We start from the raw sequence: 71,650 nt of genomic DNA, 5'->3' as shown, positions 1-71,650 counted from the left end.
ACTGAGCCTGGCACTAACTTTGTCTATGCCAAATTTGATGGCATTCTGGGTTTGGCCTACCCTGCCATTTCCTCTGGCGGAGAAACCACTGTAATGCAGGGGCTGTTGCAGCAGAACCTCCTTGATGCTCCCATGTTCAGCTTCTACCTGAGCGGGTAAGGATGGAGGTGTTTATTTTTCTACGGGCATTTATTTATTTATTACATTTTTATACTACCCATCAGCCGAAGCTCTCTGGGCAGTGCACAATTAAAAACCATAAAAATGGTCTTGCCTCACTTTATTCCACGATTCCTTATTTAAATTTTGTATACTTTTTAATGCTTACTGTTTTAACTTTTGTGAACCGCCCAGACAGCTTCGGCTGTGGGGTGGTATATAAATGTAATACATACATACATACATACATACATACATACATACATACATACATAAAATTCCTCTTGTAAGTTTCTCAGGGCTCCTTTCACTCAAAGTAAATGTCAATAACAACAAGAAGCTGGTATCCTGTTTTGTTACCATTGTCTTAACTTTGAAGAGCACCATCCTAATTTCATCAGTGATGGGAAAACTGGACAATGGGGGATTATTGGCTCTTGGTTTCTAACACAATTTAATTATTTCCTTTACAACACGTGAGAATCCAATGAGGATTCTCTACCAAATGAAAATAGTGGATTCTCTTTAGACCAGCCTTCCCCAACCTGACGCCTTGCATGTATGTTTTGCTATAACTCCCATCATCCACAGTGAGCAATGGTCAGGCTGGTTGGGGGCAGTGGGACTTGTAGTCTGGAGGACACCAAGTGGGGGAAGGCTGCTTGAAGTATAACTTGCAGGTCCAAACAGGTACATTAACTCAGTGAATACTTTACAAGAGAAATAGAATCTTTAAGGATGTCAAATGCACACTGCTACTTAGTATAAGTGCTGGTGCTGACCATCTAACCTGTGAGGTCTGAGCCCAACAATCTAACCACTACACCACACTGGCCTTTGTGGTGGTGTCTAGTAGTGCTGGAGTAGTTTACATGGCCCCACAGCTTTGGTGACTTAAGTACAAAGTAACTAAAAAAACAAATAGAGGAGATGTTTGCTGCTTTGTGTCCAGCACCTTCCATTCTGGAAGCATTCCATGGGAACTTCCTGACTATTAGAGCAGTACGACAATGGAATCAGTTACCTAGGGAGGTTGTGGGCTCTCCCACACTAGAAGCATTCAAGAGGCAGCTGGACAACCGTCTGTCAGGGATGCTTTAGGGTGGATTCCTGCATTGAGCAGAGGGTTGGACTCGATGGCCTTGTAGGCCCCTTCCAACTCTGCTATTCTATGATTCTATGATTCTATGATTCTCTGGCCTCAGCTAGACCTACATGGTCTAGCGTGATGGAGGGGTGAAGATCTCACAATACTTTTATCATGAGATCTCCCCCTCTGTTTACACATCACACCCGCTATTTGGGGGGGGGGTTGTTAAAGAAGAAGAGCGCACAAACCCTCGTGTGTAAAAGGTCAGTTTTTAAAATTTAAATAATTTGTCTCACTCCCCCCACCCCACCATGAGGAGCTGGGACAAACTGCGACACCCGCACACACGTTCCGCGGTCTCGGGATTGGTCTGAGACCATGGAAAAAGCGGGCTCAAAGGCTAGGGCGAGATCCCAGGACAAGGGAGGAATCATCCCTCCCTGCTCCCGGGATCCTGTGCGACATGTGCTATGGCCTCTGTCTCTTTAAGGTTTTTGTTCCTTATTCGGATCAGGAGACTTCCATGTGGCTCAGTGATGGGGAAGTCTCTGTAACTAAAAAAATAATGAAGTGCTTTTCCTCTTGCACATTTGCTCTATTAGGCAAGAGAACTCCGGGTATGGTGGTGAACTTGTCTTCGGTGGCGTTGATTCCAGCCTATACTCTGGTCAGATCGTCTGGACTCCAGTCACCCAAGAAGCTTACTGGCAAATTGGGATTCAAAGGTAAGCCTAGCCTCATAGATAATCTCTACCGGGAGGCTGGTCAGAATTCAGTAGATGCTTACTGTTGAACACTCTGAACAGAGGGGGAACATCTATAGCTTGGTGGTGCAGGCAGAAGGTCCCAGGTTCAATCCCAAGCATCTCCAGGTAGGGCTGGGAAAGCCCCTGCCTGAAACCCTGGAGAGCCATTGCTGCCATCCGTGTCAGCAATATTGGGTTAGTTGGACCAAGGGTCTCACTCAGAATAAGGCAGCTTCCTATGCTTTGGATATGGGATTTGGGACTCTTAGATCTGTTTCTCTTTGATCAGTTCAGTAACTCCCCTCCACCAACAGCTCATTCTGTATATTGTGAAACAGGGTCTTTTGCTTTACTTACCATCTGAAACTTATATTTGAACTGAAATGCAAACATTTCCCAATCCATTTATTTTTGGCTCTGGTGTGACCTTCTTTACTTGTCCATAAATCTGCGAACAAGAATTATTACAACGCAATGGCAAACACTTCAATAAGACAACAATCCCGCTTCTGTCATGAAGCACTTCTTTTAAATTGGTTTTGCACCTCCTTGTCTTACCATCGAACAGAACTGTAACTGCTAACATCTCTTGAACTTTCCTTCACTAGCTTCTACATTGGCAATGAGATCAGCAACTGGTGCAGCCAAGGGTGCCAAGCGATCGTGGATACTGGAACCTCCCTTCTCACTGCTCCACAGCAGGTCTTCGGAGAGCTGATGCAATACATTGGAGCTCAGCAGGACAGCTATGGCGAGGTAGGGGAGATCACCTGTGCAGAAGGAGGAAGAGGAGAACTCAGCACTACTAATCTGAGAATACTAAAACTTAATAGAGGGGTGTTGAACCTCAGGCCCATTGTCCCAAAGCAGTTCTCCAGACAGGGTTCCTCAGAGGGCCACATGTCTTTCTCTTGACTGCTAATTTCCTGCCTTTTTTCACCTCCATCTCATTTTAGAAGGCTGAAATGTTTCCCCTAAGGCTCAATTACTGACAGACCTGCAAGCTAAAATATGCTGGTATTTGGGTGGGGTTTTTTTTGCCTTACCCCTACTGCTTTTGGCCTCATACCATTTCCCCTTCAGCTCAACTCTCCACTGCAATACACCCCACTGGAGCTGCTCCAAAATTCAATTAGGCCCTTGGCTGAAAGAGGTCTGGTGCCCCAGACAGAGTATGCTCTTGTTGATGTTGTCTGACTCCACATTTTGGGTGTACATTTGAGGGCCCTAAAGCACCAGGGGAGGAGCCTAGACTTCCCCAGGAACTCATTGAACTTACTTGGGGAATGGGGATGGGTGGGGGTGGGACTGTTATCCAGATGCCAGCACGTTCTTAGATGATCTCTCTGCCCCTGCCTCTAACTCTCAGCTTGGCTTTGGGCAGACCATAGATGATTTGCATTCCAGCTTTGCCCTCCAGGAAAGGGTGCCCTAGAATCCTTGTGGCTTTTGGAATGTCTGAAACTCAGTCATGACTGAAATATCCTGCAACTTTGCTCTTCTCCTGTTTCTCCTTCCCACAGTATGTGGTCAGCTGCAGCAACGTCCAGAGCATGCCCACCATCACTTTTGTCATCAGTGGAAACAATTTCCCTCTGAGTCCTTCTGCCTACGTCCTTCCGGTATGTGATTCCCTTGAAAAACAGATTCCTGTATCAGGCCCTCTAATTTGCCTTATAGCTTTGCAGGACAGATCAATCCACAGGGCCAGTTGTCCACATACTAGTTTGTGGCAAAATGAATTATCATCCTATATTTCATGTGACTTTTTCCTACATCAGGGTTGTCTATTTATAGGGGGGCGGGGCGGGAAATATGATGTTTAAAGCAGTCTTTATGGTACCATTAGGAAATGCCTGCCACACTAATCTGGAGGGAAATAGACACTTAGGAAGTAATTACAAGGCGCTGGTACCCTAGAGGTGGAATTGGCAGTGATCAACAATGAGGAATATGACAGCACCATTAATTGTTGAGATGCTGTTTGCATCCTCCATTTCAGAACTGCAAGGAAAAGTAGTCCTTCACCTGGGTATAGTCGATGCACAACAGTTCCATGCAAAACAGCTACTATCTATGCACACATACAGATGTGTTACTTTTAAAAACAACAGTCCATGCTCACCAAAACATCAACTGTTGAAATGATAACAAAAATATTACAATTCAAATTTCAGAGGGAAGCTATGTCAGTCTATTGCAGAAAAACAAGGAAGAATTTTGTGGCACCTCATAGACTAACCGTTTTATTATCTTGACACAACATTTCATAAACTATAGGCCACTTCATCGGATGCATGGAGTATTACAGACAGTTTCAAGTATCTGATGAAGTGGACTGGAGTCCACAAACGTACTTGCCAGAATTATAAAATTGTTAGTCTTTAAGGTGCCACAAGACTCTTGGTTATTAAAATTCAACATTCTCTCATTCTCTCTCCCTTCCCCCCCCCCCCCTTTGAATACTGAAATTTCGTGTTTGCGACTTAAGTTCACTAGGTGTTCCATATTCATGCTACACTTTTGACAAGTACTTCCAAGCCAAAGTGTTTTAACTCAGGTCTGTACTTCTTCCTTCACAGAGCAATGGTGCTACCTGCAGGATTGGCATCATGCCCACTTACTTGCCATCCCAGAATGGGCAGCCTCTGTGGATCCTTGGTGATGTCTTCCTCAGGTCCTACTACTCTGTGTACGATCTGGGCAACAACCAAGTTGGCTTTGCAGCCGCAGCATAAATACTTCCAACAATCTTATGGGCTGCTTCAGACCGAATCGTGCTTCTTTCCCTCTGATTCTTCATTCTGGTACACATTAAGTGGATGGGCCTCCCCTTCTAAGAGTTTGAATGCATTTCCTCTGCCAAATCTGAAATATCTTCTGTGAAAACCCATGACATGAGTACATTGGGTTCTCTCCAAAGTAACTACAAGCAAATAAAAATTAATTGCAATAATGGTAATTTGATCTGTGTGAATTTTTGCCTGATCTGCTTGTGAGAAAATTAATTATGAATTTGGGAGATATGTGACAGTTTTTCCTAAACCGCAATATGAAACTATTTAGATTTTCTCCTATTCAAATGGCTCAGGAAGAGTTATAAAGTATCCTTTGCCTAATTTATCTTCAGATTGCTCCAAAATTATCACCCCATTATGGTCTCCTAGGACAGAGGGACCAAAACAATTCTAGTGTAACAACTTACTGAGAAGAATATTTTCTTTTTCTTTCTTTCTTTTTTTGTGTAGTCAAAATAGGTCAGACACTTCCTTTAAAGTCCATGGGACTAAAAGCTTACCTACATATGGTGTGTGGGTATGGGTGTGGGTGTAATCAGAGGTGTTTCGGAACATCTGATATCTGTAGGATGCATGCACCTGTCATGTATATAATTTTAGGGAATTGCCCCACATTTTCCCTTTGAAACTGGTGATGAATTACTTACACTGCTTCCGAGAGTGCCCCACAATTCTCTGCAAGGTAGAGGCAGGACTATTATATTCATTGAACAAAAATGCAGATGAGGCTAAGGACGATGGAGAACTCTTCAATGGATTCAAGTGAATTCAGATTTTTATGAACCTGATCTACCAATTCCACATTGAACCTTTTATAAGTTGCATGGGTTCTGTGGATTTGTGGACTGATTTTTTTTTTTTTTTTTAACTTTTGGGGGGAGGTGATTTGAACCAATGCAAACAGAAATGAAATTTTCATACACTCATTAAAAAAAAATCCTACTCAATCCGTGGACAGAAAACAGAAGGAAAGATACTTGACAATCTGTGAAACACAGATAAAATGGATTTAACAATATCTGTACATCCCTAGCTGAGGCACAATTGGGTTATGAGGTGGTCTGTGCAGTATAATGCAGATGGCACTCAAACAGCACCCATATGGTGCCTTCTTCTTACTACTAAACGTGAAGTGTAGCACAAAACAAGGCTACCATTAGGCGGCCTCTGATCTGATCCAATACAGTTTCTTATATTCTTCTTTATGATCTTGTGACCCCCAAGGAGCTGCTGTTTTTTCTCCAGATGCCCTAATAAGAGTGAAGTCATTTAGCATTGCTGCCAAGAGGTGTGTTTTTTTTTAAAGAGTAATGGCAGCTGTCAATCAGCAGCCACCAAGAGGAGTTCTATGTAGCAGTAGTTTGGAATGTCTTGTCCCCCAAAACTGACAGGCAAACCCCAAACCTCCCTGATTCCAACAGTCTAATTTAGGAGGAAAGGGGACATGGAGGATGGGTCAACATTGTTTGGGAGTCGGAAATCCTGCAAATCACTCTGAGATCTACCAGTACATTTCCATTTACCTTCTGCCTTCCCCTGGAAGCGTGACGCTATAAAATATTACATCAGAATACTAATAACCCTATCACTACTGCTTATGGTAATCAAGCAATGATGCTGATATTTATTTATTTATTATGGGGTTTATATTATGCCCTTCATAATATATATCCCAGGGTGGTTTACAATGCAAATTAAAAATGATACGATAAGACAAAAAGCACTAACATCTCTTTTAAACAAAAATAATAATAAACTGAACAGTGTTTAAAAGTATATAAAACGAGTTTAAAAACCTGGGCAAACAAAAAAGGTTTTGCCAAGTGCCTGAAAGATCACAAAATAGGAACCAGGTCTGTTTCTTTGGGGAGGGAATTTGCTAAGAGGGCGGCAGCATAACTGGAAAAAAAAACCTTGCCCTGGTCAGCACTGCTCACCTTAACTCTGATGCTGGGCTTACACAAAGAAAGGCCTCAATAGAAAATCTTAATATCCAGGCAGATTAATGTGGGAGTAGGCAGGGTATTTAAGCCTCAGGCCTCTGGGCCAAAACAGCCCCTCTGGGGTTTTCCAGAGGTCCCACCCCCTTCCCCGCAGCTGCTCATCATTTGCTAGTTTCCTGGCTTTTGTACGGTTTTCTCCTTATTCTAAAATGCCCCAAGCCATGGAGCACCTTGGAAACAAAGGCAGGATCTACACTACTGCTTTAAAATGGTTTATAACACTAGTGATCACTGTTGGGGCCCAGGACCCACTGCACATACAGTCTTTAAACCGTTTTCAAATGTGGTATCCTGTTTGGTGTAGATCTGGCCAAACTGGTAATTAGGCACAAATGTGGAGGAATGGGTGAGAAATTTATTGCAGTTAGGTTTTGACCAGATTTTTTATTCAATTCATACCTCCCAGGCCCAAATGCAATGTGTACCCTGAAGTCCATACATTTCCAAATTTGCAGTATGGTTTGCGTTAACAAAAATGTGTTTGGAAAATGTGCAGATTTGAAAAAGGCACATGAGAAAATGGATACATTTGAAAAATATGTGCAAATGTGCTTTAATCCATGGGAGAAAAATGTGTGCAATTGACATGTACTTTTGGAAAATCCTAAAGAAATACATACAAACCTTTATGCAAATATTTTGGATTGAATCCAAATTTAGTCAGGCCTAGAATAGGCCCATTGAAATAAATGGGACTTGTCATTACTAATTGTTTTCGCTGAGTGTACCTGAGCATGACTAACTCTCATTCCAATGCAGTTCCTACATACATACACATATGTTTAAGAAATCTGCAAGCATTATTTTCTCTTTCCTTTCTGGAGAACTGTGAGAGTTTCTGGGTCAGATGTGTATTTCCTGAAGAGCAAGGCATAGGGGTGGACTCACCCAAGGGCAATTACACTTTGGGCCTGTTCAGAAGACACCTTAAACTCTGCTGGTTAAGGCTTTAACAGCAGGGTTTAAGGTATCTTATGCAATGCGTTTTGCTAAACCCTGCTCGCTCAGTAACCACAGTCGGACCATCTGCAGCAGAGTTAGTGGCTCTAACCATGGCTTAAAGTGTTATGTGCAACAGCATGGCTTGTAGTTAGTACTAACCCCAGAGAACCACAGTTTCACTAACCACAGAGTCTGAAGTGTCACAGCACCATATTAGATGGCGGTCATGGGCAGCAAATATCGGGGAAATGAAAACCACAAGAGCCTTTTGTTTGTTTTCTGGAAACGTTGTGCAAATTTGAAAGCCTATAGCAGCGCATCTGCACTGTTACAGTTCATTGAATTGATGCGATCTTCATCATAACTGCCCTTACTTTCATTCCCCAGGATTTCTTATCACCATGGCGCCAATTCCTAGTCTTGTCGAGCCTGCCCCCTGCTGGTTTATAACAGTAGTGACCACTGTTGGGGCCCAGGACACACGCCATATACAGTTTTCAAAACGTTTTCAAAGTGTCATATCCTGCTTGGTGTAGCTCTGGCCCTAGTTTACTCACAGAGTTAACCCTATAATCATTTCTTGTTATACTTTTTGGTGAACTGCAACAAAATCCAGAATATGCCTACCATCACATTTGTCATTAATGGATCCCGATTTCCACTGCCCAATTGTCCTGGTTTTCCCATGAATTATCCCATAGTGTATGAAAGCTGTTGTTGTTGTTGAGCTCCATCACATCAGCCTCCACACCTCCACCATGCTCCGGCACGCCCCCCAGGAGGGCTGGGCCGGGCTCCGTGGCACTTGCTTGGGGGATGCTGAGGGAGGCCCTGCTCCTCATCTTTCTGCTCCAGCACACGCCCTCGGAGGGCTGGGCCTGCTCTGGGCTCTGCGGCACTCGCTTGGGGGCTGCTGAGAGGGGCAGCTCTGTTCCTTGTCATCCTTCTGTGCCCCCAGTGGCCACTTGGAGTTCAAGAAGAATTACACTTCTTGAGGGGCAAAATATATCGCCGAGGGGTGTGTGTGTGAGGACCGCAATAACAGCAGGTCATAGTCGACGTCATCCGAGTCCTTTACTGCGATAGTAGACTAAAAGGTGGACGTCATGGGAGTCTTTTGCATGAAAGACTAGGAGGAAGATAATTCAAAATGAATTCTGGAAAAGGATATCCCTTGAATGTTCCCAATCATATATTGCATAACTATGACAAAAACCATCTGGTTCTCAAATCTAACTCTTGTTGGTATAAGATAACAAATGCTACACGCACACAAAATCAGGTTGTGTCAGAACATGATATTATGTAGTCTAGTTAAACAATATATCAACAGTCAGCTTGTGGATAGATAACACTATCTACACTTTCCCTACTTTTCCATGTAAATATGGATACCAAATGAGCAATTGTGATTCTTTCCAACCACTCTGCACGTACAGCTAAATTCTTGCTGGGTAAGAGTGACTGATTCAGCCACAGCCAAAATGTAGAGTGACACTGGATTGCTTCTTGAAATTGTTGCTCAAGGGCAATGGAAGAGACATGTGGTTTTCCAAGTTGTCACCAGCTTGACCTGCTGACATATCCTTGGAAACAATGGTGATACATATAGAATCATAGAATCATAGAATAGCAGAGTTGGAAGGGGCCTACAAGGCCATCGAGTCCAACCCCCTGCTCAATGCAGGAATCCACCCTAAAGCATCCCTGACAGATGGTTGTCCAGCTGCCTCTTGAAGGCCTCTAGTGTGGGAGAGCCCACAACCTCCCTAGGTAGCTGATTCCACTGTCGCACTGCTCTAACAGTCAGGAAGTTTTTCCTGATGTCCAGCCGGAATCTGGCTTCCTTTAACTTGAGCCCGTTATTCCGTGTCCTGCACTCTGGGAGAATCGAGAAGAGATCCTGGCCCTCCTCTGTGTGACAACCTTTTAGGAAGTTTCAATTCATCACCTTGATCAAGGACTTTGAAATAATATTTTACAGCACTTTTTTGATGCTTATAGTCAATAGGAAGTTATGCAGGGTATGTTTTATGTTAGTAATGGCTCTTCCATATATTTATCATTTAGTGTTACAGCACCCACCTTTTGGAACGGGCTTCATGTTACCATCAGACAGGCATCTACAGTTTTGATTTTCCGGTACCTGCTTAAGATCTAGCTCTTTACACTGCCCTTCCCTGAGGTGTAACCCAGCCATTGATAGTTAGAGTGTTATTGTTTCACAATGACTACCTTACGGTATTTTATTATTATTATTATTACATTCTGTGTAATATATATATATATATATATATATATATATATATATATATACACACACACACACACACACACACACACACACACACACACACACACACATATATATATATATATATATATATATATATATATATATTGTCCAGGGCAAGTCTGACTCTCCTTTAAACTTTAGTACATTATTATATAGTGAGCTGCACTTTGGACTGTGCAAGACAATTATGGTGATTTGGAATAACCTGTGAATTCTTAGAATGGATAAGAGATTAGGAGAGAGTGAGTATGGTCAATGATAGTATACTCTAGAATATTATGTATTGAGATATTCTGGGTGGTACATTACCCAGAAGAAAAGAGACCATAGGGCAGGCTATTATTTCATAATAGCACATACATCTGTTCCAACCAATATTAACTCTGAGTAGCTAAGCTGGGCCTGCAACTGGAGGAGGAAACCAGGAGCTACACAGCATATCCCCGAACTGAATGAAAGGGACTTTGAACTCGATATTTCATGGTGGTGTCTAACGTTACATTTTTTTTCGTTCATACAAATGTTATCCTTGCACTTACACATAAGAAAGCAGTGAATCCAGTGACTCAGCCCACCTATTTCAGAAATTGATACGAATCCTTCTCATGTGGCAATTTTGAGGAGCACATCTGTGAAAGACAGTAATTAAGGAAAGATGAGGAACTTCTCTACATAAGCGATTTATTGCATACTTATGATAGGCCACGCACAGAAGTTTGCGGGTTCTTTACATGATGCTGTCAACCTCCAGTACTTCTCCTAACCCTTCCCTCAGAAATCTGACTTTTAAAAAGATCAGAGATAATGTACTATTTAAAATTATATGGATTACAGGATGTCCCTGGTATGTAAAGATGTGATAGTGATATAACACAGCTACTAGATGGTGGTGTTTCATTGAACTTTATGGAGCATTGCCCAGAGGGGAAGTTTTCAATTACAAATCGTGTGGTCACTATCTAAAGAAGTCCATAGTGAATATGGAAAGATCTCAGGAGAAAAATACCTGCTAGGGTGCGGGTTTTTTTGCTTAATGTAGAGATGTTCTAAGACTGGCAGGGAAGACATGGATATTTAACTTGCTAAATCAAAATTTTAGATGTCAAAAATGTTGAGCTTCTAAATTCAGTTTTGTTTCTCCTATCTCTTTTCTTATCTGCTGCAGTATTTTGAAAGACTCATATTTTTTTATATCCAAAGAACAGAGACAGCTCTCCCATGAGGTTTAACCTCATCCCTTTGATCCAAAGTCATTAAATAATGATCTTTAATATAGCTCATTTGGTGGAGAAGGAGGTACAGTGAATTGTATACTCCCCCTGCCCTACCAGGAGAAACTGCTGCTGAGACCTCCAGCGTGTGCTCTAGGGAGCCCCACTTACAGTAGTTCATTCGTTGCAGCAGGAGACTGGGGCAAGCAGGGCTCTCCAGAGCGGTCGCCTGTCCAGCTGTATACAGTGGGTGCTTTGTTGAGCCCCACGGGCATCGCTCCTGCTGTAGGAAATGCCACATGGTGAATGCCATCAGCAGGGCTCCACCAAGCAGCCTTGACTCTCTGGCTCGCCCTCAGGATCGTCTCAGGGTGATCCATATGGCAGGCAGGCTTTCTGAAGAGCAACATTGGCTCTCTCTTCAGAAATCTGGCAAGACCCAAGTGACTGGTTCTGACGGGCTCATTCTTTAGAGCCAGGCATTGTGGGATGTGTCCCAGGAGATGGACTGCCCGAGGTGAGGGCACTGGGTGATGGGCAATGTGAGGTCATCAATGGGGATGGGGTTGGGCTCTCCCACCTAAAGCAGCAGAAGAACTCAAGTCTAAAAGGAGCTTTATTTATCATAAAAAATTAGAAAGCATCAAATTTTGCAATTTCTGCATTTGCAACATTAAGGGCATAATCTTATGCATGTTTAGACAGAAAAAGTCCAACTAGCCAGCCAGTCATAATGGCTTGAGATTGCTGGGATTTGTAGGATTTCTTCTGTCTAAATGTGCATAGGATTGTGCCCGAAATGCATTTATTACTATTGTAAAAAAAAAAAAAAAAAAGCTTAAAAAAATTCAAAGGAAAAGATTTTGTAAGCCTTGAATTTGAAATTTCAACAGAACTAGTAATGTAGGTTTTTTGACATTTGATTGATCAGTTTCTATAACAAGACATACAATTCTAACAACTTTCTTAATGTTTCTGTATTAGTTCATGTTAGTTACAAAATAAAGAAATCCACTAATTCGGATTAAAGAGCTAATCTATTTCACAAATATGTGAGGCTTCAAAATGCATTCATAAAATACAAGGATACATTTCAACACTATATTAACCATTAACTGCTAATGGACGAGTTGAGAAAAGGCATTACTTATTTTAACATATTGATCAGGCTGAAAATCCTAGATATGCAACCCACATCTAGCCCAGAGCTGAGGGCTACCTGAACTGAGCAAAATTCTAACTTCAACCACCTCATTGAAGATAGTGTTAGCTAGGACAGGGCCCTATATCTTAGTGAAAACACTCATCCCAGTCACTAGGATTATTAAATCTAAAGTACCAGTTTTCTAAGGCAACTGATTACAGTCTGGTTTATTATTACCTTATCACTGATCTTTTTTTCTAATATCAAAGCTTTGCTCCAAAGTCATTTTTTTAATCACTAAGTCTTTTAAAAATCAAGGGTACAAATTGGTTCTAAACCTTTTTTTTAACCAAGGAGTTTGACATGTTATCATCCTTAAGAAAACAGAAAGTGCACATATTACGTATGCCTAACGACACGGGGGAATGTGTGTAAACACATAAGCCAGCAGAGGACAGCTGTCCTGCATATAAAAGTAGGGGTAGAACAGCCATAAGATTTCGGACTTCTCTAGCACATCTCCTTGGTCATGAAACTGAGCAGCATGAAGTGGCTGATCTTAGCACTGGTTTCTCTGCACCTGTCAGAGGGACTGGAGAGGTGAGTATCCCACCTATGGGCATGATTGAGATTGCAGTACCACTGGTAGTTAATTTGATGGATACTTAGTGTGACAATATGAAAAGGAGGACAGGGCTCCTGTAACTTTAACAGTTCTATAGAAAAGGGAATTTCAGCAGGTATCATTTGTATGCATGCAGCACCTGAGGAAATTCCCTCTTCATCACAACAGTTAAAGCTGCAGGAACCCTGCCCTCTTTTGTAAAGCTCCTGCAGCTTTAACTGTTGTGATGAAGAGGGAATTTCACCAGGTGCTGCATGCATACAAATGACACCTGCTGAAATTCGCTTTTATTTACAACTGTTCTCCTTTTCATATGCTCACCCTAGGATACCTTTTCAGTCAATGTTTCATGGGCAAACTGTGATACATATATTTAAATTGCAAAGTTAAACCTTCACTTCTGAATTCATTCATCCTTCATAGACTTGCTTTCTTTGAGTAGCAAGTAGCATGATGGGCTAAGCAATTTCTAACACCAATGAAGAGGCGACTCAGGCCATAGCTAGACCTAAGATTTATCCCAGGATTGTCCTGGGGTCAAACCTGTTCATTTAAGTGCCACACAGGGCATCCAGCGCTCAGGCAGGGACAAACCCGGGATGATCCTGGGATAAACCTTAGGTCTAGCTATGGCCTCAGTCAACAAAAAGGGCAAAGGACATATATGGTGGGTGTAAAATACTTTTGCTGATCTTCTAAACATTTTTTTAATGTTGTGCAGAATGATTCTGAAGAAAGGGAAATCGATTCAGGAGAACATGAAGGAGAAAGGAGTATTGGAGGAATTTCTGAAGAAGCCCCGTGTTGATCCTGGATTGAAATACCACTTGAATGAGTACAACAACAACATTGTTTATGAACCAATAACCGATAACTTGAATGTGGGTATTCCAGTTGAGCAAATGTGTACCTTTTTGTGTTTTCTCCCGTTGGGACTGAGGAAATGAGTGACCTTGATCAATGCTGAATTAGAGGCAGACAAATCTGTTAGTTTTGGTTTCTCCCAGTTTCTCATTATTTGAAACTTAAATTCAGTTCATCCCAAGCTTAATATCTCAGTTTTTATTAAAATTTCTGTATTTTTATACACATTTCTCTTAATACATGGATTCTTGAAAATGATTTTTTATAATGCATTTTGAACATTATTTTCGGTAGCATACATATTTTTGAATGCACGTTTCCCTAATATAACACATGTTTGGAGAAATGCAAATTTCAAAAGATAACTGAGTTTTGGTTTGCATATTGGTTTAAAAGAACAAAATTAGATAACTTTGCATTAAAATGTGAACTGAACAAATTTCTCCCCATCCCTAGAGTTGATGGCTGAACTTAGTGAGTGATAATGCAATCAAACAACCCATCCACTAGACCACCAGCTTCCAAAAGAATGAACAGAACGCTTGTCTGTGTGTGCTTAGAGGTCCATGTCATTGGGGCTCTTTGTTTTTGAAAATAGGACATGAGTGGGTGCCCAGGTTTCTGTAGATACTGTATTAAGAACATAGGCAGTTGCCTTATACTGAGTCAGACCATTGGTTCACCTAGCCCAGTACTGTCGACACTGACTGGCAGCAATGGCTTTCAAGAGTTTCAGGCAGAATTTTTCCCCTCGCCCTACCTGGAGAAGCCAGGGATCGAACCTGGGACCTTATACATGCGAAGCATGTGCTCTATTATCTATGACACTTCTATTGCAGGTCTTACATTTTTCAGTTTTTTCTTTTATTCTAAGTGGGAAGCATTCAGGCTTTTTGCTTCGTGCCATCTTCTTTGCTTATTGACTTGTCTGTTATACACTAGGAATCCTGCGCCAGAATGTCAGATCCTGAAGCGGCTTGTAGCCAGAGCTTTGCCTCAAATGTTTTCACCACAGCACTTCTCACTATTGAAGATGGGAGATACGATTTGGTTAAAACTGCCTTTTCTCTTCAGCGATGGGAGTTGTTGGGCCGAACACGGCAGGCAAAACTGTTTTTGTCTGCGTATGTCTTTTCTTTGTCCACCAGCGTTGATCCTGCAGTTAGAGAACAGGGTTTAAATTAAGATAACTGATATTCAGACACATACTGCTCTGCTCCTGGAAGCAGTATGCAATCTTCAGGACTAGTAGCTGTCAATAGGCTTATCCTCCATGGATTTGTCTAATCCCCTATTAAAGCCCTGTAAATTGGTGGCCATCACCACACCTTGAGGAAACAGATTCCATAATTTACAGATTGCTGTGTGAAAAAGTGTTTCCTTTTGTTTCTCACATTGTTCAAGACTGAATAAACCAATGGTGTAGAGAAGTAGTGTAAAGTACCTTACTTGCTTCATGTGATGCACCAAAATTCTTCATGTTCTAACAAGACTTTTGTGTGTGTGTGATCCTCCGCATGGCTGTGTGCACATGGCCCTTTTTTGGATCCCAGGAAAAGAGGGTCAACTAAAAGAGGGACAAGTAATTTTACTTTTGTCTCTGGCTTGCTGTGCAATCTGAAAGAGGAGTTTACACAGCCTTCTTCGTGAGATGAATTATCGGTAAAATGAATTCTTTATGATCTAGGTAGTTATTTTGAGAACTTGGGTAGAAAAACAGTAGAGATGATTCAAAGTATTTAAATGTGTGTTGGAAATATTCTAACTTACTAATGTTTTTCATTTGGCAGACTTACTACTTTGGAGAGATCACCGTTGGGACTCCGCCACAGACCTTCAGGGTTCTCATGGACACTGGATCTTCCTATCTCTGGGTGCCTTCTGTGTATTGTAAAACCAGGGCCTGTGGTGGGTACTAGAACCCAGATATATATATATATATATATATATATATATATATATATATATATATTCCAATCGGCACACTATTTGATTTTATTTATTTAAAACAGATACCTTGCCCAAATAGACAGTTTTCAAAGATGAACGTAATAGCCATATATAGGTTAATGTCCCACAGATCCTTTTTTAGAATGACTGGATATGGACCTTTTTGAGGTTTAGAAACTGTTGTAACTAGGGATGTGCTCCGCTCCGATTAGGAGCGTAGAAGCAGTAGCGGATTGGCCTGCTCCGCCTTACCCAGAGGCGGAGTAGGAGCGGACCGCGGACCCCCTAGAAGCAAGGCGAAGAGAAGCGCCCATTTTTCGGAGCTCCGAGTTCAGGCGGAGCGCTCCGGTCGCCATCTTGAAAACATTTCGCCATAGGATTGCATTGCGGCAAATAATCGCGCATAACTACGTTGTTTTTGAAGCTATCATTCTGAAAATTCTTGTGCACAGAGAGTCGTGGATGGGGGTCATTTTGAGACCACTCTCACCTCTCTGCGTTGTCTGGGCCGCGGGCTATATTTTTGTGAAAATCGGGTCAACCGCGCGGCTCAAACTGCGTTTTCGGCTTTTCGCCCATAGGATTGCATTGAGGGAAAGAATCGGGGATAACTGGGAGGGGTTAAGCTATCGTTCTGAAAATTCTTGTGCACAGAGAGTCGTGGATGGGGGTCATTTTGAGACCACTCTCACCTCTCTGCGTTGTCTGGGTCGCGGGCTATATTTTTGTGAAAATCGGGTCAACCGCGCGGCTCAAACTGCGTTTTCGGCTTTTCGCCCATAGGATTGCATTGAAGGAAAGAATCGGGGATAACTGGGGGGGGGTTAAGCTATCATTCTGAAAATTCTTGTGCACAGAGAGTCATGGATGGGGGTCATTTTGAGACCACTCTCAACTTTCTGCATCGTACGGGTCGCGGGCTAGAAGTTTTTAAAAAATCGGCGGGAAAAATACCTTTTTCAAAGGGCTGAGGGGCAGAGTCAGCTCCCGGTCATGATGATCCCAAAGTTGGAGGAGGGCATAGGCAAAACAGGTAACTTGGGATTCTGGGAAACTTCTCTTTCTTCATCTGAACGGGCTTTTCCCCGTGTTTTTTAAAACAGTAGCCCCACCAAATGCACAAACACAACCTGAAATCATATACTAAGCCAAGAATAAGAGATAGAAACACAGCACTGCTCCCCACCCTAACCTTGGTGAACAACTGAATCGATGTGGTGCAAGGGGATGAGCTCCCCTAGGGCATCTCATCGTGGACGTGCCCCCACTCTCTCCTGCACTGGAAGGCCATTAGAGCCTTCCAAAGAGAGTAAAACGGTGGAGCAATGCCTATCATGAGTTGAAGTGAATGGTCACTTTTCAGTGGTAGAGCAATGCCTGTTATGAGTTGAAGTGAGCGTTTTACTTCTTCTCAGAGCTGTTGGTGGCTGTCTTGAACTGGCAGCTACTTCCCCCTCCCCCGGGCACGTCCCCCTATTGCTGGTAAAAGACAGATATAGCCTTTTAAAAAAAATTCTTCTTGCTGTTTATTGAGCAACACTGCTTCTTTTAATTCCACCCCTCCTTTGTTTATTGATTGATTTATTCCATTTTATATGCATTACTGGCTTATCCTTGGCTCACTTCCTTATGCCCCCAGAAATGCCAGCTGCATGCCTGCCTGCCTTCCCTCCCTCCTCCCCTGCCCACCTCGCAGGGATGTTGTGTGTGGGGTGCCCGATTTTCAAAAATTCCCCAAAAATCAGGGGATGATGGGATTGCTTTGAAACTTAGCGTGCGTGTGTATATCCCCATGAGGTGTCATGGTGCCAAACATGAGGTTTCTAACTTGAACAGAAAAAAAGTTGTATAATTTTTTAGCTTTCAATGCAAGCCTATGGGGGGGAAACGGAGCTCCGGATCCGGATCCGGAGCTCCGGGCGGAGCGGAGCGGAAGTGGGCGGAGCGGGGGCGGGGCGGAGCGGCCCGATCCGGAAAATGGCGGATCTGCAAGTGAAGCGGAGCGGGGGGTCCGTGCACACCCCTAGTTGTAACCATGGAATGTCCTTTGCATTACAACTGCAATCTGAGACATGCTTACTTCAGAGTGAGCCCCAATGAACTAATTCATAGGACTATGTGCAGCTATCAGACACAGTTTTTCATTCCACTGATTATTTCCCTGCTTTAGATCATTTTTAATGCACTCCAAGGGGTTATCACCTGTAATTAGTTTTGGTTGGGAGTTAGGGCCTTGACCAAATGTAAATAGTGAATTTCATGGTGGGGCAGGGATTTGAACCCATGTCTTTGTCATTTGTAATGAAATCAGACCTGTTGTGAACTGAACCTTGAAGTGCAAATGCAAACTGCAAATGGACAACTTTTATTGGCGTACGTAAACAGAAATGTGGTGTTTCATCCTTTTTTATGTATTTTATAATTTATTGTTGTTCCCTGCCTCGATCAAAATGGAGAGGCGGATAAGAATTATTATTAATATTAATATTATTATTCTAGGGAACCATGAAGTTTTCAACCCTAGTGCATCCTCTACATACTACGGCACGCAACAGACCTTTACCATGGCCTACGGGTTTGGCGATGTTTCCGTCAGGCTCGGCTATGATACTGTGAGGGTAAGTGAACTTTGTACCATATGGTCTACCATTGTTAACTGTGTTGCATTCTGGGAAATCTTCAAATACTGGTCAAGCTACAGAAAAAGAAAATCACCTATTTAAAACCCAGCACTACAAGTATAGAAGAGGGAGTCCCACTACGAAAGCTTAGGAGAGAAGCAGGTGACTTTTGATACCCCCTACTGCTGCTATGTTCAACTACTAGGGTAGAAAGAACTGAGGGTTTTCCCTGCAACACACACCACTGTCTGTGCTGTAGTGGTTTACAGCAGTAGGCAAATTATCTTATCCTAATGGTTGTTCAAGACATTTTGGCATTCAAAGCAGGATATCAATAGGTAGTTTTATGATTTGCCCTTATGTATTTACAAAATAAACAAGCTTAGTTTAAGGAGAACTACATAAGTTCTCCCCAAGGAGGGGGTAATTAGGTTTGTTTGGTCCACTTTACAATCAGTCCCCTTAGCTGTGTGACATTCGTCCTATGCAGGCATTCTCAAAGTGGTTGAACTAAACTACTTTGGAAAATCAGTGTTGTCAATGACATGGAGAGTCTCCATGGATAGAGGAGGATCTCCTTTTCAGAAAGTCACCCTCTATTAGTAGAAGGTGATGGAAATGTGTAAAGAGCGGGGAGGGCTACCAAACTCCCTTTCCTCATGCATTCACTTTAATGACTTTGAGAACACCTGAATAGGGCTAGTGCCTCTCTGATTTGCATTATTCCTAAAATGATGTGTATTTTCTAGGCTTTGTGCTTCGGATCCTGCCAAATCCTGAATCAAGAACCAAATCAGGCTGATTTGAACAGATTCAGGAAAAGTCCAAATTGAAGCAGGGCTCCTCCAAAACAGACCAAAAAAAATCTGGACACTGAAATTATGTGTATTTTCTAGGGGTGTCCTTGGATTCCACCAAATCCCAAATGCAGGACTGAATTGCACTGATTCAGGAGATATCTGAATCTAAACAGGGCTCTTCTAAAGCAGACTGAATCTAAATTGGAACTCTTCTGAAGTTTCATAAGAAAATATGATCCCGAGTGACAGAAAGACACAGAGTGTCTAAAAAAAATGATATATTTTCCTGCAAGCTCTCCTTAGAAGGAAAACACCTGAGTAGGGAGATAGGGAAGGGAGAGGAGGGGCGTAGTTTTGTGATTAGTAGCTCTAGCTTCTAATAATAGTGAATCGTTTTACCAGTGCTTTACCAATTCCAGTGCATTGGGGTAGGTATGTTGAAGTAAGATATATTATTTATTTAAAATAGTTATATACCTCTTAATATAATAAAATCTCTAAGCAGTTAGCAGTTATGATTCTATGTTCTAGTGTTTAGTGCTCTTTCCTAGTTCTCACTCCCAGGAGCAGGAACATTAAAAGAAGTTTAATGGTGAGTGTGCTTATATGGAAAACCCTAGATGTTCAAATCGTTCTACCTATACCACTATAGCTCTACATCCCTCATCTCCCTTATCCTGTTAGTACCAATGGAGCAAAACGCAGGAAAGTCTTAGGTTGATTTTTACTCATCCTAAATCCCTAGCTCCTAACACTATCCTTCTCAAATGCTGTAGGTTGCTTGCCAGTGGAACCTCTATGGCATATGGCATTTCCTCACAAATTGGCAAAATAGAAAGCTGGACAGGATAATGGAATTGAATTGCCCCCCCCCCCCCGCCCCAATTTCCTTCCACAGAAATTGCCAAATCTGACCTGAAATGTTTTAGGTTTTGTTTTTCGAAGTAGGGACACCTCTCTGCTGTATGCCATTTTCATTATAATTGCCTCCAAAAACATAGGAGGATAACTAATGCTAATTCAATGGTACATAACAAAAAAGCCCATTCACCTATTAGTGATAACTAGGCCAATATAATTCCTGCGTAAGGTGCTACTCTGCCAGCAAATTTCAACAGTTCTGACCAACAGGAAAAAAAAGTTATAGCCATCTGTTGCTTTCTAATAATATGAATAGGAGGCATGAAGATTTGGTTTTCTGAACTGAGATTTGGATTTGTACCCAAGTTGGAATGGGCAGCCTCCATGTTGTTCTGAGCTGAAATAGGCTGTTTGGCATTTCCCCTAATTTACACCAAATTGGGTTAAATACCAAATCTTGTCACTAAAGCACACCCCTAGTATTTTCTTGTCCTTTCTGTTGAAACCTGAGTTATTCAAGTTGACCATCATTACCATAACTCCTTGGTAAAAGGTGAAATCCCTTTTTCTTATTTCTCTCCCAGGTCCAGAATATTGTCATTCAAAATCAGGCATTTGGCCTAACTTTGTACGAACCTCCCTATCCATTCTACTATGCCAGTTTTGATGGGATTTTGGGTATGGCTTATCGTTCCCTGTCAGGGGGGTTAGCCCCTGTCACACAGCAGATGGTGACACAAGGGCAGCTTTCTGAACCCATCTTCAGCTTCTATTTCTCACGGTAAGATCCAAAAAACTGATTTTGTCAGAGGGCAAATTCAAGATCAAAACACAATACAGTAATCTGGAATAGCTGAATAACTATTCCTTGGTATTACTGCTATTACTCTTTACAACTACAATTTTAATTGAATTTGGTATCCTGCCATGAGCTCTTTAGAGAGAGAAGAGGGTGAACTAGTTTCTGTATTGATTTTTGTCTTGTAAGGGTTGAAACACTTGTTGAAGGGTCAAACCCATAGTATGAATATAAACTCATGACCAATTAATCTAATTATCTTTTGATCCATTCCACACTTCACCCAGGCTTCCAGGTCTCTCAAATCTTACTCAGTGGAGTGAGAAATCTGATCTGTGTGCAAACACCCCTTGTGGTTATTCAGGCTTAGTTTATTTATAATAAATTGTGCCCAAATATCACCATTCGTCTCTTCTTCCTCATCTTATTGCTGTTTTTCCTTCTTCTAGCCAACCAACTGTTCAGTATGGAGGAGAACTGATCTTTGGAGGTGTTGATAATCAGTTGTACGTTGGGGAAATTTCTTGGGTACCTGTCACCTATGAATATTACTGGCAGATTGGTGTAGAGGAGTAAGTTATGTTCTTAATTCCCATCTCATCTATAGATAACTGTGCTTTTGTGCTCTGATCTCCTGTAATTTTCCAGATGAAAACAAAAGGCTTCGCTCTCTCCGGAAGAATAGCTTTTTGCAGAGAATGATATTATTTCCCTCTACTCTAAAACATGTATGTCTATTGGTGGTCTAGGTTTTTTACTTATCCAGCATTACAAATGTTGCAGTATTCCAGAAACTGAATCAGTACTTTGAGGAAAAAAGAATAAATAACTACATGTTTGTTGCACACACACACCCTCTTGAAAGTCCTTCAACAATTCTATGGCAGCCAAGGAAGAATTCTTCTGTATTCAATAGATATATGTAGGGAGAAATATCTTATGTTTAGAATGAGTCAGTCTCTGTTGAATACTGGAAACAAGTACAATATTGGAATGCTGTGGGGTAACACCTTTTACCCTAATGCATAGAAGCAAATATTACAAACCCATTAAGCATATATTACTTCACATTAATTCACATCTTGGTAATTTTGGTATTGGGACATAAATGATAGAGTATTTTCAAAATGTTGTACTCCTGCCAAATTTTCACATTACAATTATACTATGCCATAATATACTGTGCAGCATGAACAAGACATGGGACACACACACATATACCCTAATACACCCCAATCACCCACCCCACGCACAACTGTTTTATACTGAATCAGTCTATTCACTCAGTAATGTCTCCTTCGATTGGACCTAGCTCCCCAGGGTCTCAGCTTGAAGTTTTCCCTAGCACCTGCTCATGAGATCCTTTTAACTAGGTTTGTGTAGTGGATTCTTAGATCGTATTCTGATTCTTCAGAACTTTTAGCTTCGCTAGGGTTGATTATCAAGATATAGTAGATTGTATCCAATTCATTTTTCAATGGTTATCACGTTTGAAAGTGAGAAATAGAATGGAGTTGTATCTATAGATGATTAGATTCAATCGCTCCATTTTTAAGTATTTGAAGGTCTATGTGTTTCTCTTAGTTTTCATCTGGTTTGTTCCTTTGTTGCTAACTTTGCACTCCCGGCACTTTTGTTCTCGTCTCTATAGGGTTACCATCAGCAACAAGGCTACTGGCTGGTGCAGCAAAGGATGCCAGGCAATTGTAGACACTGGCACTCATCAGCTTACTATCCCAGGGCAGTACATGGAGAGTTTTATGCAGGCTGTGGGAGTTGAACCAGCCAGCGATGGTGAGGTAGGTGGAGAAGTGAACTTCAGGGATCTGATTATGACAGCTCAAAGTATTTCTGAACTTCACAGGGGGAGGAATACATGAAGATAAAAGTTCTGCTTAATCAGTCCAAAGGCCTATATAATCCAGTAGATGCCTCAATGGGAACCCCATAAGTAAGACATGAGTTCAACAGAGCTCTCCTACTTATGTTCCCTAGCACTTGGTATTGAAAGGCATACTGCCTCTGATATTGGTGGTAGTACGAAGCCATCATAATTAGAATCAGTTGATAGCCTTATCCTCCATGAAATTATCTAATCCCATTATAGAGGCATCCAAGTTGGCAGCCACCAGTACACCTTCTGGAAGCAGATACCACATTTAAGATATGCACTGTGTACAGAAGTATTTCCTTTTTCCTGTGCTAATTTCCCCCCTATTCAGCTTCATCAGATGGCGCCAAGTTCTAGGTAGAAAAATATCACCATAGCGACTTTCTCCACAATATGCATAATTGTATACCACTCTATCATGTCCCTGCTTACATTCCCTTTTTCTTAACTAAACAGCCCACAATGTTGTAACCTTTTCTCATAGGGAAGTTGCTTTAGCCCCTCGAGAATCTTGATTGCCTTTTTCCAGGACTATAATATCTTTCTTGGGGTGCACTGACCATAAATGTGCATAGTATTCAAAACCTCTGCACTGAAATGTAATAAAGCGTATTTTGATTAGGAGTGAGAACAAAATCAAACGCAGGGCCAGCGCCAAATTACAGCCACCCCTCCCCCATCCATCAGAGTTTAATGCCTTCTCCATGTAGCAGCCTCTGCCACAACCAAATCCACCTGCCACTGTGCCCTGCTGCCACCAGTCAATCAACCCTGCACATAGAGAGTCTAGACACTCAGTGTTGGGGGCAGCTGGCAAAGAGAGGAGCTGAGCACTGGCCTGTCTAAGCTCCTATTCAAAAGCGCCACCATCTGTCCACCTGCCAGGGAACATTTATTTATTTATTACATTTATATACCGCCCCATAGCCGAAGCTCTCTAGGCGGTTGACAAAGGTTAAAAACAGTGAACATTAAAAACAAATATACACAAATTTTAAACCATCAAAAGCATAAAAACAACAACATTGAGATGGGAGTAATGTGTGTGGCTGTTGTGGTAGGCGGTGGCAATTGCCACACCAAAGCTGTGATGCTGGCAGCCATGGTAAGGCATGGTGGTGCTAGACTTCCCAGGGTCAAGGATGGAACCTTCTGAGCCTTAGCAGCTCCTCAACCAAGACCGTGAGCCCTGATGCTGTGTCTGATTTGACAAACCTTTTGTTCTAGTCTACCTTCAGAGGAAACCTTACTTTTGCATTCTTTTTTAGCTGTTGGTGAACTGTAACAACGTCCAGAATATGCCCACCATGACCTTTGTCATTAATGGATACCAGTTCCCATTGCCTCCTTCTGCTTATGTCTCCAATGTATGTATGCTATATTGCTTGACAGTATATCTTTTAAAGCGTGTTATTTGAATGTTATAATATAGAGAGATTATAGCAATATTACACTTCCTGTGGTCTTGATAACTGGGTTTCTGTTTAAGGAAAAGATGTGACGTATGGGTCTTAGACTCTGGGGTGGCATTTCTTTGCTCAAGAAATATGTTAACTGCTCAATTTTTTGTTTTGTTTTTTGTTATCTGGTCATTTGTCTCCTGGTCTTGCTAGAGTTGTGATAATTCTGAAGTGTTAGTGTGTGTGTATTGGACTTGGCCCAAGATAAGGACATACTGGGTTGCTATTTTGAATGAAATTGAAAAGATGACAGGACATATATTATCTTTAGACCCAATAGTTATACTTTTATGTGATATTTAAAATACTGTCTTATCAGAGTATATTGAAGTAAAGTGTTATTAATGAACACACGATTAGCTATGCTCTAAATGTAAATGGCTAAACTTTAAAATATTGTTAGATTAAGCAAAGGAGGAGAATAGCAAAATTCTATGGAGAAATTGTGTCTATTTGTTATGTACTGAAATAATCGAGTTCAAGATGTAGTACAGCCATACACTGTATTTGGTATACTATGGAGAATAGTGTCAATATGTTTGTATAAGCTTTTTGTTTCATGCTTCCATCAGATTTGAAGAATGTAAAGATTAGGTCACACTTGGTTAAGCTTAAAATAAATTTAAAAATCAATAGAATATTTCATGACATTTTCCCTTAGAAGAGGTGGAACTTAAGGTCTTTTTCTTTTCTTTTACAGTACAATGGGCGATGTGCAGTTGTAGTTGGTCCTACGTATTTGCGTTCCTTGAATCAACAACCTCTATTTATCTTTGGTGATGTCTTCCTTAAGGAGTATTATTCTGTCTTTGACATGGCCAACAACAGGGTGGGCTTTGCACTATCAGCTTAGACTGGACAAAGCTCATTTCCTTTCTGTTCTGTCTTAGCTTACATATAATCCATTCTTTGAAGATCCATTGCAACATAGAAATAAACTCTAATTCCCAATTGTTGTTTGTCTTTCTTAATAGGAATATTTACAAAAGTTTTAATATCTTGTTGGAAGGTTCACAATGATGCCGAGAGTGTCTCTACATTAAGGGAAATCATTTACCCAGGGCTTTTGTGCTTCTTGGTTCTTTGGTGTGATTGTTATGGACTGCATTACATAGGAGGAGAGGGGCAACAAGGAGTTTGAATTGAATACTTCCCTCTGTTCAGTTCCATTGAGTTCTATTGTGACAGTGCCATCTAGTGGCGGAAGATTCTGCAGTTTCCTGGCTACTACCACTTAAAAGTGTCCCCCGCCCCCATCCTGGGATTTTGGAGGATTCCATAGGAGAGGTACTAATTGCTGACAACATCATGAAATTGAACCAAAAACTTCTGTGAGTGGCCAGTCATGAGCACGCAATAAATAGCTTGTTTAGAGGAGCCCTGAGTAGACAGAGGGAAGGCGGCACTAAGGTAAAAATGGGGACGAGGAAGAATAAAAGGAATGGAAATGTGAGAGAGGGCATGGAATGTCATGCAGACATAAATTCACATTCAATGAACAAGGTAAAACTTATGATGATGTAAGTAAACAATTAAAGGGTATATTTTTATAGTGTAGTGATGAATGTATAATTATCTAAAGATTCCAATTTTTATCTTTTAAGTTGATTTAGGTATAATTTATGTATAATCTCCTCAATTACATGTTCCCTGATCTTATTGGTTGCACGAAAAACTTAGGCTTGTTTTACAAAGAGTGTAAACAGTGTGGAGAGAGTGACTGATTATTTGCTCAAAATATTTCCACACTAAGAACATAAGAAGTGCTATGCTGGATCAGACCAAGGGTCCATCTAGTCCAGCACTCTGTTCACACAATAGCCAACCAATGTTCACTGTTTTTAACTTTCGTAAACTGCCCAGAGAGCTTCAGCTATGGGGTGGTATATAAATGTAATAAATCAAATCAATCAACCAGCCATTGGCCAGGGATGAACAAGCAGGACATGGTGCAACAGCACCCTCCTACCCATGTCCCCCAGCAACTGGTACACACAGGCTTACTGCCTCGAATACTGGAGATAGCACACAACCATCAGGGCTAGTAGCCATTGATGGCCTTTGCCTCCAGGAATTTATCCAACCCCTTTTTAAAGCCACTACTGCTTTATAGCGGTATTGAAGTGCACAAATTGTTGGGGCACAATTCACATTCCATATACTGCTTTCATAGTGCTATATCCTGCTTTTTACTCCACATCCGTAATGATTTGACACAAGGTGTTGACCTGGCCCAGAACTCAAGATAAGCAAGCGAAATTGATTGGCAGTAGGCTTTAGACAGACAAAAAGAAGCACCTATTCACCAAAATGTGTTGAGGGCCACTAGCATGGATGGCCTTTAGGAATCATTAGACAATTTCCTTTCCAGGCTGCCATGGTTAGCATGTCATTGGTTTCTTTGAGATCCATTGTGACAAAGAAATAAAACTTTAATATATGCCCAGTGGTTGCTTGTCTTACTTAAAATAAATATTTTCAAAAGTGTTAATACGTTATTGGAAAGTTCATAATGATATGGAGTAGAAATTGTATGTGAGAGTCTATCTGTGGCTATTAGTTATAATATCTATGAGGCATTATTCTTCTGATTGTCAGGTGCTGGGGACAATTTTCATCGCTACCTGCTTATGGGCACCTAAGAGGGGGTGGCAATAAAGGTGGACTAGAGGGATCTTTGGTCTGTTCCAGGAAGACAATTCTTAAGTTATTATCCCTCTATTAATAAAGAAGAAACCAGGGCCAGCTATACCATTTCAAAGAATGAGGTGGCTGCCTCAGGCACTTGAGTTTGTGTGTCATTAAAGTGCAGTTGTTAGTTATTTCATTTATTATTATTCAATTTTTACTGCCAGGAGCAGGAGAGGCACTTGTGGCATATTCTGCATAATGAACAAAAGTAACATAACTGGCCTTGGGTACTATGCACCATGACTATAAACTCCATCTGACAAGTGTTTTACTGCACACTCGTTACTGAGCACTCATGGATTGCTCACATGACGTCATCTGCTTCTCATGCGTCTTCCGCCCCTTTTGGCCTTTGTTGCGCCACAAACCCCTCCAGAAAAAGTCCGGTTGCTGCTCTCTCCTATGGGACTGAATGGGCCTATTACTTCCTGTTTTCAGGGGTGATGACAGAGAAGCGATGGGAGCCACGTGTTTCTACCTAGATGTGATGAGGCTTTATGACTTGGGGCGGGGGAGGGGTGCCATTTACTGATTTGCCTCAGACATCAAAATGCCTTTGAGCAGTTCTTGAAGAAAGCTGGACCACTGTATTCATTTCATCACAAGCCACATTTATTTCCATTGACCATTAGTGATTTTAAGTATTTTTTTTAACAATGTACAAAAATCATTCTCCTCAGTGTGTTACAGTACAACTGCATACAGCAATGAGACATTGACCTGGTTTCCACCATCACCATAGCTCACTGTGGCTTATTTAAGCTATGGTGGGCTGCACTGTGTGCCGCATGCCCTTTTGAATATTCAAACCATGTGGACAATCGCTGTGGCTTATCTTGTCATGGGAACCCAGTGAGGATAGCTTATTAGAGGATTAAACAACCTTGGCATAACCCACAGGCTGTATAGAAATCCATATAGAAATCCATATAAACCATAATCAGCACAATTGTGCAAATAAACATCATAAAAACATAACAGAGAGCTTCGGCTGTGGGGCGGTATATAAATGTAATAAATAAATAAATAAATAAATAAATAAATAAATAAATAATCTAAAACCAATACAATATGAAAAGACTTCATCCACACTACACAAAATCTCTTCTCTCCCCAGCTCCTCCCAGCCTAGAAAGAAAACCCACAAAAGCAGCACACAACAATTAGGCCATGACTAATGCCTAAGTGTCTGAGAAAAGAAGTACGTATTTGCCTCGCACCAAAAAGCTAACCCTAACCCTAACCCAAAGGTTCAAACCATTCCAGAAGGCTCCTAGTGGTACCAATCAAAACAAATTGTGCAGTGAAACCATCTTTTCCTCCTTATGGATTTTTGCGAAAAGAAAAAAAAAGAAGGAAGGAGCAGTGGGAACACATGGTTGGGTTACAAGTGAAAGAGAATAATGACTGTACAATTCCATGAACCAGGCAGGCAAATTGCATGATAAAGGCCTCATCCAGAAGCATTGTACATGGCCTAAGGATCTGCATTGGACTTGGACAAACTCTGAAGCCTGAGTAGTATTGTACGACTTCAGTCTTGTTCAGTTGGATTCCATGGTGGAGCAGGCTTTGTGATACCTCGGTTGTGCAATACCCTTCCGTTGGACGCCTGACTGAAGCCGACACTGGCTTGATTTCTGGGCCAAGTTAAAACATGGCTCTTTATCAAAGCCCTCAAAGGCAAAATTCTCCATTGTCACACATAGTTTTAATTGTTCTTAATAGTTTTAATTGCTTTTAAAATTTTACTACTGTTTTTAATTTGTTAACAATTTTCGGCTGTTGGGCAGTATAAAAATGCAATTCATTAAATAATAAATACTTTTAAAGCTATGTATATTATGTTGCCATTGTCCTGATTTTATCTGTATGCCACCCTGAGATCCCAGTGATATAGGTCGGGATACAAATATTTTAATAAATAAACAAACTGTTACAAAAAAATGCTTCATTTGGGGTTCATGTTTCAGATACCACTCCAAATAATATCCTTTAGATACAACTCCAAACAATGTCTCCAAATCGGACTCAGAGCCTGAAGAAGAAGACGATGACCAGCCAATACAAGAAGTAGGGGAGAAAATTCTCCAGGAGTCAAGGAGGAATCTTCCCAGGAGTGTATTGGACAGGAGGCCCAAGCTCAGAGATCATCCTCCCCACCCCTGAGAAGTCCATCTTTGTCAGAGGGAGAGAGAACTTCCGAAATGCCAGATCCCAGAGTTCGCCACAGGGTCAAGTGGGAGTAGTGGAGAGGAGGTGTGAGGTGGTCTGCTAGGTTAGCCACACAGCAGGTTTAGTAAAAGCCTGTATGGCATGGTGAGAAACTGTCCATTTAGTTGATAGGCAACTGCCTTGTTTTGATAGACTTATTAAGCTTATAGGATAGCTCCTAGTATTCACACTCCCTTCAGGTGAGAAGAGATGTCTGTTTACTGAATGAAGCTTTGTGGATTTCACATCAGATCTTTCACATCTTGGTGGGAGGGCTTGGAATCCCAATGTTTGCTTTCATTTCTCTAAAGCTGCAGGAGGAAGGAGTGCTGTTTAGTGACAGAGAGGTGCACCTTCTAATATTAAGGCACATTTTACCATTGCCTGCAATCACTGTGCTTTTGGGAAAGGTAAAAGTGGGACTATCGTATAGTCATTTCCCAAATCCCACCATACTTCACTACAATAATAATAATAATAATAATAATAATAATAATAATAATAATGCCTTATAATGGTTTTCGGGCTTCACAACTCCATAGCGCTTGCACCTATCCTCTGAACCTTTTTTTTTCTTAAATCCCCTTTTTATTGTGAATATTAACAAAACAGAACAAAAATAAATTTTGGTGCTTGGTTGAAAGTTGTAGAGCCTTAACATACACTTTGTGAAGTGTAGTTTTTTTTTTTGTTTAATTATTAACACTGAGCTGATCAACAGATAATACTATCTACACTTCTCCCACTTCCGCATGTAAAAATGTGAATGTCAAATGAGAGGTTGTGATTCTTTCCAACCATTCTGCACACACAGCTAAATTCTTATCAGATAAGAATGAGTGATTCAGCCATTGGATCTGGATTTCTTCTTGATCTTGTTGCGAAAGGGCAATGAAGGAGACATGTGGTTTCCCATGTTGGCCTGCTGACATATTCTTGGGAATGGTAGTGAATGCATAAAGGAGGTTTCACCAATTTGATAAATGAGCATTAAATCAATGCTTCTAAAGAGGTATATACATAGTAAAGTGATGTCAAAACTATTGAGTTCCATTGGCTTGAGCCTGAAAAATAGTACATTAAAGATTAACAGGCCGCTTTTTAATGCTTATGGTAAACATGAAGTTATGGGGAGCATGTTTCCAAGTGTTAGCAATGGCTCTTCCATGTGTGCATAAAATAAAATGGCTCAAGTCAAGGCTGACTTTTCTTTAAGTATTAGGTGCATTATACAGTGAAGTGTACATGAGACCGAGCAAGAACTTTGTAACCATTTGTCCTAACCTTTGAATTCTTAGAATGGACAAGAGTTTAGGAAAGTGTGAGTGTGGTCAAAAACAATGTTCTCCTGAATGTTACGTACTGAGATACTCCAAGTGGTACAATACCCAGCAGAAAAGAAACTATGGGGAAGGTGGTCATTTCTCAATTGTTCAATAGGCTCCATCAAATATTCACATTGTGATTATTAACTTGCCCTTTAGTAATTTTTAGAAGAATAGTACCAGTTTTCCCAGGTAACTGATTATACTTTGGTTTATTGTTATCTTACTGCTGATGATTTTTTTTCCTAATAGCAGGTTTTCTTTAAAAATCAAGGGCGCAAATTGGTTTTAAAAGACATTTTAACAAAAGAGTTGGAGACCTTATCATCCTTAAAAACCAGAAAGTGTAGATATTATGTGTGCATAATGATAAGGGAGAATAAGAGTAAACAGATAAGCAAGCAGAGGACAGTTGCTCTGAGTATAAAAGTAGGGGCAGAGCAGCCACAACTGTGGGCAAGTTTTCTGGATTCTCTAGTAGATCACATTGGTCAAGTCCCTGAGCACCATGAAGTGGTTGATCCTGGCATTGGTTTATCTCCACCTGTCAGAGGGGGTGGAGAGGTGAGTATCCCTGTTAGGGTTCCTGAATGAGACGAAAGCATCACTTGTAGCAAAACTTAGCTTTTCATGCTCTCCCAATGTATTCATGTGTCATAGACATCCCTACTTTGAGTAGCAAGTGGCATGGTGGGCTTTCAGCAATTTCCAGAAACAAATGAAGAGGAAAGTTGCTGAATCAAAAGGACCTAGGAGCATAATGAGGGTCCAACATAATTCTGCTGGTTGTATAAACTCTTTTCATGTTGTGCAGAATGATTTTGAAGAAAGGGAAATCCATAAGGGAGAACATGAAGGAGAAAGGAGTACTGGAGGAATTTCTGAAGAAGCCCCGTCTTGATCCTGCACTGAAATACCACTTCAATGAATTCAATGTCGCTTATGAACCAATAACCAATTCATTGAATGTGAGTATTGCAACAATGCAAATTTGGTCCTCTGTTGGTTTTCTCTTTGTGATTGATGAAATAACTGAATTTTCTAATTGAGTGAGGTTGGCTGACCTCCCATCCACTAACTGAGGCCGGATCGACACTTCTGGGCTCCAGCAGTTGTCAAAACTGTTATAAAGCGCTTTAAAGCAGTAGTGAAGATCCTGCCTGAGAGTGGTGTACACATGTCATTTCTTTGAACACCAGCATTGGTCATGTTGTTAGAGAAAAGGGTTAAATTAAGACATTTTGATTCTCTTCTTGCATAGCCCTTCTATTGGCCTGCTATCTAATAAGAACATAAGGAGAACCTAGCTGGATCAGACCAAAGGTAGACCAGCATCCTGCTTTCCACAGTGGCCAACCAGATGTCTTCAGGAAGCTCATAAGCAGGACATGAGGATAATAGCCCTCTTTTATTGTTGATCCCCAGCTACCCTTATTCAGAGCCATGCTGCCTCTGATCCCGGAGGTAGTATATTGCCATCATAGCTAGTAGCCATTGATAGCCAAATCCTATATGATTTTCTCTCATCTCCTTTAAAAACTGTCTACGTTGTGGTGGCCATCACCAAATCTTGATGAAGTCTAACTATGTGTTTAAGTTAACCCACATCTTGATGAAGTTAAACTATATGTTTTGTGAAGTATTGACTTATGTCTGTCCAGAATCTCGACCTGTTCTGCTTTATTAGATGAGCGAAATACGGTTATTATAGGAGATGGAGAAAAACATCTCTCTGTCGATGTTCTCCACACCTCTGTCCTGTCTCCCTTATCTCATTTTCCCCTAAAATAATGTTAAAGGTAATAATAAGTATAATGTGTAGTTAAATATTGAAGACTGATGTTATTGTTATATATGTGTATTGTGTATATATGTGTAGTTAAAAAAGAGGTCAAAACACTACAGTGTAACCTTTCTTTGTAGGGGAGTAGTATGATGTGGTTTACTTGTTTTTCAAACTGAATTCTTCATGAACTGAAAATATCTTTTTTGTTCCTTAGTGTGGCTGTGTGCACATATCCCTTCTTTGGATCACAGGATGGATCTTATAGTTAGAGAAGAGGATTAAATTTACGCATTTTATTCTGTTTCAGTGTAGTCCTGCCACTGACAATCTTGAAGAGTAGTTTAGATAACCTTCTTTGTGTGATACTGTCTTAAATTGCGTTCTTTACGGTCGAGATAGTTCTTTTGAGTTGTTCACTAGGAAAACACTAGGAAAATAGTTAGAAGTTTAACAGTGATTAAAGACCTTGTGAAATATTATGAATTACTAAGCCCTTTCATTTGACAGACCTACTACTTTGGAGAGATCAGTATTGGGACTCCACCACAGACCTTCCGGGTTCTCATGGACACCGGATCTGCCAATCTCTGGGTACCTTCTGTATACTGTAATACTGCAGCCTGTGGTGAGTTTTGTACAGTTGAGAGGGTTTTGCTTTTGAAGCAGGTATTTTATTTTGAAGTAATTTAAATCTATTTGCTAGCTCTGACCATTTTCAAACTAAAATAACAATGTAATAATCCTATATTGGCTAGCAGCCCTCAGATATTTCCCTGACCCTTTCGAAGCAGGTATTTTATTTTGAAGTAATTTAAATCTATTTGCTAGATCTGACCATTTTCAAACTAAAATAACAATGTAATAATCCTATATTGGCTAGAGGCCCTCAGATACTTCCCTGACCCTTTGAATGGCTCTGGGCTTGCATTTACGTTTTGAATTCAAATTTTTCATCACTTTGGGATATAATACCGCAGATTTGAAGCATCTGTTGTTGTTTTTTCATTTTTGGAAACAAAAAATGTCATTTTGATGGCCACATACTACAGTATATTAAAGGACATGACTCAGCTAAGGTGTGTCATGCAATAGAGGGTGGAAGCACATGGTATGAAAGAAATAGTGTATTTCTTTCATACGGCAAATGTGGGGGTTGTAGGATACTTAAGTTTACCATTGTAACTTCTTCTTTTTTAAAGCTGGGTTCTGAAACCAGGTGGGAATCTACACTGATGTTATTCTAACATTTTGAATGGGTTACTGTGACGCACAGCGTCACGTGACCCTGTATCTCTAACGTTGTAAATGAGTTGTACTTACTGGTTCTATTTCGTTGTCCCCTTTCTTGTTGCTTAGTTGTAGCGCTGCTACTGATCCATGTGCCTTGTTCTACCGGTAATTTCCCTCTTCCTTTTCTCTGAGAGTAGCAGAGCTGCTGGGTTTGCTCCGCCCACTTCCTGTTCTCCTTCCTTCGCCCCGTTTGCTATCTTATCTGCTACATCAGATAAATCACACCAGCGTTATACTGTGCAATCACTGACAATTGCATGCAAAGGACTCAGAAGTTTTCCACCTTAGAATCTGCTTTGATTGTGAAGTAGTCCCATGTATCCTGCCTTAATTGTGCTCCTTTTGCAAAAGATTCGCCCTAATTCTGAGCTGCTGCTGTGGGCACAGGAGCAAGATTTTTTAAAGAAATGCTTACATCTGCGTAAACTTTAAAGATAAAGACACCAAAATCGGCACAGTAATAGATATTAGGGAGAGCTTTAAGCATACCAAATTTGAATTGAATTGGGTCATCCGTTGATTTTTTTTTACCACTTCCCCCCTCTTTGCAAAGGATCTGAGGAGCACTCAAATCACTTCCTGGTAAGCAAAGGATCGCTGTAGCTCCGTGCAGGAAAATTAACACAGGTCTCTGCTACCAGTCCAAAACTCTAACCAGCGGGGCTTCAATGGTGTATTTGAAATAATCTCAACAGCTGGGGCTGCCAAAAACAGGCCTCCCCTTCTGCACTGCTAAAACTTTTCAATTTGGTCACCCATCCAAACCCAGACCTTCTTAGCTTCAGCAAAGTGGCTGGCTCCTATGCATTCAGGCTATTCCCTAGGACTTGTGTTAAGATGTTTTGGGAGGGAGTTTGTGTGTGCTTATGACTATTGCCCTGTGGGTGGAGCAAACCAAGCAGCTCTGCTTACTCTCAGAGAAGAGGAAGAACGGAAAGGATTGAACAGTGTGCCCTGAAGTAACGTTACAGCTAAACGTAAGTAACACTAGTGTGCCCCTTGATACAGAGAACCGATACAGAGAACCACATTAGAAACGGACACTAGCAACGTTATAAGACTAGTGTAGATCCGGCCCAGGAAAAAAAAACTGACTAAGGGAGTGGTGAGAAAAAGGCTCTAAGGCACGAAGCATTTGTAAGGAAGAATCAGTGGGCAATCTGCTGGTTGAAGCTCCTTGTCACACACACACGCACACACCGGGTGTTTTGTTAGTTTCTCAAATGCTAGTTTGGAATGCTTCGATCATATGTAGTTCCGCTGTTATACTATTTGATGTTGACAAACAAAATATTTAAGTGAGGTATAATAATTATGTGTTAAAGCCCACATTTGCATGTAAAAGCTTCCAGGGGGGAATCTGCACGTCGTTCCGAGATCGCTTCTAAGTGACCCCAGTGCGGTGTGAAAGCGATCGTGTACCTGGCCTTTGGAAGAGCTGACGAAGAGATGTCCTTCCTGCCGCCGCCGCCACCCGCAGACCTCCTCGCCGGCTGGGACGGAGAGCTCAGGGGAAGAAGGCGGGGTGGAGAGCTTCTTCCGCTCTCAACCCCGCATTCTTCAGCCGAGCTCTCCTCGCCGGTCGGCGAGGAGGTCTGTGGGTGGTGGCGGGGGCGGGGGCGGGAAGGACGTCTCTTCGTCGGCTCTTCCATAGGCCAGGTGCACGATCGCTTTCACGCCGCACTGGGGTCGCTTAGAAGCGATCTTGGAACAACGTGCGGATTCCCCCCAGGTTCAATCTGTTTGCTGGTCTTGTGACCATAATGAGGACTTTCTGAGCTAAACACAGTAAAAAGGAAGCTGTTTCTCTCACAAAAAGATGCATAGGAACCTTCCTCATTGCTTCGTTTAGTTCAGAATGTCCTCATTCTTGGACAACATGTCTCACAAAAACATGCATTTGCCCCTCTCAGATGTCTTCCAAACAGAACATTGTGTCTGTGTGTGTCTGTCTGTCTGTGTATACATACTGCACATTAAAGGGCATCTTTCATTGCCACATGAAGAAAGACCTTGTTTCTTTTTTATTCTAGTTAACCATAATAGGTACAACCCTCGTGCATCATCTACATACTCCAACAATGGACAGACCTATCCTCTATCCTATGGGAGTGGTACTTTAACCATCATGCTAGGCTACGATACTGTTCAGGTAAGTGAACTTTGCATCCTGCAGTCACCCATTTTTAACCATGCTGCATTCTGGGAATCTTCAAACTGTAGTCAAGGCAAGACTCTCAGGAATCAATTGCTCTGGGGCGTCTGCTTAGAACTCAGCATTGCAATCAGAATTTAGCAAGTACAAAAAAATGGGTCCTAAGGCCTACATTTGACTTGTATTACCCCAGCAGGATCTGCACTCCTGCTTTATAATGGTTTATAATAGTATTGAAAAACTCTTTGGGCCCATGGCACATTCCATATACCATTTTCAAACCACTTTCAAAGTGTTATATCCTGTTTGGTGTAGATCTGGTCCCAGATTCAGTACTAGTAAGCCTCCTGTTACACTTTCCATTGATTTCCCTTCCTCCCCTCAACTATTTTTTTTTTAAAGCCAAAATTATTCTTAGGAGTCTGGGAGTTAGGTCAGAGGCCAGTCAGATGGACAGAGTGTGTTTTTACCTTTCCTCTCTGGTCAATGTCTACCACAGGCATATTTTTTGTTTTGTTTTTTTAATTTATTTTATTTAGATATAACAAAAAATTAAAAAAATAGAACAGTCCCCTAACAACTGGTGTTTAAACAGTTGTTACGGAAAAGTTGGTTAATACAATTTTAGGGGGGAAATCAAGACAAAAGATAGAAGAGAAAAAAAGAAAAAGAAGTAAATGAATAAACTGATTAATAAGTGTGCTGTGTGATCTTCATTTGTTGTTACAATATCCAAATGTTCAAAGCTGAAGGGGCACATATTGTTGTAAGTCCGATTGTGACGTATGTTGAAGCATAGGCATAAATGACTTTAGTGGTTGGAATAAAGCCTGGGCAGGATCTACACTACTGCTTTAAAGCACTTTAAAGTGCTTTATAACAGTTTTGACAACTGTTGGGGCCCAGAACACACTCTATATACAGTTGTCAAAACTGTTATAAAAAGCTTTAAAGCGCTTTAAAGCAGTTGTGTAGATCCGGCTCTTTGTGGATTTGACTGTTCAAGCCATTTTGGCACCTGCAATGCTAAATGCAAAAGCGTCCTGCCATTCATGGTCCATACGTGGCATTAACTTGGCTGTATATGTATGTAGTTGTTGCAGTGACAAAGCACATGATTCCAGTGATTTTTTTGTATTGCATTACCTGTTCATTAAAAATCAATTTTGCCATCCTGAATCATTAAGTTGACCATATGAAAAAGAGGACAAGGCTTTTGTATCTTTAACAGTTGTATATAAAGGGAATTTCAGAAGGTCATTTGTATGCATGCAGCACCTGGTGAAATTCCCTTTTCATCACAACAGTCAAAGCTGCAAGAGCCCTGTCCTCTTTTGTATCTGGTCAATCCGGTCACTAAATTGAGAGATTTGAATACCAGTCAAACTGACAATTATCCCCTCCCACATCTGGATTGTGAACACACTGAGCACTTGGAATATTTGTGGTAATTTCATGACATCACTCCAGCTCAACCAATCACAACTAGAGGCCTCACTGCTCAAGAGTATTATTCACCACATTGGAATCTGATGCAGTTGCTGTACCCTACTGCACAATAGTGCCAGGTCTGATGTTTCATTATGGGTGGGAAGGCAATGTGTTCAGTGAGTCAGAGAAACCCCTACACACATCTTATAGGTCAAGTCCTTTAGACTTTTGAGAACTAAAATGTCACAGAAATTCGATGCAGCAGATTGTATCCCTATTAGATGCTCTGGCATTACCCCACAGTTCTGTTCCCTTAGGTATGTCTGCTGGCTTTGTATGTCTAGTGAGTGCAGAATGTTAGACTGAGTGGGTGTGGCTGATGATGCTGTGAAAGGGAGGGAGGAGTATAAATGGGGGAGTCTAGGGCGTTGGTTAGTTGGTTGGGAGTTGGGAGTGTCAGTTAGGATTGTCAGTGGTGTGGATTGAAAGGAGATAAGATTTTGAGATACTTAAGTTTACTGTTTTTATTAAAACTAGTAGATTAAGCAGATTAACTTGAATTTGAAGTAACTAAGATCTGTTTAACAAAAATAAACATTTCATTTTGTTTTGTTACCTCAAACCACGTCTGCTTTGCTTTATCACCTGCTCTACAGTTACTATCGTAAACACCTTGAGGGTTTGTGGGCAACAAGGCCTGGTGTCGTGACAGATGCACATTTGCTTCTTGTAATGGTGGAATGTGCCAATATGTGGTGTACTGAAATGGGAAGCCCATTGTACGTTCCCCTATACATTATTTGTAGTAATGTCACTATCTATACATTGGAGTAGGCCAGGCCTATAAGATCTCTCAAGACGCCCAGTGTAAAGAAAACTGGATTATTCTCCCAGACAAATGGGCAATTAAGTTCCTTTGGTCCACTTTATTTTCAATCCACCCAGCTGGGTCACAGTGTCTCTCTGTTCAGGATTATGCCTGACATGATGGGTATTGCCGGTCCTTGCAAGTGGTACTTGAGTTATTTGAGCTCATAACGGTCTCCATAAGTCAATCTACAGAAGTTAAACACATTCATTCCTTCTCCCCCAGGTCCAGAATATTGTTGTTCAAAACCAGGAATTTGGCCTAAGTGTGAATGAGCCCTCTAATCCCTTCTATTATTCCAGTTTTGATGGGATTCTGGGGATGTCTTATCCTGCCAACTATGTAGGCCATGTAGGGGGATATACTATTATGCAGCAAATGCTGAGACAAGGGCAGCTTTCAGAACCTATCTTCAGCTTCTATTTCTCACGGTAAGATTAGATCCTCAAAATGATATTTTTTATAGGATGCCTATATAAGATAATGCTTTCGAATCTAGGAACAGTCATCTGGAATAAATAAACAACTCTAGTACTGCTGCTGCTGCTGCTACTACTACCACCGAGTTCCAGCCTTACAATCAGAAATACATTTGAGAATGTGTGTGTAATAAAGGCTGGTGAATGCAAATAACATTTTCTATTAGCCTTAAAACCCTTTAACCTTGAAACTGGAGTAGTGGATTGCCCCCCACCTTTGATTACATGCTTTTTAGTGGAGAGAGACTCTAATAGATGTGAATATGAGGTCAAAGAATCATAGAAGAGTAGAGTTGGAAGAGGCCTATAAGGCCATTGAGTCCAACCCCCTGCTCAATGCAGGAATCTACCTTAAAGCATCCCTGACAGATGGCTGTCCAGCTGCCTCTTGAATGCCTCTAGTGTGGGAGAGCCCATGACCTTCCTAGGTAATTGGTTCCATTGTTTTACTGCTTTAACAATCAGGAAGTTTCTCCTGATGTCCAGCTGGAACCCTGACTTCCTGTAACTTGAGCCCATTATTCTGTGTCTATATTCCATAAGAGATCCGGGCCCTCCTCAGTGTGACAACCTTTCAAGTACTTAAAGAGTGCCAACATGTCTCCTCTCAATCTTCTCTTATCCAGGCTAAACATGCCCAGTTCTTTCAGTCTCTCCTCATAGGGCTTTGTTTCCAGACACTTGATCATCCTCGTTGCCCTCCTCTGAACTCCCTCCAGCTTGTCTGCATCCTTTTTGAAGTGTGGTGCCCAGAACTGGACACAGTACTCAAGACCAGTGCTGAATAGAGGGGAACCAATACTTTGTGTGATTTGGAAGCTGTATATTAATGCAGGCCAAAATAGTATTTGCTTTTTTTGCAGCCACATCTCATGGTTGGCTCATATCCAGCTTGTGATCTACAACAATTCCAAGCTCCTTCTCGCTTGTAGTATTGCTGAGCCAAGTATCCCCCATCTTGTAACTGTGCATTTGGTTTCTTTTCCCAGGTTTAGAACTTGGCGTTTATCCCTATTAAATTTCATTCTGTTGTTTTCAGCCCAGCACTCCAGCCCATCAAGACCACTTTGGAGTTTTTTTCTGTCTTCCAGGGTATTAGCTATCCCACCCAATTTTGTGTCATCTGCAAATTTGATAAGCATTCTCTGCACCTCCTCATCCAAATCATTAAATAAAAATGTTGAAGAGCACTGGGCCCAGGACTGAGCCCTGCGGTATCCCGCTCGTTACCTCCCCCAGTTTGAGAAGGTACCATTGATAAGCACTCTTTGAGTCTTATCAAACTGTAGCGAACTGTGGATCCACCTAGTAGTTGTTCCATCTAGTCCACTTTTAGCTACTTTGCTAATCAAAATGTCATGGGGCACTTTGTCAAAAGCTTTGCTGAAGTCAACATATATTATGTCCACAGCATTCCCACAGTCCACAAGGGAGGTTAAACCAATAAAAAAATGAGACCAGATTAGTCTGGCAGGATTTGTTCTTGACAAATCCATGCTAGCTTCTAGTAATCATTGCATTGTTTTCAAGGTGTTTACAGACTGACTTCTTTATAATCTGCTCTAAAAATTTCTCAGGGATTGGTCTGTAGTTCCCAGGTTCCTGCTTTTTGCCCTTTTTGAAGATAGAGACAACATTAGCCCTTCTCCAGTCGTCCGGCATGGACATTAGCCCTTCTCACCCGTTGGTCATGATTTCGCAAAGATAATATACAGTGGTTCTGAGAGTTCTTCTGCCAGCTCCTTTGTAACTCTAGGATGCAGTTCATTGGGCCCTGGGGATATGAGCTTCTTCAAAGAAATTAGGTGTCCCTTGACCATTTGTTTATCAGTCTCAAATTGCAATCCTTCCCCTTCAGCTTGTACTTCACTTTTGCCAGGGGGAGTCATAGACCTTCTTTTGGAAGGAGATTGAGCCAAAGTAGGAAATGAGCATTTTGGCCTTTTCTTTGTCGTTTGTTATCAATTTGCCATCCTCATTAAACAGTTGAACCACGATTTCTTTCCTGAGGAAATATACCTGAAGAAAGCTTTTTTGTTGCTTTTAGCATTCCTCACTAGCCTCATCTCATTCTCAGCTTTAGCCTTCCTGACGCCATTTTGGCATTTCTGTGCTACCTGTCTGTACTCTTCTTTTGTAGCCTGGCCTCCCTTCCACTTCCTATATGCATCCTTTTTTGTTTTCAGCTCGTCTCTACACTTTTTATGGAGCCACATTGGTTTCTTCTGTTTGTCTTCTATCCTATTCCCTTATTGGAATTGTTTGTAATTGTGCCTTTATAATTTCCTTTTTAAAAAAACACACCACTCCCACCCATATTGGACTCCTTTTCTCATTTTGGTCACTTGCCATGGGACCTTACTTATCATAGTTCTGAGTTTATTAAAGTCAGCTTTCCTGAAATTCAGAGTATGGCTACAGTCAGCTTTTGCTTCCTTTAAAACTAAGAATGCAAGTATGATATGGTCACTTTCCCCCAGAGTTCCTGTAACTGCCACTTTATCCACTAAGGCTGTAGCTAGACCTAAGGTTTATCCCAGGATCGTCCCGGGTTCGTTTCTGCCTGAGCGCTGGATGCCCTGTGTGGCACTTAGGCCGTTGCTAGACAAGGGTTTAGCCCGGTGCGAGGCCCGGGCTCCCTGCTGTGCATGCAGATGATGCACAGGGGATCCCAGGGTCAGGCCGAGCTAAACCCTCCCTTGACCCAGGATAACCGGATCCACTTGTGGCCCGGTTTTTCCGCAGCCCCGGGCATTTGCCAGGCATTGCCCGGGCAAGCGCCGCTCGGCTGTTTGCTCGGGCGGCGGGCGGCGCGATCTCCCCCGCCCTCCCCCGTGCCACCCACCCTGCCATCCTTCCCCCTCCCCTCTCTTCCCCCCCCCCGCCGATGGGCACAGCGCTCCTATGAGTGCTGTGCCAGGCAGGTCCGCGGCTCCTCGCGAGTAAGCGAGGAGCCGCGAAAAGCCGCGGAAGTCGCTGGCCGGAGCTGGGGAAAAAGCACGCTATAAGCGCATTCGCTTATGGCGCGTTGAAGGAGGCCTCAGCACGGCCTGCCTCCGGATTCCCCTGTGCGTCATCTGGACGCACAGCAGGGAAACCGGGTCAGAAGGCGCGCTAAGGCCTCGTCTAGTAAGGCCCTATCTTTAACCCAGTCAACCAACTGTTCGGGTATGATCCTGGGAAGCATTGACAATCAACTCTTCTTTATGCCTAAATAGTTGTCTACTAGCTTCATAGTTAGTTAACCTAAACTGTTTCTATCCATTTTTTCATCCCAGCCAACCAACTGTTCAGTATGGAGGAGAATTGATCTTTGGAGGTATTGACAATCAGCTCTTCTCTGGGGAAATTACCTGGACACCTGTCACCTACGAAGCTTACTGGCAGATTGCTGTTGATGAGTAAGTGATATATTAATTTCATTTTCATTAATACCTGTGCTTTCCTGCTTTAATCTCCCATTGGCATGCCCCATATGGGTTTCCCTGCTCCTCAGAGTGCTAGTCTTTTTGTGGGTGGGAGATAGCTTTATTCCTGTTTTTCACATTAAAATATATGCTTTGGGCTTGGGAGGATATGACTGGACCAATGGAAATACCACCTAGATGGGAAAGGAATGAATGAATGAATAAACAAATTCTAGTAACAATATATTGCAGATTGAGTACTGAGAAAATGAAATACTATTAGAACTGAGGTGCTGCTTCAAGGAAAACAACAACTGCATATTTATTGTGGGTACACACACACACACACACACACAGAGAGAGAGAGAGGGAGGGAGGGAGAGAGAAGAAATGCAGTAAGCAGCATCTATTGAAACAGATACTCTTTTGTGCCTGTTTCAATAGAGGCTGAAGGCAATGTATTATGATTAAAATGGATCAGACCAATGCATAATCTGCTCTATCTAGTATATAATATTAATCCTACGAAAAACTTGGATCACTTTCCAACAGAGGAGGAGGAGGAGGAAGAAGACGATTGATAGAAACTGAAGCTCAACCAGTGAATTTTTTGTAGATGCTTTATAGGGGAGAGGGAGAAAACATATTGTCCCAATGTACAAACAAAGAGGCAAGTCTCTGTGAACTCATTCAGTGCCTTGATATTCCTCTTGTCTCATAGATTTGTCATTAACAACCAGGCTACTGGCTGGTGCAGTTCAGGCTGCCAGGCCATGGTGGACACTGGGACGTACCAGCTGGCTGTCCCAGGGCAGTATCTTAAGAATTTCCTGATGAATGTTGGAGCTAGTGATGACAACGGACAAGTAAGTTGATGATTCACCTTAGGGGAAAGAGGTGTTTTAACTTTTACCATCAGAACACAGTGAAGTTACAGCCAGAGTAAAGCCAGGCCTAATCAACTGAGTGCAAGAGACTAAGGCCTAATCAATTAAATGCATGCAGTTGTTCCAACCAGAGGCCTCTGAGTGGATGCTATGGGACAGAGAATGCTGGACAAGATAAGCATTAGCCTATTGCACAAAGTTAATTTATAGGACATCCTGGTCTTTACTCTCTGGGTAGGGTAGGGTAGGCCTTGTGTACCATACTATGGGCTACTACTGATGTCCACTTGATCATGGTGCCTTCACTGTTGTGGCACCTACCATGAACTATGATCGCCTGACTGATCCCAGGAGGGCTCCTAGTGTAGAGCGTTTCCACCAGCAACTGAAGGCAAACATGTTTGCCCAGATGTTTGCCTCATTGCCAAATACCCTTCATTATGTTATCTACATATTTATTGTTTTATAAATATATATATTTTTTAAAATGTTGCTTTGTTTTATTGTATTTTATTGATTTTATTTTTGTGAACCCATTTGGGATTTTAAAAAAATGAAAAGTGGTATAAAAATGCTCTGAAATGAAATAAAATATGTAATGTAGAACCATAGAATTGCTGAGTTGGAAGTGACCACAAAGGTCATCTAGTCAAACCAGTTAAACCAACCATGAGAGGTGGCTGTCCAGCCTACTCTTAAAAACCTGCGAAGATGGAGAACCCACAACCTCCATAGGTAGACTTTTCCACTGTTGTTATCACGTGTATGTGAACACTGAATCTTCTGTGGACAGGTATACCTATTAACAGGAAGGCTTATATTTTGTGTCTTTGACTGTTTTAAAGAAGGGACACGATCCAACCAACCTCTCTTCTAGTCTGCTCCCAAAATTAACTTTCTCTTTATATTTGTTTTTCCACAGTTCGTGGTGAACTGCAACTATGTCCAGAATTTGCCCACCATCACCTTTGTCATTAATGGAGCCCAGTTCCCACTGCCTCCCTCTGCTTACGTGAGCAATGTATGTATCAAATATTGCTTAACATAATCCCCTAGTATAGTGCATATTTTGAATTATACCACTGAAGTGTCCAGATGAAGATGGTAATATCTAGATTATGTCAATTCAGGAAATATCTTGATAACCAGGCTTTATTGAGCCTTTGCTCTGGAAAATCATTGTAATGGTACCTGAGCATTTTTCTCTTGGCCATTTCTTATGGTCGTCTTCTGAAGACCATTGACCTTGCATGGATCTGTCATTGACATTTGAGTGCTTTACTAGGTTTGCAGCCGAGAGACTTTCTCAAAGACTTCTCTACTCTGCCTGTAAATGCTAGAAGCAAGAATATTAGTAACAGTATTAAAATAAAAAAGTGATTTTCTCTTTTTGTTGTTTTTGTCATAGCACAAATGTTGCACACTGTGCTAGTATAGAATCACTACTGAACCTGTTGCAGTGTCATGTGGATATAACTCCTAAAATTTGTTCTTGCAAACAAGTCCTGATCCCAGACTTTCTAATAATGCTTCATATTATTTATTTCTCTGGCAGAGCTATAACTTCTTTTCTTTTTCTTCCACAGGACAATGGCTATTGCATAATTGAGATGGAACCCACATACTTGAATTCTCCAACTGGGCAGCCTCTATGGATCCTGGGTGATATCTTCCTCAAGCAGTATTATTCTGTCTTTGACATGGCCAACAACAGGGTGGGCTTTGCACCCTCAGCCTAGATAGAAAAAAAGGGCAATCGCTTTCTGGATTAATAAGACCGCTATTCCATTGGACACTGACTGAAGGATCCTAACTTGTTTGTAAAGGAAATTACAGCATCCTTAACTTCCTGTAATACCCCTGCTTCATCTTTGATATAATCATATCTCTTGAAATCCATTGCTATAGAGAAATAAACTCAGATATATCATATTGCTTCTTGACTGTTTTGACTTTTTTTTTTTTTTGCATATGGACTAGGTGTTGGTTTTCAGAAATGACTTAGACTGATGATACATGATTTTTCTGGCTCCTATTTCCTTAGAGCCTTCTCTAACCTTAAAAGCATGAGCTTGGAGAAATCACCATGAGGGTCTGTGATGGAATTTCAGGAGTGCTGTTTTGAACTTAAGGGCACTGATCCTTACTACCAGTGACCCAATAGGAGCAATTTTCTCCTGGAGTAAGGCAACATCTCACATAAAAATATAGTACATATATGTAACTACACTAATATGTATAGGTACATCTGAGCTTTTGGGTTATGACTTACCTCTGGACTATCTGCCTTGTCTGCTGTGCATAATGTAGTCAAGAACATTCATTTCATCCCAGACTTCCCCAATGTGTTGTCCTCCAGATGTTTTGGGCTACAGTTCCCATCAGCCCCAGCCAGCATGGCCAATGGTCAGGGCTGATGGATATTGAAGTCCAAAATGTCTGGAGGGTGCCATGTTGAGGAACACTGTTTGTTCCCATAACACCTGCATAGAATCAGCCACTGCTCCCTGCACCTCCAAGGCCGTAGCTAGACTTAAGGTTTATCCCAGGATCATTCCGGGTTTGTCCCTGCCTGAGCGCTGGATGCTCTGTGTGGCACTTAGATGAACAAGTTTGACCCCAGGACAATCCTGGGATAAACCTTAGGTCTAGCTATGGCCCAACTGTGCTAGTTCCAGTGCTGAGTGTTACTAATCTCTCCTGCTGCATGCCGAGGCGCCTCAGAACCCAGAGTGGAGACAACTCAATGGGAATGAGAAAGAAGACAAAATTACCAATTCAAAGTTCTACCCATGTTATTAGACCATTCCATTAAAGTCTACGGGTTGGATCCAGATTTAGTCATAATTAGAGTAGCCTAGCCTTCCCCAACCTGGTACCTTCCAGATGTGTTGGACTACAACTCCCAACATTTCCATTCAGCAGGCCAGACTGGCTGGAAATTGAGTGAGTTGCAGTGCAGCACATCTGGAGGGCACCAATTTAGGGAAGGCTGGTGTCGCCTATTGAAATGAATGTGAATTAAGCTAGCATGACTAACTCAAGTCCCATCAATTTCAATGGGTCTCCTCTAGGTGTGAATATATAGTTCCAACCAACTGAGAATAAAAGCTTACCTGTGGAATATCTTTTTAGTGATCAGACAAGTTTATTCAATGCAATTGATAAGTGCAGACCAAATTGCCCGTTTATTACTAAACCACATCTTGCTTCCAGTACAGATACAAAATATTAGGTGTAGTTGTGATGACGAATTTATTAAGGAACAACCCCATTCACTCTCTTGTCTCCTTCCTCCTCTATTCTCCTCTTCTACTCTTGGTTCCTTTTTAGGATAAATGTCTAGACAATTGAACTGATTCAAAGATACAACACACTATAAAGTCATGTGTATTTTACACTTCATCTAAGTCCCACATTGTCCTTTGCTAGGGGAAGCCAGGGCTATTGTATTCATTGACAGAGAGTGAACTGTGTCACAAGTTGGATTGTGAGGCTGTCTCTATATTAATTATCATATAGATACCACTTAAAATGTCATCTACATGATGACTTCTTCATGTCACCCTTCTACCGTGGAAGAAGTTGTGCTACATGTTTTGAGCCGATTTCCACGTAATGATAAACCCTGAGTTAGTAAAGCTGTGTTTGGTCAGAGCTGCCTGGGAGCAAGCGAGGGTGCTGCCACCTGCCCACTTCTCCCAGCCTAGAAAGAAAACCCACAAAAGCAGCCCACAACAATTAGGCCATGACTAATGTCCACGTGTCTGGTAAAAGAAGTATGTCTTTATCTCACACCAAAAAGATGACAGTGTTGGTACCAGGCAAGCTTCTTTTGGGAGAGTGTTCCATAAGCACAGGGTTATCACAGAAAAAGCTCGTTTCTGAAAAGGCCACCCCCTGTATGAAATTATAATCATGGTGCTAGAGAGGATGTGTTAATCTTCATTCCTTGCCAGTCTCCGAGTGTAACACCACCACCGTCTTGTATTTGCCCAGTTATGGAAAACCTCTATACCAGGAGAACATCATGTGTGAATCCATTCTAATCCCCACTTTCACATGAAGACTATTTGGAGATTTTGGACAAGAAATTCTCTCTTGACAGAACATAATTCATGGAGTAATTGTGAGGATGATGACATAAAGGATATTTTAGCTCTTTCTGAGACAAGCCCAAAGGTTCAAACCATTCCAGAAGACTGGAGAGGAGGTGGGAGGCAGTCTGCTAGGTTAGCCACTCACCAGAGGTTACAACTTGAAGACCCTCCCTGAAGAAGGGGTTTGGTAAAAGCCTGCAGAGCACAGAGGGAACTGTCCATTTACTTAATAGGCAACTGCCTTGCTTTGTTAGGCTAATTAAGCTTACAGGGTAGCTCCTAGTATTCACACTCCCTTCAGGTGAGAAGAGATGTGTATTTACTGAATAAAGCTTTGTGGATGGCACAGCAGATCTCTCACATCTTGGTGGGAGGGCTTGAAATCTCAACATTTGGTTTCTTTACTCTAATGTTGCAGGAGAAGGAGAGGGAAGAAGTGCTGTTCAGTGATTAAGAGCATCGTCGGATGTGAGTTTTATCTCACGCTCGCTGCTGGCCACTTATGGATTCTCGCACATCCTTTAGATCAGCCTTCCTCAACCTGGGGCGCTCCAGATGTGTTGGACTACAACTCCCAGAATGCCCCAGCCAGCTGGCTGGGGCATTCTGGGAGATGCAGTCCAACACATCTGGAGCGTCCCAGGTTGAGGAAGGCTGCTTTAGATGATGATATCCGCTTCCCGCTCCTTCCACTCTCTTTTCCATCACAAAATAGACCCTTTTTAATTTGTCTTTATTTTTAAACAGAATGTGCTGCCATTTTCTGCTTGTTGCATAATATAAACGGCCCCTGAAAGGATGCAGAGGAAGGAGCGCTGTTCAGTGACTGAGAGGTGCACTTTCTAATCTTAGGACACATTTTACCATTGACTGCAATCAGTGTGCTTTTGGGAAAGGGAAAGGTGGGACCATCAGATAACCATTTCCCAAATGCCACCACACTTCACTATAAAAAACAAAAACAACAGACAAACAAGCCTTAAACTAGTTTTCAGGCTTCTCAAATCCCTAGTTCCTGCACCTATCTTCTGAAAATTTGCCAGTTTCCTGACTGGGAATACCGCTATGATGTGCCATTTTCATACAAATTGACCCAAAACAACAGTAAGAGTAAAAGAGCGAATCACACAAACATTCCAAATCGGAGAACATTCCTTCCCATGAACCACTGCATCTATCCTTCTGAAACTTTACAGGTTTCTTCCTTAGGAGCACCTCTAGCCTACAGGTAATTTTCAGAACTCTGATCCACAAGTGTGACAAATATTTCCCCAGATGCCTTCACATCTGGCAAGTCTCTGACATCAACCTACATAATAAGCTATCAAAAAAATATTTAGCCAAAATAGCTATTTGATCTTCCCCATTTTTCTTGTAATTGTACCTCTCTCATAAGTTTATAATTTTCATAAAGAAGCAATAGGAATATTAATATATATTCCTGCATGAAGTTTAAATCCCTTTGATTCTAGCAGAGTCATTTTAACTAAAGCATTTGTGCTAGCATGTTGTGACTTTTGACTGAAGTTCTGACTGACTTCTAAGCTTGCTGACATGAGAAAAGCAAGGTTGAATAGTTTCCCAGCTAAACTCAAGAAAAAGCAAGATGTGTTTCAGATAGCATGTCCTCTTTTGGAGGATCTTGTGCAACCACCCTGGGTAGTGGGGATGGGCTATTATTCTGAAATTTGGAACAGGTGACTCCCTACAAAGGGGCACATTACATTCAATTTTCATCCCATTTTACTAAGAAATTAAAAAGTTGTTCTTTTTAATTTTCTAAGAAAGGGCTGTTGTTCCCTTTCTTAGAAAATTGCAATGTAAAAACATGTAGCACAAAACCCACACGGCACCTATTTTTATGACATTGGACAGACATAATTCCCTCCTAAGGGTCTACTATTCCTGTAACTGTCATCCAATTCTGTCCAAGTTAAAGATGTTATAGCTGTTTTTATCTTTCCTATGATTGTCAGTGGAAAGCACAAAGCCTCAGATTTCTAAACCTCGACACAGATTAAATATTGATACCTATAAAATGTAATAATCCTGTATTACAATTTAGGGCCACCTACTTCTCTCTTTTTTTAGAGCAGCCCTTCCCCAACCTGGTGCTGGACTAGATGGACCCTCTGATCCAGCATGGCACTACTTATGTTCTTAACATCCGGAGATCTACATTCTGCCTGCCCCTGCTCTAGAACAGCGTTCCCCAGCCTGGTGCCCACCAGAAGTGTTGAGTTGCAATTCTCAACATGAGATGTCTTTGTCGTCACTTTTCCACAACCCTACAGTTACCGCTGCATATCATATTCTCCATCCTGTCCCCATGGTCTATCTACTTTGAGAGAATGAGAATGTCACTTGCACTTTCTGCCTCCTTAGGGAGGATGTGGCATTAAGAATTGTGAGCCTTATCTAAAAATTTCCCTGCTTTCGGGTGTTTGGTTGAAAGTTGTAGAGCCTTAACATTGTTTTGTAAAGTGTAGGTTGTTTGTTTAATTATTAATACTGAGCTGATCAACAGATAACACTATCTATACTTCTCCTACTTCCGTATGTAAAAATGTGAATGTCAAATGAGAGGTTGTGATTCTTTCCAACCATTCTGCATACACAGCTAAATTCTTATCAGATAAGAATGAATGATTCAGCCATTGGATCTGGATTTCTTCTTGATCTTGTTGCGAAAGGGCAATGAAGGAGACATGTGGTTTTCCATGTTGGCACGGACTTGGCCTGCTGACATATTCTTGGGAATGGTAGTGAATGCATATAGAAGGTTTCACCAATTTGCTAATTAAGCATTAAATCAATGCTTCTAAAGAGGCATATACAGAGTAAAATGATGTCACAACTATTGAGTTCCATTGGCTTGAACTTGTAAAATAGTACATTAGAGATTAACAGGCCACTTTTTAATGCTTATGGTAAACATGAAGTTATGGGGAGCATGTTTCCAAATGTTAGCAATGGTTCTTCCATATGTATATAAAATATAATGGCTCAAGTCAAGACTGATACTTCTATAAGTATTTGTGCATTATACAGTGGCCCTGTTCAGACAACGCGCTAAGCGACGGTGGTTAAGAGTTTTGAGCTAAATATTATGACTTAGCATGTCACGTGAACCATGACTTCGTGTGTCGTGTGAACCATTCCTAACCGTAGTGGCTACATAACCACAGTTTAAACACACTCACAAACCACTTGCTGCAAAAGGGTTAGCGGCCAAACCATGGCTCAGCGTATTGTCTGAACAGGCCCAGTGAAGTGTACATGGGACCGAGCAAGAACTTTGTAACCATTTGTCCTAACCTTTGAATTCTTAGAATGGACAAGAGTTTAGGAAAGAGTGAGCGTGGTCAAAAACAATGTTCTCCTGAATGTTACGTACTGAGATATTCCAAGTGGTACAATACCCAGCAGAAAAGAAACTATGGGGAAGGTGGTCATTTCTCAATTGTTCAATAGGCTCCAACAAATATTCACATTGTGATTATTAACTTGCCCTTTAGTAATTTTTAGAAGAATAGTACCAGTTTTCCAAGGTAACTGATTATACTTTGGTTTATTGTTATCTTACTGCTGATGATTTTTTTTTCTAATAACAGGTTTTCTTTAAAAATCAAGGGCGCAAATTGGTTTTAAAAGACTTTTTAACAAAAGAGTTGGAGACCTTATCATCCTTAAAAACCAGAAAGTGTAGATATTATGTATGCATAATGATAAGGGAGAATAAGAGTAAACAGATAAGCAAGCAGAGGACAGTTGCTCTGGGTATAAAAGTAGGGGCAGAGCAGCCACAACTGTGGGCAAGATTTCTGGATTCTCTAGTAGATCACATTGGTCAAGTCCCTGAGCACCATGAAGTGGTTGATCCTGGCATTGGTTTATCTCCACCTGTCAGAGGGGGTGGAGAGGTGAGTATCCCTGTTAGGGTTCCTGAATGAGACGAAAGCATCACTTGTAGCAAAACTTAGCTTTTCATGCTCTCCCAATGTATTCATGTGTCATAGACATCCCTACTTTGAGTAGCAAGTGGCATGGTGGGCTTTCAGCAATTTCCAGAAACAAATGAAGAGGAAAGTTGCTGAATCAAAAGGACCTAGGAGCATAATGAGGGTCCGGCATAATTCTGCTGGTCCTATAAACTCTTTTCATGTTGTGCAGAATGATTTTGAAGAAAGGGAAATCCATAAGGGAGAACATGAAGTTGAAAGGAGTACTGGAGGAATTTCTGAAGAAGCCCCGTCTTGATCCTGCACTGAAATACCACTTCAATGAATTCAATGTCGCTTATGAACCAATAACCAATTCATTGAATGTGAGTATTGCAACAATGCAAATTCGGTCCTCTGTTGGTTTCCTCTTTGTGATTGATGAAATAAGTGAATTTGCTAATTGAGTGCTGTTGGCTGACCTCCCATCCACTAACTGAGGCCGGATCGACACTTCTGAGCTCCAACAGTTGTCAAAACTGTTATAAAGCGCTTTAAAGCAGTAGTGAAGATCCTGCCTGAGAGTGGTGTACACATGTCATTTCTTTGAACACCAGCATTGGTCATGTTGTTAGAGAAAAGGGTTAAATTAAGACATTTTAATTCTCTTCTTGCATAGCCCTTCTATTGGCCTGCTGTCCAATAAGAACATAAAGAGAACCTGGCTGGATCAGACCAAAGTTCTATCTAGACCAGCATCCTCTTTTCCACAGTGGCCAACCAGATGTCTTCAGGAAGCTCACAAGCAGGACATGAGGATAATAACAATAGCCCTCTTTCATTGTTGATCCCCAGCACCTCTTATTCAGAGCCATGCTTTATCTGATCATGGAGTAGTATATAGCCATCATAGCTAGTAGCCATTGATAGCCAAATCCTTCATGATTTTCTCTCATCTCTTTCAAAAGCTGTCTATGCTGTGGTGGCCATCACCAAATCTTGATGAAGTCTAACTATGTGTTTAAGTTAACCCACATCTTGATGAAATTAAACTATATGTTTAATGAAGTATTGACTTTTGTCTGTCCAGAATCTCGAACTGTTCTGCTTTATTGGATGAGCTAGGTACTGGTATTATAGGAGATGGAGAAAAACATCTCTCTGTTGATGTTCTCCAGACCATGTAAAACTGCATTCTTTATGATCTAGATAGTTGTTTTGAGTTGTTTACTAGGAAAATATTTTTAAAAATAGTGAGAAGTTTAACAGCAATTAAAACAGCCTTGAGAAATATTATGAATTACTAAAACTTTTCCTTTGGCAGACTTTCTACTTTGGAGAGATCAGTATTGGGACTCCACCACAGAACTTTCGAGTTCTCATGGACACTGGATCTGCCAATCTCTGGGTGCCTTCTGTGTACTGTAATACTGAGGCCTGTGGTGAGTTCTCTACAGCTGAGAGGGTTTTGCTTCCAAAGCATGTATTTTATTTTGTTTTGAGGTAATTTAAACCTGTTTGCTAGATCTGACTATTTCCAAACTAAAAATAACAATGTAATAATCCTATATTGATTAGTAGCCCTCAGATTTTTCCCTGACCCTTGGAATGTATCCAGGCTTTGGGATATTTTAAATAAAAAAATGTTCAGCTTCATTCTGAAGCCAGGATTTTTTAAAATCCAAACTGACCAAGGCAGTGGTGAGAAAAAGCTCTGGGGCATGGAATATTTTTAAGGAAGAATCCGTGGGCACATGAAGGGGTTAAGCACCCTTTCTTTCCATCTGCTGCTCTAACTGTAATTTATATTCATTTGTATCCTGCTCTTTCTTTAATGACATCAGAGTAGTGTACATGTGAGGATAAAATTGGATAACCCCAACAGCCCATTGGGGTGGGTCAGGCTGATAGAAAGTCACTTGCCCAAAAATTATCCAATGAGCTTTACAGCTCTCTAAGGATTTTTAATCGAATCAGGAAATCCAAGCCCAGAAATCTATCTAGTATTTTATTTTATTTTATTTATTTATTTATTTATTTATTTATTACATTTCTATACTGCCCAATAGCCGGAGCTCTCTGGGTGGTTCACAAAATTGTTATATGACATTATAAAGGATATGGGTGTGCGCGCATGGTTCAAATCATGTTGAAACAGTGAGGGCTCCCTTGTTGTTCAAGAATGAGGACATTCAGAGCTAAACATAATAACAAGGAAGCTGTTTCTCTCACAAAATCATGCATAAGAACCTTCTTGTTGCTTCGTTTAGCTCAGAATGTCCTCATTCTCAGACATGTCTCACAAAAATATGCGTCTTCCCCGCTCCATGCCTCCTTTGATCCCCTTCAGTGTTGAGCATCTGATACTTGAGAACTATTCCCATTTGCAACAAAGTCAAACGTCTTCTGAACAGAACATTGTGGGTGGGATGCATACTGCACATTAAAGGGCATCTTTCAGATCTACACCAAGCAGGATATAAAACTTTGAAAACAGTTTGAAAACTGTATATGTAATGTGTCCTAGGCTCAAACAGTTGTCAAAACCGTTATAAACCGTTGTAAAGAGCAGTGTAGAAGACTGTTTCTTTTTTATTCTAGTTAACCATAATAAGTTCAACCCTCGTGCATCCTCTACATACTCCAACAATGGACAGACCTTTACCCTGAGCTATGGGAGTGGTTCTTTAACCGTCATGCTAGGCTACGATACTGTTCAGGTAAGTGAACTTTGCATCATGCTGTCCCCCATCCTTAACCATGCTGTATTGTGAGAATCTCCAAACTGTGGTCAAGGCAAGACTCTCAGGAATCAATTGGTGGTGGTGGTGGTGGGGAGAAAGAACACTCCTGCTTAGAAGCCAGCATTGCAATCTGTACTTAGCAAGTACAAAAAATGGGTCCTAAGGCTTAGGTGTAACTTGTATATTACTGAGGCTCCTATTACACATTCTCAGACTTAGGAGTCTGAGAGTTAAGCAGAGGACAGTCAGATGGAGATAGTGTGTTTTTACCTTTCCCCTCTGTTTGATGTCTACCATAGGGATAAATTATTTTAGTGGTGGGCAAACAGCCTGATTTTTGTGGATTTGGCTGATCAAGCTATTTTAGCACATGTGGTGCTAAATGCAAAAGCCTCCTTCCATTCATGGTCCATATGTGGCATTAACATGGCTGTATATGTATGTAGTTGTTGCAGTGACAAAGCACATGATTCCAGTGATTTGTTTGTATTGCATTTCCTGTCCAGCAAAAAAACAGTTTTGCCATTCTGAATTAATCCATTTTACAGAAAAGAGCCTCAGAGTACATACACATATTATAGTTACTTGCTAAATTGTGGAATTTGAATACCAGCCAAACTGACATTGGCTAGACCTACACCAAGCAGGATATAACACTTTGAAAAACGTTTGAAAACAGTATACGGAATGTGTCCTGGCCCCCAACAGTTTTCAATACCATTATAAACCATTTTAAAGGAGTAGTATAGATCCTGCCATTATGTCTTCTCACAGAAGCTGGATTGTGAGTATTTTGTTTCTAACAGCTTTTCACTGAGCACTTGGAATGTTTGTGGTAATTCCATAACATCACCCCAGCTCAACCAATCACAACTGGAGACCTCACTGCTCTAGAGAATTATTTACCAGCCCTGATGTCTCATTATGTGTGGGAAGGCAATGTGTACAGTGATTCAGAGAAACCCCTACATACGCCTTATAGCTCAGGTCCTTAGACTTGGGAGAACTAAAGTGTCACAGAAATTTGATGCAGCACATTGCATCCCTATTAGACACAAACTTGCTCCTTGAACTAGTGTAATGTGCCAAATATCTGGTGTACCGAAACAGGAAGCCCATTGTGTGTTCCCCTATACATTGTTTGTAGTAATGTTACTATCTATAGGTTGGAGTAGGCCAAGCCTATAAGATCTCTCAAGAAGCCCAGTGTAAAGAAAATTAGATCATTCTTCCAGAGGAATGGGCAATTAAATTCATTTGTTCCACTTTACTTTCAATCCACCCAACTGGGTCACAGTGGCCCTTTCTACTCCTAAGGATTATCCCAAGAAAATGGAGGGATCGTCCCTGCTTGTTCCCGGGATCCTGTGTGTGTCATTTGGATGCACTGGGATGATCCTGGGATGATCCCGGGGGGAAAAGGCAGGTGTAGAATGGGCAAACGTCTCTCTGTTCAGGATTATCCCTTACATGATGGGTATTGCCTGTCTTTGCCAGTGGCACTTGAGTTATTTGAGCTCATAATGGTCACCATGAGTCAATCTGCAGAAGTTAAACCCATTCCTTCCTTCTCCCCCAGGTCCAGAATATTGTTGTTCGTAACCAGGAATTTGGCCTAAGTGAGAATGAGCCCTCCAATCCCTTCTATTATGCCAGTTTTGATGGGATTTTAGGGATGTCTTATCCTGCCAGCTATGTAGGCCATGTAGGGGGTGACACTGTTATGCAGCAGATGCTGAGACAAAGGCAACTTTCTGAACCCATCTTCAGCTTCTATTTCTCACGGTAAGATTAGATCCCAAAACTGGATGCATATACAAGGCCATGCTTTTGAATCCAGAGAAACTCATCTGGAATAAATAAACAACTCTACTACTACTGGGTATTTACAGTCATAAATACATTTGAGAATGAGTGTATAATAAAGACTGGTGAATTCAAATAAAGTTTTCTATTAGCCTTAACACCCTTTAACCTTGAAACCTGAGTAGTGGATTTTCCCCTGCCTTTGACTGATTGCTTTTTAGTGGTTAGTTGTGAATATGAGATCAGATGAAGATAGTTATTCTGAATTAGTTGATCTGGGGTGATCTGTGCCTGATTTGCCCTTTTGTTTTCCTCTGTCTTATGTATGTCCTGTTTTCTGCTCTCCTTTCACACTTTCTCTAAGTTCCTCTGTGTTCACTTACCTGCAAATGTGTAAAAGTCCACCAGATTAATAGATACACCTGAACCTTGACTATGTTTAACCCAGCCAACCAATTGTTCAGTATGGAGCATAATTGATGTTGGGAGGCATTGACAATCAACTCTTCTCTATGCCTATGTACATTTCCACCAGCTTGATAGTTGGTTAACCTGAATTGTTTCTATCCATTTTTTCCTCCCAGCCAACCAACTGTTCAGTATGGAGGAGAACTGATCTTTGGAGGTATTGACAATAAGCTCTTCTCTGGGCAAATTACCTGGGCACCTGTCACCCATGAAGCTTACTGGCAGATTGCTGTTGATGAGTAAGTGATACATTAATTTCATAAGAACATAAGAAGTGTCATGCTGAATCAGACCAAGGGTCCATCTAGTCCAGCACTCTGTTCACATAGTGGCCAACCAGCCGTTGGCCAGGGACCAACAAAGCAGGACATGGTGCAACAGCACCCTCCCACCCATGTTCCCCAGCAACATTTTCATTAATATCTGATTGTGCTTTCCTACTTTAATCTCCTGTTGGCATGTCCCTGTCCAAATGTATAAAAATGGGCTTCCCTGCTCCTCAGAGTGCTAGCCTTTCTGTGGATGGGAGATAGCATTATTCCTGTTTTCCACATTAAAATGTATGTGTGGAGTTTGGGAGGATATGACTAGACCAATGGAAGTACCACCTAGATGGAAAATTCTAGTAACAATATATTGCAGATTGAGTACTGAGAAAATGAAATACTATTAGAACTGAAGTGCTGCTTTAAGGGGAAAAAATAACAACTGCATATTTATTGTGTACACACACACACACACACACACACAGAGAGAGAGAGAGAGAGAGAGAGAGAGAGAGAGAGAGAGAGAGAGAGAGAGAGACGTAATGCAGTAAGGCCTTAACAACTTGGCAGCTTCTGCAGCAGCATCTATTGAAACATATATTCTTTTGTGCCTGTTTTAATGGAAGGAGAGGGCAATGTATTATGATTAAAATGGATCAGACCAATGCATAATCTGCTCTAACTAGTATAAAATTTTAATCCTATGAAAACCTTGGATCACTTTGCAAAAAGGAGGAGGAGGAAGAGGAAGACAATTGAGAAAAACTGAAGCTCAACTAGTGAATTTCCCATAAACCCTTCTGGAGAATGGGAGGAAACATATATTGTCCCAATGTACAACCACAGTGCCTTGACATTACTCTTGTCTCAATAGATTTGTCATTAACAACCAAGCTACTGGCTGGTGCAGCTCAGGCTGCCAGGCCATTGTGGACACTGGGACGTACCAGCTGGCTGTCCCAGGGCAGTATCTTAAGAGTTTCCTGATGAATGTGGGAGCTAAAGAGCAGAATGGAAATGTAAGTTGATGAGGTAACTTCAGAGAGTTTGATAAGATGTCTCAAAATATTTGTGCATCACAGGGGAAAGAGGTTTTTAACGTATACCATCATAACACAGTGAAGTAACAGCCAGAGAAAAGCCAGGCCTAATCAACTGAGTGCAAGAGACTAAGGCCTAATCAGTTCAATGCATGCAGTTGTTCCAACCAGAGGCCTCTGAGTGGATGCTATGGGACAGAGAATGCTGGACAAGATAAGCATTAGCCTATTGCACAAAGTTAATTTATAGGATATCCAAGTCTTTACTGTCTGGATAGGGTAGGGGAGGCCTTGTGTACCATACCATGGGCTACTACTGATGTCCACTTGATCATGGTGTCTTCACTGTTGTGGCACCTACCACGAACTATGATCTCCCAAATTAGACCAGGGGGGCTCCTAGTGTGGAGCATTTCCACCAGCAATTGAAGACAAACACGTTTGCCTGTGTGTTTGCCTCATTGACAGCTACCCTTCATGATGTTACATACATTTTTATTGCTTTATAATTATTTAAAAATATTTTGTTGCATGTGTTACTGCATTTTATTGATTTTATTTTTGTGAACCCATTTGATTATTTTTAAAAAAGTAAAAATTGGCATAAAAATGTTCTGAAATGAAATAAAATAAATAGTACAGATGATCTCATGTATGTGAACAAGTCAGCCAGTGAATCTGCTGTGGACAGTTAGGTGTCTATTAACAGAAAGGCTTTTGCTTTCTCTCGACTGCATTGAAATGAACTGGAAATATCTTGTGTCTTTGACTGTTTTAAAGAAGGAACACGATCCAACCAACATCTCTTCTAGTCTGCTCCCAGAGTTAACCTTCTCTTTATATTTTCTTTTCCACAGTTCGTGGTGAACTGCAACAATGTCCAGAATTTGCCCACCATCACCTTTGTCATTAATGGATCCCAGTTCCCACTGGCTCCCTCTGCGTATGTGAACAATGTATGTATCAAATATTGCTTAACATAATCCCCTAGTATAGTGCATATTTTGAATTATACCACTGAAGTGTCCAGATGAAGATGATAATATCTAGATTATGTCAATTCAGGAAATATCTTGATAACCAGGCTTTATTGAGCCTTTGCTCAGGAAAATTATTGTAATGGTACCTGGGCATTTTTCTCTTGGCCTTTTCTTATGGTCGTCTTCTGAAGACCATTGACCTTGCATGGATGTGGCATTGACATTTGAGTGCTTTTCTATATTTGCAGCTGACTTTTTCAAAGACTCCTCTGCTCTGCCTGTAAATGCTAGAAGCAAGAATTTGAGTAACAGTATCATGTCACTATTGAACCTGTCTGCAGTGCCATGGTGAATAGGCAGATAGACATACGAAATATGGATTGAATTCCTATAATACATTCTTTCAAACAAGTCCTGATTCAAGACTTTCTTATAATGCTTCATATTATTTATTACCCTGGCAAAACTATAAGTTTTTTTCTTTTTCTTCCACAGAACAATGGCTATTGTACAATTGAGATGGAATCCACGTACCTGAATTCTCCAACTGGGCAGCCTCTATGGATCCTGGGTGATATCTTCCTTAAGGAGTATTATTCTGTCTTTGACATGGCCAACAACAGGGTGGGCTTTGCACCCTCAGCCTAGATAGAAAAAGGCTGATGTCTTTCTGGATTAATAATACCACTATCCCTTTGGACATTGACTGGAGGATCTTGAATTGCTTGTAAAGGAAATTACAGCACTCTTAACTTCCTGTAATACCCCTGCTTCATCTTGGATATAATCAGATCTCTTGAAATCCATTGCTATAGAGAAATAAACTCAGATATATCAAATTGCTGTTGACTGTTTTGACTTTTTTTCATATTGACTAGGGGTTGGTTTTAGGAAGTGATGTAGGCCATAGCTAGATGGGGCGATATACTGGGGCACTCAGGAATTTTTGCGGGTCCCTCTCACATTATTGTCTGTCTAACGTGCGCCTCCCACCCATTCTGAGTCTGACTTATTTTTAAAGACAAAGTTGCCTCTATCTCCTGGCGTGTGCAGGAGAAGCAGCACAATCAAAACAGCCTACTGAATGGGCCACGTGCACGTTGTTTACTTCCTCATTTGAAAGAGGAAGTATTGAAGGACAAACACACGGGTGGAGAAGTGACAGTAAGGAAACTTGAATTTCCCCTGTGTGATGATGCTCTATGAAAGTGGTATATGGAATGTGGATTGTACCCCAACAGTTATCAGTGCACTTCAATACCACTATAAAGCAGTAGTGTAGGAGGTTCATCAGATGAGTGTTTTATCACACGCTCACTACTGCCCACTTATGGATGTGCGTATACAACATCATCTGCCTCTTGTGTGCCTCTCGCTCCTTCTGTTAATTTTTCCATCACAAAATAGACCCCCCAAATCCTTTTTTTAAAAAAAAAATATGGAATGTGCCGCTATCTCCTGCTGTGTGCAGGAAAAGTGGCACAATCAAAACGGCCCCTCATCCACAATTAAATCATGGATGCATCCAATTGTATTCTGGACTGACCTGTCATTTACCAGTAGTATAAAAAAATAATAATGAAAAAAATACATGAAATGGAACATTGCTCTTTCCTGTACTCAAAGACTTGCAGGCTCAATATATTCGACACGTTACCTGGTAAAACTCTAGTGCACCAGAGGGTATTTCTCCCCCCATTTGTCCTTAAAAGCTTCTGCCTTATTTCTTTGAAAATCCACAGCATGCCTTTTCCATTGTTTACTCAGCTGTTGACCAATAGCTTTCCTTGTTCACTAGGATGGACACATTTTTATCTATCCCTTTACTCTGTGTGGTATTGGAATTGATAAGGATAATTTTCCAAACTGATACTGTATTATAACCATATAAATGGTGTCAGACAAGCTAATTTCTATGAAGTTCTTCTGGTGAGGCTTCCTGCACTGCATGGCTCCTTCAGGGGGAAGAGAGGACAGTGGCAGTGATACAGAGACAGGCGTCTTGCTACTTCACCGGAATCCAACATTCTTTTTTAAAAGGAGCACATCTGGAGTTTTAATGGACAAAATACTTTTTTCCAGGAAAGTTTTGTCATTCTGGGGGATGTGTTCTTCCTTTTTAACAATAATAAACAGGAGTGCAGCCTCAGGTAGTTGTTCAAGTTGTTGATGGTTGATGAAGAAGTGCTGATTTGCTCCCACTATGCTAGGATTATAATTTAATAAATAAATAAATAAATAAATAAACAAACTATTATTACTATTGGCTATTGATTACTAGGGCTAATAGGTCCTGGTAGATCTGTGGTCCATGAATTTGTTTAAGCCTTTAAACTCTAAACTATTCTGCAATTGCTGGTGCTATGCGGCGTTTAGGACACATCTTATGGGAGCTTCCCTATCGTGCTACACTCCTTGCTCAACCAGAAATACTGGAAAATGGGCATAATGGAGAACAGATGTTTTGCAGGATGAGAGATCTCGGCCCTTAGCTAGATGGGGCTTTTTCCTTGGGCAAATCCCGGGATCGTTCCTGTGCGTCCACATGATGCACAGGGGATCCCAGGATCAGGGAGGGATGATCCCTCCCTTGCCCTGGGATAGAGCCCTCCATTTTGGGCCCGGTTTTTCTGCGGTCTTGGACTGAACTCAGGACCGTGTAATGTGTGGCCCGTTGCCCCGGGTTGACCCAGCTCAGCATGATTATTCAGTGGAGCCGTGAGCCGTGCATGGGGCGCAGCGCTCCTCAGGAGCGCTGCCCCCATCAGGAGTAGGGTGTGGGTAGTGGGGAAATTAAAGTATTTTTTTAAAAAAACGTACCTTTTGGTGCTCGTGTGCTCGTGAGCTCCTGTCGCTTTAAAAAAAAAGTCTGGTGCGACGCCTCTCCTTCTGAGGCCGTCGCGCCTCACATGTAAACGGAGGAAGGATCTCGCGATAATCACATTGTGGGATCTTCCCTCCTCCGTCGTAGATTAAAAGGTAGGTCTAGCTAAGGCCTCCATTTCCCATGTAGATTCTACCACCAGTGCAGTTCTCCTGGTCTGTGTGGAGAAGCTTGTGCAATTCTTACAGCTGCATTACATCCAGCAGGGATCAGATGTGCTGAATGAGTCCACCTGACATTTCTATTAAGTCTTTTCTCTTCAGACTTTCCTTAATTAGGTGAAACGGTTGCATTCTAGACTGTTGTTACCCAGGAGCACTACTAGTCCTTTCTATGGTCAGTCCAGGGATCTCCTCTGAGAGGTTACGATCAGTTGCTGAAAGTGCACGATTAACTGTGGGCCATGTGCTGATTAGCATCGTGATTGTAAATCTGCTCAGCAGTCTTTATAACTTCTTCTGCATGTTTATTTTGTGCATGCAATTGTAAGCTATGTCATGAATTAATATTTTATTTTATTTATTTTTTATTTATTACATTTATATCCCGCCTTTTTTCCTCCAAGCAACCCAAGGCGGCGTACATAATCCTCCTCCTCTCCATGTTATCCTTACAACAACAACCCTGTGAGGTAGGTTGAGCTGAGAGCCTGTGACTGGCCCAAAGTGGGTTTCCATTGCCAAGTGGAGACTAGAACCCGGATCTCTCGACTCCCAGTCCGACGCCTTAGCCACTACACCACACTGGCTGGATATTTTTTGCTGGATATTTAATCACTAGCGAAAGGCCTAACATCAATGATAAAAAAGTAAAGGGTGACAATTAGCAGTTGATGGTAGTGGTGGATGAAGAGACATTTGTTGGAATTGTGGCAGGAGAAATGGTTAAACACCGTTTCCTGCCAGTTGCAATCCAGGTCCTGCTCTTCCACCCTGTGGCAGCTATTTGTAATTTTTTTTCAGGTGCATATTCAGTGCAATAATACATTTAGGTCACAATTCTATGATTAAACAGAAACATGTCCTACAACTCCCAGCATTCCCCACCCAGCATGGCTGAATAGGGCATGCTGGGAATTGTGAGACTTTTTTCTGTCAAAACATGCATAGGATTGTGCCCTTAATGTCACATCTAGTGTAGCCCTGAGCTCATATGGTTCTTGTTTTTCTTCTTTCTCTACAGGCAGCCCCCCTCCCCAAATTAAATGTTTGGAATCAATTTAGCTGTGTGTTATTTGCCGTATCCAAGATGCTTTTTCTCGCTTATATGCATATAGGAGCAACTTCCAGCCCTGCCATGCATTGATATACAGATCCAAATCCCACAGTAGTGATAAAACGCTTCAAATAACTGAATCCCTCAAATATATAACTAACAAGAGGGTTGTTGTTGTTGTTGTTTGGATGATGCAGGGCATGTTATTGTTATTGATGCAAAAAATAGACATCAGTATTGGTACGGATGCAACTTGCTATTGCATGCTTCAAAACCTGTTTTGCCATAGTATGTTCACATCTGAATCCATCCAGCATCAACCATTCTGAAAATAATTTGCAAGCACCGCCCCATGGAGATTTGTAATCTTTGAGAACTATGAAGTCTGTAGAAAAGGGTCACTTTTAACTAGAGAAATACTGGGCTTCTTTAACTAGAAGAATACTGCTGGCAATAAAACCCAGAAACTCTATATTCTGTACGCTCTCTATTTCAGACAGTTCATCTGTAATGTATCTAATGTATCCAAGGGGCTGTCTAAACATGTTCAAAGCCCAGTGGTGGTTGCAAATTGGTGCCGCATCAGTTATATGACACAGATGCAGATTCACAGCCACAGATTTGCAGCCACTGCGGGGCTGCGCAGTTAAACCGTTGGGGACTTACTCCGACTTTTTTATTGGGAGCAAGGTCATCCCGGCTCTTGTGCTGTCTGACCTCACTCCATGGGTGATCCGGTGTGTGTGTGTGCGGTCCTGGCAAACGGCAACTGGTTGCGGGAAGCCAGGAAGGGGGGTGCTCCAGTACCTGAATGATCACCAGAAACTCCACACTCCTTTTTTGGCATGGGGACTACCCAGCGCAACCCCACAGGAGGGAAACCACGAGGTTTAGGGGGAACACAGCGCCAATGTACCATCAAGGCAGCCCTTAAATCTGAGATATATAATACAGGATTCTTGGTGTCCATCTGGATGCTCTTACTCTGAACCTATACCTTCTGTCCCAGGCTGAGGGCAGGGGAGGAGTGCTTTATCCTGGTGACCATTTACTTTTTCTTTTATGAAAGCAGTGAAAGACTTCTCCATTTAGAATATCTTGGGGTGGATGGGTTTTGGTATTGTATATTGTGAGATGCCTATGGCATGCACTTTTAGGCCTTGAGCGTTTGGGAGAGGCAAGATATAAATTAAAATAATCATGACATTTTATGATATCTCCCTCCCCACAGATAGTCCAACAAGTCTTCCACATACTCCACTAATGATCAGACCTTCTACCTGGACTATGGCAATGACAACCTTGCTGGATTTTGGGGAGGGGGGGGCTATGACACTATGAGGGTAAGTGTTTCTATGGGCTTCTGAGTGGACTTGCATTGGATTACACTGTTAGTCTTGAGGAAAAACAAACTGAAGCTGAAACCATTCAAGACGGAGGTGCTTGCTGTCAAAGGCTGCAACCTGGGTTTGGAGGTGTGCCAACCAGTTCTGGATGGGGTTACACTCCCCCTGAAAGACTGTGTTCGCAGCTTGGGGGTGCTTCTGGATCCGTTGTTCCAAATGACAGCCCAGATAGATGCGACGGCCAGGAGTATCTACTATCACCTTCGGCTGATACGCCAGCTGCGCCCCTTCCTAGAGTTGGAAGACCTAAAGACGGTAGTGCACACACTGGTAACTTTGAGGCTCGACTTCTGCAATGCGCTCTACATGGGGCTACCTCTGGGCCTAGTCCGGAAACTTCAATTAGTCCAAAATATGGTAGCCAGGCTGGTCACTGGTACACCTAGGGGCGACCGCATTACACCAGTTTTAAAATCTCTTCACTGGCTGCTGATTAGTTTCCGGGCGAAGTACAAAGTATTGGTTATTACATGGTTTGGGTCCAGGCTACCTGAGGATCGCCTTCTCCCGTACAATCCGTCCCACACACTCAGGTCCTCTGGGAAGAATCTACTTTAGCTAGCAAAACTAGATTAACAACTGTTACCCAGAGGACCTTCTCTTCTGCTGCTCCAAGACTGTGGAATGGGCTGCTGGAGGAGATTCAGCAACTTGACAGTCTTTTAGAATTTAAAAAAGCAATAAAGACTGATCTATTCCATCAGGCCTATCCAATGAAATTTTAGAATGTTTTTGGGATGTTTTAAGGATGTTTTAAAGATGTTTTAATCATGTATGGTATGTTTTTAATCAGTTTTAATGTGTATTTTATATCATGTTTTTACACTGTTTGTTTTATACTTTGAATGGTTTTAGTTTTTGTGACCCGCCCAGGGAGCTTCGGCTATTGGGTGGTATAAAAATGCAATAAATAAATAAATAAACCCATTATCATCTCAGTTTTCTGATTTACTGTTTTTAGCAGGCTAACATCTAAGCAGACGGGAGGTTATTTTACAATAAGGCCAAGCCAGATAATGTTGGTTTCCATCATAAGCCATTTGTGTATTTAATAATAGTTAAACTCCTACTGCACATGTCTCTAAAAAATAACTACTACTCCAACAGTGTGCTTTTTATTATTGCTCACATCAGCACTAAGATCACAGAATCTCTCCGAAGGTGCAGCACAGAATACTTTTGGTAATCTTGCTTTTCTATCTCCTTCTCCAACTGCTATAAAGCCATTGTGTAGCATTACTGAGCTGTGTAGGGGCTTTCAGCCAGTTATGGGTCTAATGGCTCCAATGGGCAGAACAAGGAAATGAGGCCTAATACCATATCCTCTGTCCCATGGCCGTGTGCATCACAGCACAGGGCTGTTATTTCCCTTGGTTAAGAAATTAAATTAGCCTGACTTTAATTTGTCCTGCGTGTTCCATTAATGAAGTAGTTGAATTGAACTAATTGAAGGGAACATACATGGTTGAAATGAATTCATTTTGACTGCATTAATCAGGCAGATTCATTTTATCAAATGAGAATTTTAATCCACTGGTATTTGTTTCAGATCGGGAAGGAAACAGGCAACCACCCCATGTTTTGTTACTCTCAGAGTAAACTGTGAATAATACTAAAACACTTACTACTGAATAACAAACTGCAAATTAATAAATACAGTAAGTAATAATATATTTGCTGTCATTTTGTGGATATATGACGTTTATTAAACATTTGATGTGCCTCAAAGATTAATTTCAAGTATTTGTTGAACACTACCGGTGACTGCCAATTTATCTCCAATCCTTGACTTTTCTTGAAGATGAACTGGTTGGCATTTATACATCCTAAATGAGGTCTATTCCCTTACTCCATGTGCTTTGCTTTGAGGTTCCAGAACAATTGGTAAAATATGAATTTCTAATCCTCTCTTTGTGTTTGCAGCCGTACAAACTCTCACTACACTCGTGAAGTTGTCTTTAGAGGTGTAGACACCCGTCCTTACTCTGGACAGATCAGTTGGGCTCCAGTCATCTAAGAACTTTATTGCCAGACTGGAATTCTGGAATTCTGTATTGCCAGTTGAACTTTTGATAAACTTATTCAATGATGTTGGAAGATTCCCCTGAATGTCTGCACAGGACATTTTGAACTCACTTGCCCAAACTGATGTCTTCCAGATGTGTTGACTACAACTCCCATCATTATATGTTGGCTGGAGAAGATGAGATTTATAGGTCAACACAACTAGAGGTTACAAAGTTGGGGAAGGCCTTGTAGACATGTTAGGTAGAATGCAGACATAAAGCCAAACTCATGCCACATTTCTAAAAATGTCTGTGTCATTGGTTTCTTGGGGATTTCACCAAACCAGGAGATCATACTCCAGCCCTAGGGTCCAGTGGCCATTTCACCATATTTCCTATATAGCAATCTCTAAACTGTAATAGATTAAAAGTGAGGTGGGTTGTGGCTTTGTGTGTGTTCTGACAAACCACACATATGTCTTCCATGCATTCAGTATTACTACACTGGAGTTTGTATGAACTGTCCATGCATATCTGAAATCAAGTTCATTGATGTCCCAGGGAAGATCATTTTTTGATTGTGTATGACCAGATTGCAAGCCTAGCTCTTGTTGCATGCCACAAGCTCCCTCTGCAATCTTGTGTTAGGCAGTGAAACGAACCCTTGCTTTTGATTTACTTTCTTACTGCATTCTACACTGCCCAATAGATAAAGCTCTCTGGGCAGTTCACAGAACAAAGGTTAAAATCATAAACTTAACATATAATAAAACCAAGTAAAATCTAAAACAAATTTAAAACAGCCATAGAAGAAACTTGAAGTAAAACCAACAGGAGAGGACAGCAGCAGCAGTGCAAGGGTCAAAAAAGTATCAACAACAAATCAATTCACATGACTGTGGGGCAAAAAGAACCATGTTGCACCTCCCGATTCCTCCTGCATCAGAATGAAAAGCAGTGAAATGGAGGCATTGGCCCTTCTACACCTAAGGGTTTTCCCAGGAAAAAGGAGGGATCGTCCCTGCCTGCTTCCAGGATCCCCTGTGTGGCATTTGGATGCACAAGGACGATCTCAAGATATAGGGCTGGTGTAAGGTCTTCTATGGGGAATATCACGAGGGGTATGATGGGCATTTCAATGTATCCCTCATTTTTAGGTTTTCTGTTAGGGGAGAAACTACTGGATGGTGCAGTCAAGGTTGCCAGGCTATTGCCATCCCTCCTCACTATTATCCAGCTGTACTACAGAAGTTCCTGAATGCTGTGGGTGCTCAGCTGAATCAGTATGGAGAGGTAAGTGGGATTAAATATTTGAAAGAACTAGAAGGGTAACACAGTGAAGAGGGTGAGGTTGGTTATAGCTGGCCTGTGTTTTCTCTGTGTGGAATGACTTAAGAGCCACCAAGACCCCTGGCACTGATGTCTTCTGAATTTTTAGCACTATACACTTCCTAATAGTCCTCAATCAGTTCTATACATCCCCCCTCTGCTGCTCCTGTAAGAGACTAACCCATCACTGCAATATTCTTTTACAATATGCAGCTGATGACAGCACGGTTCAGAATTTTCCAACCATCTCCTTCACCATCAATGGAGTTTCCGTCCCACTGCCTACGTCCTCAAAATATACATTATGGATTTGGACACCATATCTTCTGTCTTCTCTTAGCATATAAACAGTTCAGACAAGCTCGAGTCAGGGGTCTGGGGGAAGAAAGAGATGGTAACAGCCATATAAAGGTTTCTCCCTTGTGTGCCATCTCCCTTTGTGATCACTTTGCTTCCACCTTTCTGGATCCCATTTACTTTTCTGCTGTTTATTTTTTTCCACAGAACGTGAACAATGGCTACTACATGGTTAGGGTGGAGCCCACTTACTTGCCCTCCCCAAATGGACAGGCTTCCTGGATCTTGGGAGATGTCTTCCTCAGGCAGTACTATTCCATCTATGATATGGACATCAATAGGGCTGGCTTTGCTACTGCTGGCTAGGCCTCTCTGGCTCTGTGATTCTTACCTGAGTTGGAAGAGATCGTTTAAAACCTGTTTGGCCTCTGTTACAATGCCATTCTTTTAAGGTGAGTATTGAGCTGGAAGGAGCCGTTTAAACCCTGCCCATCTTGGTTACAATTTATTACCTTTTAAAGTGATCTTGGACCATTCCTTTTGAACTACCTGTACTCTGGGAGCCATTTTCTTTGATTGAATCACTGACGGGTGTTTTAATGATATGAATGACAGATGGGATAATGAATGGCTAAAGCTTGAGATACTTAAGTCTGCTAAGTACTTCTGCTATCCAGGAACACTCTCCGCTGGGATTTGAATGAAACTTCAGGCCAGGGGCCTAGAACCTCTGGCCAGATTAGATGGTCCCACCCTTCCCTGACTACCAATTGTTTGGTGATTTCCCAGCTTTTTCACCATTCTAAAAGGTTGAAATTCCTCTCCTATTGCCAGTAAGAGCTTTAGGGTGCAATCCTATTGATTACACCCTCGATGGTTGGAAGCCCCTGAATTCGGAGGCTTCCGATCATCCAATGCAGGGCAGGAGGAGGGGCAGGGGCAATAAGAACATAAAACCCATGCTGGATCAGACCAAAGGTCCATCTAGTCCAGGATTCTGTTCACAGTGGCCAACTAGTCTTTGCCTCCCTATTGTATCGCTGTGAATTTTTTGCTAGATGGGCTTTTTTGCCCATCTAGCGACAGTGCTTCAGAGGGGGAGGTAAGGAGGCTGGAGAAGCCTGAGGATAGTTCATATCCTGGCCTCTCTGGTCTCCTACCCACCAAAGCGCCCCCTTTTCCCCATCTCCCAGGTCACTTTTCCAACTTCAGGGGGCAGCTGGCATCATCCTTTGTGCACCAGTGGTGAGGGGTCAGAAGAGGGGGGGTTGAATCTTTCACTCACTCCTTCCAAGGTCAGACAGCTATCTCTGAGCTCGGAAGGGGGAATACCCACTATCCCATTGCCCTTCAGACAATGTGTAGGGGCCGCAGGATTACTACATTAAGCTAAAATATGCTGATATTTTTGCCCCACCCTTTGCTTTAGCTCCACCCATAACTGCAATGTGACCACTGAGAACTTCTCTGAAATGGAATTCATCGCTCAGGCTGAAAAAAGTTCAATAACTGTTTTAGGCTAAATAGTGACAGCTCTGTTAATTGACATTGGCAGCCTCAGACTCAACTCGGTATTAGTGCATAGAGGTGGATTTTGCTCAGGAAGCTGCTTGTTATGTGCCCAGTAACGAGCGTGCAATAAAACGCTCGTTGGATGGAGCTCAGAATCTCTTAGGGAGCAATCTTATGCATGTTTAGACTGAAAAATAAAATCCTACAACTCCCCACCTGTTACGGAAAAACTGGAGCCCACACGGAGAAACTGGAGTCCACACCAAAGTTATTGTCCAAACAGATAGCTTTATTCGCTAGCGAAACAGCAGCCCGGGATGAGTCCACGGGCAGCTGCCCTGGGGACTGGGAGGAGGGGCTTTTTATACACGCCCCTCATGCAGAGGAAACGCCCACACTTTTACACAAAGGAATTGCGTGCGCATCTTGGCAGCATAGCACAACCGGTTCAAACCTGTTCGGTAGGAATGTCTGCCTCGGACTTCAGGCATGCGCAAAGAACACGGCCTTCATTAAGGTCATAACCGGAAATGACAGCCAGTTCCCTCACATTCCCCCCTTTGATACACTCTTAGCGAAGGCACAGAGTGCTATCATTATCCTAGATTGTCATCATTGACAGGGACTGGCCTGTAATCCTGCAAGGCCATTAGATGCACTGCAGTACGTTTATCTGCAATTTGCTCTATCATGTCCTTCAAACTTTGTATAATCATTGGCATAAGACAGGGTAACAGCAAGCATAACATAATTCTTATAACAACAATACTGATCATCTCTTTTAGCCCACCAAACTAATTGAACCATGAGCCTAAGCCCTGGCCTGAAGTGAGCTTGGCCATGGGCGATTAGGAGGTATGACGGTTTGATTTGGTCAATAGGACAAGATAGTTTGGTTCAGCGTGGTAATGGTCTGACACGGGGTTTCTCCGATCTTGGGACCCCCGGAAGATATTCTTTGGATGCACCGCCTTCCAATTAGGGTGTTTGTCAGCATCCACTGACTATGGGGATTGGGGTCAGTGGTCTTATTATACGGCTGGCTGACATTGTATTCTTGGGCTTCCTAAGGCCATTGGTCTCCTAGGTTGGTTCCTCCACATACATAACAATTAGATACATTCAGAGTCGCAGCGACAGTTTCTGCAAAAGTGACAAAAAGGTTGCGCGCTATCTCTGGCACTTCAAAAGGCTGTTCGACTTCTTTCTAAAGTCTTGGAAGAAGTGCTCTTGTATGGTGTGGCCTGTTTTTACAAACTGGGTGAGCTTCAGATAAATCCGCCCCAGGGGATCTGCTCCCCGTCCATGAATGCGGAGCCCGAATTGGTTCCCAAAAGTGGTCACGAACTGTTGTGGGTTAAAAACGGTAAAATTCACTAAGTTGCACTGTTGTGCTTTGCAGTTACTGAGGACTGGCACTTTGGTTAAAGAGGCGTGGATTTTACTAAGGGGGGGTGTTGTTGGATAAGTGGCCCACCATACACAGTTCTAATAAGGACAGCTGTTATCGCAATTGGCTTGTTTGGGGATGGTAGTCTGCATCGGGTCTGTGGAGGGGCATATATATTTGTCTTCGTGCATGTATGTTTTCTCCCAACTGAGATCCCCACACTGATCTGGCCAGTGGGAGATCTTACAAGGGTCTATGATCACAGAAGCTGGAGAATTTGGGGTTCTAAGGGGTATTTTCTGCAATAGTGTACCTTGCTGGTTAGCATCTCTGACCTCTAGGTGCCATTTAACAGGATTTTCTCTGGGATCAAAACATGTGACTTTGTCATTCAGAGAACATGCTGAGAAAGAAACATTACGGAAAGTGCAAGACGTTTTGGTCTCAGTACACTGCAATTTACTCTGATATATAATAGTCTGTTTGATTTGGTTATGCAGTTTCACTGTTTGTATACAAGAGGAGCAGAGATCAAGTTTTGACTTCTGGGATGATATGCTCAGGGTCAGCAGGAAGAGCAAAATAGGCAAAACGTGCTTCGGGCGGTGTCCACCTCTTCTTTCCAGGTTGAGAGGGGATGCAGCGCCCCCAGTTATTTCGCTCCCTCGGTTGCCGGTCCCGAGGAGTCTTCTCCCGTCGCGTCCAGCGGTGAGGGCTGTTTCCTCAGGGTGAGCTTTAGGCCCGCGGCTTTTGTGGCCTGCCATCTCTCGGGTGCGGCTAATTTTGCTCGGCTCCAATGAATCCAACTGGAATTCCCTTGGACCTTTAAAGCAGTAGGCGTAGTTGGTCATCCACTTTGGTCCGTGGGTTTCCAGCAGGGCTTTCATGGAGTGCGAGGCAGTGATTTCTATGTGCTGTCCATAGGTAAGTTTAATGGCTTCAGTTAAGGGCAGGCATGCGGCAGCGATACATCGGAGACATCCTGGCCAACCTCTGCTCACATGATCAGTATTCTTGCTTAGGTATGCTACAGGCCAATTCCACGAACCCACTCTCTGGGTCAGAACGCCCACGGCTGTGCCCTTCTTTTCGTCTACATAGAGGTGGAAGGGCTTGCTGATATCAGGTAGTCCTAGAGCGGGTGGACTGGTAAGGGCTGATTTAAGATTCCGGAGGCTCTCTTTTGCTTTAGATGTCCAGTCTAGGGTCCCGGATTCAGGGACTTTCTGTTTCAAGAGTTCATAGAGGGACTGTGTCAGGGCGGCGTAGTTCAGGATCCAGATCTGGCAGTACCCTGCCATGCCCAGGAAAACTCATAATTCTTTTTGTTCCGGGGCTGGGGTATACAATTGATTGCCTGGGTCCTGCTGGCAGCTAAAAGTTGAGTGTTCTTCTTGATGATAAAGCCCAGATATGTCACTTCTTGTTTGCAGATTTGGGCTTTGGCTTGACTAGCACGGTAACCTGCAGTCT

At 41.8% G+C, this 71,650-nt stretch overlaps 4 protein-coding genes across 4 annotated transcripts in view; all 4 read left to right on the top strand.

Moving 5' to 3' along the window:
- The window catches only part of PGC (progastricsin), a 7,509-nt gene extending 2,776 nt beyond the window's left edge, over nt 1-4,733 (top strand). The window contains exons 5-9 of the mRNA XM_063119096.1: nt 1-155; nt 1,852-1,974; nt 2,604-2,751; nt 3,519-3,617; nt 4,578-4,733. The exon at nt 1-155 is cut by the window's left edge and continues 45 nt beyond it. Coding sequence (XP_062975166.1) covers nt 1-155; nt 1,852-1,974; nt 2,604-2,751; nt 3,519-3,617; nt 4,578-4,733 — 681 coding nt within the window. The remainder of the gene's footprint in view (nt 156-1,851; nt 1,975-2,603; nt 2,752-3,518; nt 3,618-4,577) is intronic.
- Nucleotides 4,734-12,933: 8,200 nt separating this feature from the next.
- On the top strand, nt 12,934-25,113 carry LOC134394021 (pepsin B-like). Its single transcript, XM_063119130.1, has 9 exons — nt 12,934-12,989; nt 13,736-13,895; nt 15,669-15,786; nt 18,328-18,446; nt 20,695-20,891; nt 21,359-21,481; nt 22,561-22,708; nt 24,069-24,167; nt 24,961-25,113. Exons 1-9 carry the CDS (start codon nt 12,934-12,936, stop codon nt 25,111-25,113), a joined length of 1,173 nt encoding a protein of 390 aa, XP_062975200.1.
- A 5,885-nt stretch (nt 25,114-30,998) lies between these two features.
- Nucleotides 30,999-44,532, top strand: LOC134394007 (pepsin B-like). The gene is made up of 9 exons (XM_063119109.1): nt 30,999-31,054; nt 31,305-31,458; nt 32,784-32,901; nt 35,600-35,718; nt 38,246-38,451; nt 41,778-41,900; nt 42,628-42,772; nt 43,716-43,814; nt 44,380-44,532. Exons 1-9 carry the CDS (start codon nt 30,999-31,001, stop codon nt 44,530-44,532), a joined length of 1,173 nt encoding a protein of 390 aa, XP_062975179.1.
- A 6,228-nt stretch (nt 44,533-50,760) lies between these two features.
- On the top strand, nt 50,761-58,786 carry LOC134394011 (pepsin B-like). Its single transcript, XM_063119121.1, has 9 exons — nt 50,761-50,816; nt 51,067-51,220; nt 52,159-52,276; nt 53,436-53,554; nt 55,158-55,363; nt 55,969-56,091; nt 56,993-57,137; nt 58,016-58,114; nt 58,634-58,786. The coding sequence occupies exons 1-9, from the start codon at nt 50,761-50,763 to the stop codon at nt 58,784-58,786; spliced, it is 1,173 nt and encodes a 390-aa protein (XP_062975191.1).
- The last annotated feature ends 12,864 nt before the right edge of the window (nt 58,787-71,650 follow it).

Source organism: Elgaria multicarinata, chromosome 1, assembly GCF_023053635.1.
Source record: "Elgaria multicarinata webbii isolate HBS135686 ecotype San Diego chromosome 1, rElgMul1.1.pri, whole genome shotgun sequence".
NCBI classification, from domain to species: Eukaryota; Metazoa; Chordata; class Lepidosauria; order Squamata; family Anguidae; genus Elgaria; species Elgaria multicarinata.
This window is presented reverse-complemented; position numbering and strand designations above follow the sequence as displayed.

Excerpts from the sequence above, each read along its gene's own strand:
- LOC134394021 (XM_063119130.1), top strand. The coding sequence starts at position 12,934 with ATGAAGTGGCTGATCTTAGCACTGGTTTCTCTGCACCTGTCAGAGGGA. Across the intron at positions 12,990-13,735 it reads CTGTCAGAGGGACTGGAGAG|AATGATTCTGAAGAAAGGGA; the intron begins GTGAGTATCCCA and ends AATGTTGTGCAG. Across the intron at positions 20,892-21,358 it reads TTCAGCTTCTATTTCTCACG|CCAACCAACTGTTCAGTATG; the intron begins GTAAGATCCAAA and ends TCCTTCTTCTAG.
- LOC134394007 (XM_063119109.1), top strand. The coding sequence starts at position 30,999 with ATGAAGTGGTTGATCCTGGCATTGGTTTATCTCCACCTGTCAGAGGGG. Across the intron at positions 35,719-38,245 it reads TAGGCTACGATACTGTTCAG|GTCCAGAATATTGTTGTTCA; the intron begins GTAAGTGAACTT and ends CTTCTCCCCCAG. Across the intron at positions 38,452-41,777 it reads TTCAGCTTCTATTTCTCACG|CCAACCAACTGTTCAGTATG; the intron begins GTAAGATTAGAT and ends TTTTCATCCCAG.
- LOC134394011 (XM_063119121.1), top strand. The coding sequence starts at position 50,761 with ATGAAGTGGTTGATCCTGGCATTGGTTTATCTCCACCTGTCAGAGGGG. Across the intron at positions 51,221-52,158 it reads CAATAACCAATTCATTGAAT|ACTTTCTACTTTGGAGAGAT; the intron begins GTGAGTATTGCA and ends TTCCTTTGGCAG. Across the intron at positions 56,092-56,992 it reads TGGCAGATTGCTGTTGATGA|ATTTGTCATTAACAACCAAG; the intron begins GTAAGTGATACA and ends TTGTCTCAATAG.